The sequence below is a fragment of the Zingiber officinale genome, chromosome 6A (assembly GCF_018446385.1).
Source record: "Zingiber officinale cultivar Zhangliang chromosome 6A, Zo_v1.1, whole genome shotgun sequence".
In the NCBI taxonomy this organism is placed as follows: Eukaryota; Viridiplantae; Streptophyta; class Magnoliopsida; order Zingiberales; family Zingiberaceae; genus Zingiber; species Zingiber officinale.
This window is the reverse complement of record NC_055997.1, coordinates 4178095-4249984: the sequence shown is the minus strand read 5'-3', so window position 1 is coordinate 4249984 and position 71890 is coordinate 4178095. Positions and strand designations below refer to the sequence as shown.

The following is a 71890-nucleotide window of genomic DNA, read 5'->3' as shown; positions in this document are numbered from 1 at the left end:
TTAATTGATATATCAACATGATTTTTCATCACACATGACACACGGAACTACATGAAACCTCCACATCAATTACATTATTCCCTCACATAATGCCACCTCTCTCTAGCACTCATTCATATATGGGCAGAAGGAAAGGATGTCTTCCTTCATGTCTTGTTCATTGTACTAATGATTAGTAGTTATCTATCCTTCACATTAACTTAAGAACAAGTTAGTGGGGGCACGGGAAGTAAACGTATAGTCTTTTACCACATGGGCAAAAGGACAAGACAAGAATTAAGAACTTAAAATCAAGGAAAAGAGAAAGTAAAAGTTCAATAAAAAGCTGGATGCATGCATTCAACTCTCTTTCAATGAATGCCTGCGCCTGATCGAGTACTGATGTCTGATGACGTTAGAATTAAGTATGATAGATTTCCCTTCCCTTTGCATTACCCATCACTAGATATAAAGCACCGGTCTCCAAGGTCTCCTTCTCGAATCCCTTTTGTCCCTTCCTCCCTATAGCTAGCTCCCCTAGTATACGTTTCCCTTGCTAAGCTAGCTGACCTCTTTCTGTATATAACTCAAAATCTACAGATATATATAGATTTGAAGGAGTATACGTACATGCCACCATGCCTCAGACTCCTTCAACAAGGTGGTGTCCAACTGCAGACCAGCTAATGATGCTAGAGGAGATGTACAAGAACGGGATCAGAACTCCAAGTGCCCCACAAATACAACAGATAACCGCGTACCTTTCCCTCTATGGCAAGATCGAGGGGAAGAATGTCTTCTACTGGTTCCAAAATCACAAGGCAAGGGAAGGACAGAAACTCCACAGGCGACTCGGCCGGCAACACCAAGTCGATCTTCTTCCCCGGTCAGAAGGCTCTTCTACTCCGGTTCTTCAACTTAACAATCGAACCCGGCCACAAAAAAGCTTCCCCAATTACCAGGTCTTTGGTTTCCATTCATTTCTGGAACTTATAAATGGACGGTACGTTAATATCTTTGATTTGATATGTGAACGTAGGGCTACGTCCAATTGGAGACATCAGATCAAGCACTCCGAGAAGAAGAAGAAGAAGAAGAAGAAGAAGAAGAAGAACCAAGTTATAATTGTGCGTCGACCGGCAGCTGCTTGGGCGCCAGACCGAGTTGCTGCAAGCCTCCGCTCAAGACGCTGGATCTGTTCCCCACTACGAGCACGGGCGTAAAGGATGAGTACACTGCTCGTCCAAGTTCAACCAACAAATTGATGTCATTGTTTCTTTCTTGTTAGTTTTTTTTATCCAAATAGTATTAGCTTTTTACGTTAATTAATAAACATATTAACTTTCATATTTAGATATATTCAAAAGGAAAATAAACAAATAAACAAAGTCAATATAGACCAAAAGAGTCGAGACACTCTGAGAATGGGAAAGAGTTCTTTTGTTCTCTCACATTCACGTCGTGTCAAAAAGTAAAGAGTCTTATACATTTTCCACTATAAAAAAACTTTTCAAAAATTTCTTCATAATCTCACATTTATTCATTATATATATTTTTATCTCTCCTACATATTTTATCATATATAATTAAATGTTTATTAAATTTAAATTTATAAATTACTAAAAAAAAATTACATTAATAATTAAAAAATTACATAAAAATTATTATAAAAGGTAAATTATAATAATATATAAAAATAAATTTAAATACATCTACACTAAACCACGTCATTCTTTAACTTTTTCAACTATTTTCTCATGCATATGAAGTTGTCCTAGTGTTATTTTACTAGTATTCTTCGTAAGAATTTCATAATCTTTATAAAAGATCTCAGCTTCCCGTAAATTCATTTTTTGTATTTGATATTCTTTAATATCGTATCATTCTTTATAGATGCTATATTTCATTGTGTCGTCCTCTCTAACTTTGGATTTGCCCTTCTTCTTTGTTGTCTTTTGTCCTATAGGACGAATATAGACTTTAGAGTCATCCACATCAACATTCGTATTTGGATTTGATGTTTAAGTGTTTCCCCCGATTCAAATGTTCTTCCCTTCTTGCTAGAGTAATGAGCAACAGATTATAGAACATATTTTTCATACTTTCTGAGAACCCTCCATACATGCATATACTCGAAGTCCTTGTTATTGTTGTTGCCTTTCAACATGTTGAATGTGTTTTCTAAGACATTCTCGTCGATCCAACCACTTTGGCAATGAGTATAAATATTATTATAAGTTGCAGAAAATTTATTTACCATCGGCACAAACTTATAGTAACGTGATTTTAGCCGCTCATAGCTTCTCATGCCACCACCATGAGTGGATCGATGTTTGTTGTAGTAATCAGCTATGCATTTCTAAAAAAAATTGATCCTATTGGTCATTACCAATGACTGCGTCGGTGCTGATAGTTACCCATGACTTTGTAAGGATCACGTCTTCATCAAGAGACCAAAATCTTTGTTTCAAATCATCTTTCTTGGGTTCAACTTAACACTCTTCTAGTGTTGAGTGTAGTGGCCACTGAGTTGTTGGTACAGATGATGGAGTTAGAGATTTTTATCGATGATAGATGGGTTGGTAGTAGCCCTTCTTGATTCATTTGAAAGCATGAATGATGATTGAGGAGGAGACAATACGTAAGACAGAGAAAATATCTGAAATTGATTACTCATGGCAGGCCAATCTTAGGGTGAATACATACCAAATGGAGCTAGGCGGTGTTACTTGGATTCATCAAAAAAAATTTATAACTTTAGGATTTTGGGAAATTTGGAGGATATTGTGGAGCATAGGAAATATTTTAAAATTTAAAAGGTATTGTGTGAGAGAGAAAAAAAATAAGGATATTGGACATTTGGAGAAATACAAGTATTTTTGAAAAAATGTATTTTCTTCTATGATACGATGCATAAAGGTAGGGCCCGATAAGGCCAGGTAGTCAAAAGTCAAGGGGATGTGGCAGTCAAGGGGGCGTGACAATCAAAAGTTAAGGGGGCGTGACAGTCAACAGTCAAGAGAAAGAAATTAGACCGCCTCATGTCATCAGTCACATAATTCCTGGTAGGGCACAAGCAGGGCAGGTCCCCAGATTTGAGACATAAGATGAAAATCGTACTAGTTCCTGACCTGCCCTCGACTGATCGGACTTCCCAGCTCGGGTCATGTAGCCCGGCCTAGTACTTTCACTAAGATAACTCTCGGTCGACCCTTTAGTGATCAAGGCGTGAAAGATGGGTCCCTCGCCATAGTTCATCCCCTCATCAAGACTCAAGTCGGGCAGTACATCTGAATGGTTATTCCGAGTTATCTATAGCTAAACCTGGGCAAGAAGGAAAGCGACAACCATGTCAGAGAATCGTAACCTTCTGTTAGAGAGTAACTGTCATACATCAGGGAATATTCCAATGGTCTGCTGTCACCTGTAAATGGAACCTTCCTTTCACCAATAAGAGGCCACCGTACATTCTCTTTCACATGACAGGCCCTGACACCCGACATTCTCTGACAACATGTAGGCTCTGAAGATACGCAGTGTCATATAAAAAGGGAGGTCCTCTTCCTTAGCTAGGTACGCACAGATACGCACTCATCTTCAATAGTTTCTTTTCCATCATACACTGTTCTTCTGGAAAATAAGGACCTGACTTAAGCGTCAGAGGGCCTGCGCTGGGGACTTTTTCCCTGGTTTCTGGTTTCTAATGCTCCGGGTATTTGTCTGAGTGTGTGCAGAGTTCAGATACTACCAGTCCTCATACTATAGATCAGGAAGTTCCACGCGAGGGTCTGCTTTTCTAATGTACATACACCGGGTCGTCAAAGTCGTCTCTCCGTCAACATCAACGCCATCTCCACCGACCTCCATCTGACTCAGATTCCGGACAAGATAAATTTGGTGCTATATGTGGGAATCTCCTTCACCTGTTCTGAAACGTGACGATGGAGGACATTGGTAAGATCAACGTTACCATGACAGCTGGAGAGTACGAACTGTTCAAGGAACCCAAGAGGCGAGCGGCTTCCGAAAGGCACACCATTACTTCACAACCACACAAGATGCCTGCAGTTTCAAAGGATCAGACCTATGCTTCGGACAGGGGGTCTAAGAGGAAATAGCCCGAGGATTTCCCCCGAGCTTTCTATTGCGACCCATGCCTGGAGTATTACAACAAGAAAGAGCAACACCAGACCTCCACGGCTGAAAGTTTCCCACCCATAGATTCAAAGAAGGGGAAGGCCATAGTTGTCAGGGAGGAGCCGAGGGAATTTCCCAAGGAATTACAAGTACCCTTCTCTTTGAGGGTGCTTGAGGAGAGATTCCTAGGGGTATAAGCCCCTATCAATCGGAGAATATGACTGCAGCAAGGATCTAGAAGATCACCTTCACAAATTTCAGAATGTTACGCTGTTACATCAGTACAACGATGTCATCAAGTGCCAGGTGTTCTTAAGCACTCTGTCTGACTCGATGTAAAAGTAGTTCGACGGATTGCCGGTTAGATCCATTACCTGCTTTCATGATTTCAAGAATGCTTTCCTGTGTCATTTCTCCAGTAGCAGAAAATATTAGAAGACTAACCATTGCATATTCACCCTCAAGCAGGGGCCTGCAGAGACTCTTCAACCAGGTAGCTTAGGACGTTCCGTCAGCTACCTCAGAGATCTTGATGAGCGCTTTTTCCCACGATCTGGTGGAAAGGAAGTTCTTCCGAGCCATCATTCGATAGTTTGTGAAGAATTTTGATGAGATGTTGGGGAAGGCAACAAGCTACATTAATGTAGAAGAAGCCTAGACGACCCGGAGGAAAGCAGACAAGGCGCTTGCTCCTGCTAATAAGTCGGAGAGAAGGCTGCCCCAACCTCCAGCTCGACCCTTTCCTCGCTCCAAGGATGTCCGACTAGGATTTTCACCCTGTCAGGAATCCAAGGTGGCGTAAAACTATTCAAGCCCCCAGACCTGGTTAGTGGGGGCCCCGTTATTGCACCTACCATATATCCCACACCCATTCCACAAAAGATTGCGTCCAGTTCACCTGATATTCTTGGCAGGCAACCGAACTGGGCCTGCCTCTGCCCGAGATCGCACCCAAGCTTCAGAAGTTGTTGGCCAACTCGCCTACTGCTTTAGGGCAATCAAGTAAATCCCTGCCAAAAAGCGGAGGTCAGGGAGCCCAGCAGCCAGGTTGGAGCAAGGAGCCGGTGGAATCCCCTGAGGAAAAGAATAGGGGAAATATCACCATCTGGGAGATCGACATGATCTCTAGGGGGTCCACAGATGAAGACTGCGCTAGAGCTAGGAAGTCTCATGAGCGTCGCTTATAGATACATACGGTAGGGTGCAGTCAGGTACAAGCTGCAGGGTTCGTAATCAGCTTCGAGCCGTAGGACCTGGAGGGAGTGCAGCTCCCTCATGATGACGCCTTCATAATCAAAGCCGTCATCGCCAACAGTCGCGTGGTCAGGGTTTTTGTTAACACCGTAAGCTCTGTCAACGTGCTATTCAAAAATATGTTCGAGGGTATGCAAATCGACGCCAGTGAGCTCCAACTCATAGCCACCTCCTTATACGGGTTTACAAGCAATGAAGTACGACCAATGAGTTAATTTAAGCTAGCTATATGTTTGGGTAGCGAACAATTGGTGAGGACATAGAGGCGTACCTTCATCGTAGTGGATTCTCCATCCTTCTGCAACGTCATCCTAGGGAGGTCCACCCTACACGAATTCAGAGTGGCAATCTCCACCTTTCATCAGAAGATAAAATTCCCTATGGGATACCAGGTCGGGGAGGTCAAAGGTGAGTAGCTAGTCTCCCGCAGGTGTTATGTCAACATAGTGAAGGTCGAGGCTCACAAAGCTTAAAGAACCAAGGATGAAGGAATCTACATCATCCAAGAGGGAAGAAGAAGTATTGATGAACAATCGCTCGATGCGTTTAGGGTTTTTAAACTAAAACCATTAAGAGGCATAGGGATGCAAGCTAGACAATTGAATCAGTGCTGCGAAGGATAACCCTCGGATCGCCAGAAGGGGAGCATTATCGAGTCGCGTGCGAAAAGCGTGCATCAGCCGTTGTATCAAAGGAAACCAGTCAGATACGTGTCATCTTCCTATGAAATGACATTTATGATGGAAAAGATAGGGAAATCATGAGGCTGATTTGGTGAAAATGACGCCATGCCTCAAAGACCAAGAATTCCATGTGGTTACCTTGGGAATAGGAGTAGAAGGTGGAAGGAAACGTTGATCAGAATTTGACGTTTCACCTCAATCTTGAAATCATAGTAAGATTCAAATTTGGCTAAGGTCTGATGATCGAGTGGGAACTATGACTACAGGTTGCTCTAAAGGCCACAGAAGATAAGTCCATGGGCGACCAACGACCTCTCGACTGATATTCCAAACTCTCGCCTAAGTATGAGTTATAAGTAAGCATGCTCTCACGACCAACGACCTCTCGGTCGGTGTTCCAGACTCTCACCCCATCGCGAGTTATAAATGAGCATGCTCTCATGACCAACGGCCTCTAGGCCGGCGTTCCAGACTCTCGCCCCAGCGCTAGTTATAAGTGAGCATGCTCTCACGACCAACGACCTCTAGACCGACGTTCTAGACTCTCACCCTAGCATGAGTTATAAGTAAGCATGCTCTCACGACCAACAACCTCTCCATCAGTTTTCTAGACTTCACCTCAGCACGAGTTATAAACGAGCATGCTCTCGCAACCAACGACCTTTCAGTCAGGCTACTGACTCCCACCCCGGATCAAGGTATGAGCCAGCATTGCTCTTGCGAACACTTGTCAATAACCTGAGCGTTGGATCATCTTCATTTGCTCCGACATCGCCGGGCCAATGGATATACTATATCTCGCCACCTTCACTGGACCGATAACAACACGGTGACAAGGATACTGGTTTCAATCTTTGCAAAGATAATCAGTTACACACGAATCCCTTGTACACAGGTGGGGTCACAAGCATGCTAGGGTCTAGTTTGTCAGACTTGAACCTCCTTCGACTATACTTGGAGGGGAAGCTTATGATACGATGCATAAAGGTAGGACCCGATAAGGCCAGACAGCCAAAAGTCATAGGGATGTGGTAGTTAAGGGCAGTCAATAGTTAAGGGGACGTGACAGTCAATAGTAACGAGAAAGAAAGAGTTAGACCGCCTCACGTCATCAGCCACATAATTCTTGGTCGGGCACAGGTAGGGCAAGTCCCTAGATCTGAGACATAAGATAGAGCTTGTACTAGTTCCTGATCTATCCTCGACTGATTAGACTTCCCCAACTTGAGTCGTGCAGCCAAGCCTAATACATTCACTAAGACAACTCCCGGTCTCCCCTTTAGCGATCAAGGCATGAAAGATGGGTCCCTCGCCATACTAGTCCCCTCATCAAGACTCAAGTCGGGCGGTACATCTGAGCAATCATCCAAAGCTATCTGTAACAAAACTCGGGTGGGACGGAAAGTGCTAAGTGGCAACCATGTCAGGGAATCATAATCTCCTGTTAGAGAGTAACTGTCATACGTCAAGGAATATTCTAGTGGTGTGTTGTCATCTGCGAATGTAATGTTCCTTCCACCAATAAGAGGTCATTGTACATCTTCTCTCACCCAACAGGCCCTGACATCCGATATTCTCTAATAACATGCAGGCTCTGAAGGTACGCAACATCATATAAAAAGGGAGGTACTCTTCCTTAGCCAGGTACGACACATACGCACTCGTCTTCAACAGTTCTTTTTCCATCATATACTGTTCTTCTGGGAAAAAAGGATCTGACTTGAGCGTCGGAAGGCCTGCATCAGGACTTTTTCCTTGATTTCTAGTCTCTAACATTCCGGGTGCTTGTCTGAGTGTGTACAGAATTCAAGTACTACCAGTTCTAATACTATAGATTAAGAAGTTTCACGTGGGGGTTTGCTTTTCGAACGTACATACACTGGGTGCATTAAAGTCGCCTATCTGTCAACACCAGTGCCATCTCCGCTGGCCTCAGTCTGACTCAGATTCTAAACAGGATCATTCCGCATTTGAAGACTTCAATAGATTTATAAAAGAAGTATTGAAATTTGTATCAATCTCAAATATAAATAGAGAATAAAAGTAAGAAAGGAGAAGTAGAGAGTGAAAAAGATAGGATGAATGAAAAAAAGAGGGATTGAAGATGTATTTATAGTTTTTTAAAATAAAAAATTAAAATTTTATTAAGAAATGGTTAATTTGTTAGCCATTGTGCAATGACTTCATTTGTTTTTTACAAATATTAAAAAGATAAAACTATTTTAATAATTAAAAAAAAAGTTGAAGAAGCAGCTTCGTAAACACTGAGCCACTTCTTCAATAAAACATGTTGTGTCCAAAGGATATTCATATATCTCCATAATGACATGATATTGTTCACTTTGAGTTTAAACCCTCATGACTTTATTTTTGGGCTCTACCCAAAAGGTCTCATGTCAATGGCGATATCTTGCATCCTTTTAAACCCATGATCTTTTCTATATCTTTCTAATGCGGGACTTTGATTGTATATATCTCCAACAATCCTTCCCTCAAATGAATGATCACCATTACTCTCATGGTTCGGGCCTCCTCGTGAGCATCTGGCGACTCTAACCTAGTATAGGCCTTCCCCGTAAACATCCAGTCACCCTGACCTATTTTGGGTCACCCCATAAGCATTCACATTCGGTCATTCTTGACCTGCTCCGGGCCTCCCCATGAGCATCCGGTCACTTTGACCTACTTTGAACCTTCCTGCAAGCATCCGCATCTAGTCATTCTTGACCTACTCTAGACTTCCCCGCGAGCATCCAATCACTATTGACTTGCTCCAGACTTCCCCACGAGCATTTGGTCACTCTCCCCATGAGTATTTAGTCACACTGACTTGCTCCAAGCCTCACTATAAACATCCGGTCACCCTGACCTACTCCGGGCCTCCAGTAACTTTGTTTAAGGCCACCCCTCATGACATCTGGTCTGGACCATGATTCTGATACCATTTGTTGCGCAAAGAGGGGAGACAACACCTCTTAACTTCTAACGTGGAAGAAGAGGAAGAGAGAAAGAGATCGCACGAAGCAACGAGACAAAGACATACAAAAAAGAGCAAACACGAGAATAAGAATAAGAAGAGTTATCACGGTTTGGCGGCATGCCTACTCTACAAGAATGACCGGAGCTTTATTAGAATTGTCTCTACATAAGATAATCACATTTAATAATTCTCATTCTACAATAGGTTTATAATAATCCCTATAAGTAGTGCATAAACTCTAGATCGGGTAAAACCATAATAGAATTATGTTATGAAAATCATAACAGAAATCTTCAACTATTTTTGTAGATTTTACCGAACTACCTTTGTTCTCTACAACATATTTCTTTAAACTCACAAACTAGAGCAAAGTGTAATTTAAGACGGCAACAAACAAGATATAGGGGATTCTGGATTTCATATATACAGATCTTTAGGGACCAGCTAATGTAGCATCACATGAAGGATACTTGTATTTTGTGAGTTTTACTAATAATTAATTACGAAAGGTCTACGTATACTTTATGCATCACAAGTCAAAAACTTTGGTAAAGTTTAAACTGTGAAAAACTGAAATGGAGAACCAAATTGGAAGGAAGATCAAATGTCTTGGGACAATGGGACTGAGTATACAAATTCAAAGTTTCAAGAATTTTGTGAGCATCATGAGATTATGAGATATTTCTCGGCTTGTAGAACACCATAGCAGAATAGCGTGGTGGAAAGGTTGAATAAAACAATCATTGAGAAGGTAAGATATCTTAGGTTGAATGTAGGACTAACAAAGAATTTCTAGATTGAAGCGGTTAACATGATATATTATCTCATTAATATATCACCAAGGGTAGCACTAGAAGGTAAAGTATTAGAGGAAGTATGAACAGGGAATCCAAGAGATTACTCTCATCTTCGAGTTTATGGATGTCCAGCCTATATGAGGAAAAATCAAAGCTAGATGCGAAGTCAAAGCAATGCATTTTTCTAGGATATCATAAAGGAGTTAAAGGCTTTAAGTTTTGGGATTCTAAGGTAAACAAGGTGGCGATCAGTAGAGATGTGGTGTTTGATTAGAAGGTCATACTATAACTTACTCAGGAAAGAATGAAAGGAAACACCACATAGCAACAAAGAGAAAGATGTTGTGAATATGGAGCTAGAGAGCCATGACTCCGATGATTCTAGCTCAGAACATATGAAGCATCACACTATAATTGGTGTCAGAATGAGATGAGTCATAAAGCCACCGACCAGATATAGATTTGAAAACTTTATATTTTATGTGCTTATCACCAATAACAGAGACCCTATATCTTTTTAGAAGGTGGCACACGGCTCTAAGAATGACAAGTAGATGTGTGTTATGACAGAGAAGATGAAGTTGTTGCATGAGAACAAACAAGGGATCTAGTGGAACTTCCTAAGGGAAAATGAGCTATAGAGTGCATGTGGGTTGTTGTGAAAAAATAAAAGAGGTTGACAAATTGAAGAGACTGCTGAGTAAGGAATTTGACATTGAAAGATTTGGACGAGGCTAAAAAGATTTTTGGAATGAAGATTCACAAGGATAGAAATGCAGGGAGATTATGCTTGTCTCAAATTAGCTATGTGGAGATAGTGTTGGATAGATTCAATATGAAGAATGTAAAATCGGTGAGCATATCCCTGGCACATCACTTCAAGTTATCCAATATACAATGCCCAAAGACAGATAAGGATATTCAAGAGAGGCCAAAGGTTCCTTATATTAGTGCAGTTAGTTGTCTAATGTATGCCATGATTTGTATGAGACCAGATTTGGCACAAGCAATTAGTATAGTGAGCAAGTTTCTCTCAAATCATGATCAACCACATTAGGATGCAGTGAAGTGGATTTTCATATACTTAAGAAGTATAATTGATTATAACATCATGTTCAGTAGACAACCGAAAGCTCCTTCAGTTATTAAGTACGTAGATACAGACTATATAGGAGATGTAGATCACAGGAAGTCTAGTACATGATATATGTTTATTGTGGAAGGAGGATATATCTGTTAGAAGTCTATGATACAATCTATTGTTGCATTATCTACTACAGAGTCAGAGTACATGACAATAGCTGAAGTGGTGAAGGAAACTTTATGGCTTACAAGGTTGGCCAGAGAACTAAACGTTCAACAAAGTGGAGTCAAGTTGTTATGTAATAGCTGTAGGATCGAAAAGAATTTAGATATCTCCACAATTGCATGATATTGTCCACTTTGGGCCTAAGCCCTCATGGTTTTGCTCTTGGGCTCTCCCCAAAAGGCCTCTTGCCAATGGAGATATCTTTTTCTTATAAACCCATGATCTTTTCCATGTGTTTTCAATATGGGACTATGTTTGCAACCTTGCAACCCCAACAATCCCCCCTCAAACAAAGGACCATGGGCTTCCCACGTCCGATCCTCGACCCACCAGGTCTTCCTGCCCCTCGGTCTACTCGACCTACTAGGACTTCCTGCCCCTCGGTCTACCCGACCTACTAGGACTTCCTTGCCTAGCCGCAACTAGGACTTCCTGCCCCTCGGTCCACCCGACCTACTAGGACTTCCTTGCCTAGCCGCAACTAGGACTTCCTGCCCCTCGGTCCACCCGACCTACTAGGACTTCCTGCCTGGTGTCTGGTCCTCTTGATCCGAACATAGGAGCCCCCACTTTCTTTGTTCGAGGTCAATATTGTACTCACATGGTTCAATCAGACCATAGCTCTTGAGCACAGTCGGCGGTTAAACCTTCTGGCTGTCCGGGCTCTGATACCAATTGTAGGATCGAAAAGAATTTAGATATCTCCACAATTGCATGATATTGTCCACTTTGGGCCTAAGCCCTCATGGTTTTGCTCTTGGGCTCTCCCCAAAAGGTCTCTTGCCAATGGAGATATCTTTTTCTTATAAACCCATGATCTTTTCCATGTGTTTTCAATATGGGACTATGTTTGCAACCTTGCAACCCCAACAATAGCTAGAGTGCTATCTATTTGGCAAAGAATAAGATGTATCTTGTGAGAACCAAGCAGATTGATGTGAGATCTCACAAGATCAGATAGCTAATTGCTTCTGAGGAAATTTAACTTGAGAAGGTTTATACTATAGACAATATTGCAGATATGTTGACAAATTAAGTCAGTGACCACAAAGAAGTTCAAGCATTGCTTGAATTTGATCCATATCTCTAGATGCTAGAGGAAGGAAGCTTGACTTAGAGATCTAGGTGGAGTTTTATTCAGATACTCGTATTCTTCGAAGGGATGAATATTCATCAAGGTAGAGATTGTTAATGGGCGATTCATATTTGAATGAAAGTCAATGTGAGAGATATCATAGAAGAAAATTTTGTTATAATTTTTTCATAACAGAATTTTATTGCTATTTTTTTATAACAAAATTCTGTTATAATTTTTTATAACAGAATTCTATTACGATTTTATTGGATCTGGGGTTTAGGCATTACTCATAGGGATCATTGTAAATGTATTATTAAATGAGAATAATTAAATGTGATTATCTTGTGTAGAGAGAATTCTAATAAAACTTCAGTCATTTTTATGGAGTAGGCACGTCGCCAAACTATGATAACTCTTCTTCTTTCTCTTCTTCTTTCTCCTGTTTGCTTTTTCTTATGCGTCTTTGTCTCATTATTCTGTGTCATCTCTTTCTATCTTCCTCTTTTTCTGCGTTAGAGGTTGAAAGGTATTGTCTCCCCTCTTTGAGTAACAAATGATATTAGAGTCATGGTCTAGACCAGATGTCATGTGGGGTTGTCTTGAATGAAGTTGCTGGAGCCACAGAGCAGGTTAGGATAATTGGATGTTCATGGGAGGCCCCGAGCAAGTTTAAAGTGATCGGATGCTTGCATGGAGCTTCGGAGCAGATCAGGGTGATTGTTAGTTGCTACTCGGAAAACATAATGGTTCCACTGTACAAAAAATTTTGTACAAAGGTCTGAACCTTTTCCTAGCTACCATGTGTTCTTTTAAATTAAACTTGGACCGCCTGCAGAACTTAACACATTTGATCCAAAGTTTAATCTATTTGTTCTTTTAGGTTTAGACTCGGATCTCTTGCGGAACTTAACACGTTCGATTCAAATCACCTAGGTTATTAATTTCATTAAATATTAGTTTCTAAAATTGGCTCCCAGTACTGACGTGGCGAGGTACATGGCCTTCTTGGATATGGGAACAACCACCACCGACTAGACAAAGCCTTTTAAGGAAAGTTAATATTTAATTTCCTTAAATAACTTTAGGTCAACCGAAAAGAACAATCAAATCACAAGGAAAAGAAAAAACAAAAGAACACAACATCGAAAACAAATTCGAAATACTAGAATCGTATGCCTCTTGTATTTGGTATTATTTCCAAAAATAACTAGTATGATGCGGAAAGGAAAAAATACTAGTTATACCTTTTAGAAAAACCTCTTGATCTTCTACCGTATTCCTCTTCTAACCTCGGACGTTGTGTGGGCAACGATCTTCCGAGATGAGAAACCACCAAAGCACCTTCTTCTCCTTTCTTCAAGTTTCGGCCAAGCACAAAGCTTCCAAAAAATGAAGATCTTTTTCCACCAACCAAGCTCCAAGGGATGCAAAAAACAAGACTCCTTTCTCTCCTTTTCTCCAAGCTAGATCCAGCCACTTCTATGCCTCCAAGAGATGATGAACTCTCGGCCACAAGAAGGAGAAGAGAGAAGGAGAAGGGGAACCTCTAAGGGTCGGCCACACCAAGGAAGAAAAGAGAGGAAGAAAAAGAATAGAGTTATTCACCATGAAGCCTCCTCTACCCCCTCTTTTATAATTCTTGGTCTTGGCAAATAAGGAAATTTAAATAAAAACTTCCTTAATTCTTTTTCCATGAAAAGGAAAATTTATTTAATTAAAAATAATTTTCTCTTCTCCAATTTATTTGGCCGGCCACCTCTTTCCCCAAAACAAGGAGAGTTTTAATCAAAACAAGGAGAGTTTTATTTAAAACAAAAATTAAAACTTCCTAATTTGTTTCTAGAAATTTATAAAAATTTCTCCAATAATTTTAATCCCTTCATGATTGGTTAATAAATTTTTTTTTATAAATTAAATAATTTCCAAAAAGGAAAATTATCTCTAAAAATTAAAATCTCCTTTCAATCTACAAATAAGGAAAGATATTAAATCTTTTCTTAATCTTTTGTAGAAACTAATAAAAGAGAATTTTTAATTTTTAAACTTTCTTTTAAATCATGAACATAATTAAAAGGAAAATTTTTACCAAAATTAAAATCAACCTTTTAATCTACAAATAAGGAAAGAGATTTTAACTCTTCTCTCAATCTTTTGTAGAATCTTATAAAAGGAAATATTTAAATTTTTAAACTCTCTTTTAAATCATGTTATCCACATAAGAAAAATTTAAAAATAAAAATCCTTTTATTTTAATTTGGGCCGGCCACACTAAGCTTGAACCCAAGCTAGGGCCGGCCACCTTGAAGCACGCATGAACCCAAACTATGAGAGTAATGTTAATCTTTCACTTGAACCCAAGCTTGAACCCAAGATAGGACTCAAAGTAAGTCAAGAGTGACTGAATGCTCGTGGGGAGACCCAGACTATGAGAGTAATGATGATCTTTCACTTGAGGAGAGGATTGTTGGGGATACAATCAAAATCCACATTAGACAGATATGGAAAAGATCATGGATTTAAAAGGATGTAAGATATCTTTATTGGAATGAGGCCTTTGGGTAGAATCCAAAAATTAAGTCATGAGGTTTAGGCTCAAATTGGATAATATCATGTCATTATAAAGATATGTGCATATCCTTTGGACACAACAAAATCGAAGGAACTCCCTCCCTCCTTTGCAGAATTCACATCAAAGAACTCTCATTGTGGATACCCTATGTCTTGGTGGAAAAGTTGAAAAAGGAAGGAAACAACTAGGTAGAAACTTGTTAATTTGCCTTGCCATCCATGCCAAAGAGCTGTTGAGCGACCCAGGCATGACACAGATGATAAACATATGATATTATATTCAGATTGGATAGAGGTAGATCACAAGATTTCACCGCCTACGAAAACCTTGTCATACACTTGTCACTTGTTTCTATTGAACCTCCCCCAACATGACATGAAACTATTATAGGGACCTTAATCCCTCAATACGACATGAAACCATTACAGGGACCTTAATATGGTGGTTTCACATTTTTGAAAAGAGTTATTGCATGCGCCTATTGAGTTAACGAAGGGGCACATCTCTTGGCCCATGGGTAACGAAAAGAGTTATTACAGGGATCTTGCTATATGGGCTCCCACGCAGCTGCACCATCTTCCATGCACGCTACGTGCGGCTCACTGTGTAGGATTTATGGATCCTGCTGAACAAGGCAACCAGCTATAATTATTTTTAAGAGAAAATCAAAAACTAAAAATATAAAAGAAATTCTTCATTCTCTAAATTTTATAAAAAAAGAAAATTATATTAAGAATATAAGTTAATCTCTCACACAGTTAAATATATACTTAAATAAATCTTGATTTATAATAGACAAAACTATCAAAAACACCCTAAATATCATATAAATAGCAGTTAATAAAATTAATTAAAAATATGTTGAATCCGAAAATTTGAAATTATGGGCTTAATTCATAATAAATTTAGGTCTATGAATAGCTTCAATTCAAGTCTAAGAGCGTTTCATTTAGGGTTGACAGTTTTCCCCGTGAGTTCGAGGTCTCGTGAGAAAATCCGAAATGAAGATGGAGATCCTTGATTTTTCGGGGATAGGGCGGGTTTGGGACGGGTATGAGAATACTATTCCTATCCCCAAACCCGCCCCGAATATTATTATTATTAATATTAATAAATAATAATAATATTTTTTTTAAGTATTAATAATAATATTATTAATAATATTGATATTAATATTATCATTAATAATAATGATAAAATAATAATAATAATAATAATTAAATATGTGGATGGGGTGGAGATGGGGATTTGATCTCCGTGGGTTCGGGTTCGAGAAATTTTCGAACCCGAAAAAATAAGAACGGGACGGAGATGGGGATGACAAACCCGTCCTCATCCCGCACCATTGTCATCCCTAGTTTCATTCTGATATCTAAATTAAAAATTATGATTTTTAAAATTGGATAGATTTTATATATGTATGTGTGTGTAAATGTGCAGTTAACAAATTATCACTTGTCAAGCACATCGTGTCGAGCATGTACAACTCATGGATTCGTTAAATCACCCATCAAAAAGCAAATGTGAAATATAAAAATGTTTTAAACGATCAATAAAGGGAACAGAAATTCTAGTAGAGGTTCATAAAAAGCGTGTTAGAATTGCTAGAAATGTATAGCTCAAACACAAGACGCTATTTCAATCTAATTCCTCATTTTCAGGGAGTAGATATGTCTTGGCATCGAACAATGATAAATCTCGCGGTGGTGGCGGGCAATGTGGAGATGGAAGTGCTGGCTCGATTGTTCCTCTGGAGGCTTGGAACGCTGCATTACGGTGCTTTCTGCTATTTGTTAATGGGATCATCGCGTTCCAACAGGCCAGCAACATTTTTACTGAGCCCAACTGATCTCTTTCTCTCATTCTGTATTTTGTCATCTTAAATCTCATTGCCTATTAAGTAAGGCTATTCGAGCCGTACGATCCAAACAGAGCATGGTTGGCCTGCTTGTTCGCCAATAACTGATGGAGGATATGATTACATTCGCTTTTTATCCGGTAGCAGACAACAAATCATATAAAATCAATTAAATGTAGGTTTCTGATGGCCCATTCCCCTGCATGCTTTAGATACTCAAACTATTTTCTAGGTAAATCTTGTTTACTTATGAGCGACAAGAATACTCCCTTTTTCCTTTTAATAAGTCTTTGGTTACTTCTGCTCAATCTGACTGCTTATGCAGTACGGATTCCATGTATCCAAAATAAACTTAGATAGATTCTGCTGTACCAATCTATAGATGACAGTGTTTCTGCGTCACTAAAATCCCAGGTTTTGGGGACGTTGGAGCACAGCTCAAATTATGAATGCCAGCCAGTTTGAGAGAGTGAGAGGTGGTTCATCACAACTCCTACTCTGGCTTTTCTTCAAGTTCAGTGGGTGAGACAAAGTGTTCATGACTTGTATTTATTAATCTTGTAGTTGGCTTTGTCTTGGAGATATCCTTGCTCTGTTTATAAAGGCTGCTCATTCTTAACTCAGAATCCAAGCCTTGTTAGCTTCCATGGCAATAGAAGACACAGAAGAAGACTACATTGACATGGAATTCAACTCTTCTTCCCCGATTGAATTCGAATTCCAAATGAGTTCCAATCTAGACGACACTGAGCAATCCGAGGCCTCCCCTGCAGATGAGCTCTTCCACAGAGGCAAACTACTTCCTCTTCGCCTGATTCCATCCCTCTTGGAAGATTTAGTGCAAGGTCAGATTGAAGAAAAGAAGGCCACGAGAACCCCCAAGACAAGTGCCACCACAACTCCATACATGTCATGCAATGCCTCCCCTGCCGCTTCTTGCTTCATCGGCAAAGAGATCGGGCTCGAGGACTTGTTCCATGACTGCTCGGAAGAGATCATCAGACCACATTCCAAGAAGTCATGGAGTCAGAAGCTGAAGGCCGTTAAAGAAGCTGCCACACTTGGTTCTAAGCTCAAAGCTTCAAAAGCATATCTCAAGTCTTTGTTCCACAAGCCTTGGCTTTCTAAAGTTAAGGAGTGCTCCAAAAGCAAAGGTAAACTCATGGAAGAACAAAAGCATGGGCATAGGAGATCCTTTTCGAGTTCAAGTAACTGGCTGTCGTCGGCAAAGTCTTCAAGCTCTTCGTCGCGCAACTGGTCTAAGTCATCATCCTTCTCGAGCGTGAATTCGACCGAACTTAGCGGGCAATCGGCGCTGAAGAGAAGCAGCAGCGTGAACTCAGATGTGGAGAGGTCGATCCAAGGAGCAATTGCTTATTGCAAGAAGTCTCAGCAAAAGGATTCTTCGAGGAAGAGCGCAACTGATGTTGGATTTTGTTTGCTTAATGTTACCAAGGTTTCGCCGGATTGTGATCATGACAAGCTTTGATTTTGGAGGGAGTGGTGACTGGTGAGGAACATAACTGATGTAGTCCGCACTTGAATGTAAGAAATGAAATTGCACTGTGACTTTGTGCCTGTTCTTGAGCATTCAATGAAAATGTTCATAATAATATAAGATCTAAAGAAGTAGTAGATCAATATATATTTATATATAATATAACGTGGAGAAAAATAAACCTGAAATTAAGCAAATATGCCACTGAAAGGGTTGTCATGATCAAAGTGGAAGAAAGAAAGGTACCCCATACCACTGATATTGTTGAGCACTTGAAGCCAGGCTTGGTGGACAACGAAGAGGATCAAACAATGAAGTCGCTTTTGCATCTATAATAAATAATGTAATCAAATCTAATCTAATGCATCACAATGTCGTGTTGAGTGAAAGGATTAAAACAGAAGGTGTTTTTTGAGTATGAGAATCCATTTCATAGTTAAAGGAAGACTAAGCAGTTTAATCTACAAACTAAAAGTGAAGTTAGAGAATTTAGCAGAATTTGGGCTGTACACCACTGCTCAAAAGAGGATGCTAACTCACTTTCAGTATTTTGAGGTTCTCACAATCTATAATTATCTTTTCAAAAGAAAAAAAAAACACTACTAAAAAAATCTGATGTTCAGATCTCCACTAAACTATGAGACCAGCCATCTAGAATTTTGATGATCCAATTAGATCATAGGCATTCACTAGGATCTATCAAATCTGTATTTACTAGGATTAACTGGTATAGATAATGAATTGCATCTGACTCAAAGTTTCATTTGTTCTTGTATTCAGAATTCATAAATTTATTTACAGAGGTTGCTATTCCCTTTGTTTTCCGTCTTGTTTAGGGTGAGCATCCCTTAGAGCAGTAGAACTAGACAACGTACCCATGGAAGATTATTGTCTTAGCCAGTTAGATTCCTAAGATCACACCTTTAGCCAAAAGAACCAGAATTATGGTGTGCTCCAACAAGATGAACTTGAAATAATTGGACGGTGTATGTTGGTTGAGTTAAGTTCAGTTAAATTTTAAAAAAAAAAACTGAGATTGAATTCAAGATACATATAGAGTTAGTTTGGCTTAGGTGATCTTAGTTCGAGAGAAGAATTAGAGGAACTTTGGGATTTTAAATCAGGTGCATTAAAAGGGATGTGTATATTGTGTAGTGCATGAACAACGTTAGGACTAATTTTCCTTTTTCCTCTTCAATTTCCAATTGCTTGTGATTTGGACCAGATATTGCGAGCTCAGGTTGAAGAGATCGATCAACAAGCATCATTGAGGTATATAATTTGTTTCTTTTTCTGTATCTGATATATACTTGTTCCTGCTTGAAGCCTCGGACGAATAAGCCACCGGTGAGTTGGATGTTGTGTTGACGGAACTGCCGGGACCACCAAAGGAAGAAAGGATCGGTGAAGAGCTCCTCATAATCTGAGTGAAAAAAGAGGAAAAAGAGAGTTAGAATGACAGCCAGGAGTGCCCTGGTGTAACCACTCCAATGCTCAAGTAAGTTTTCAATGGAAATGTGGAGAAGGTGAACACTTATAGAAGAGTATGGAAAATGGGTAGACATTAAAAACGTAGCTCTGTCGGCAAGTGCGGACCTATTTTATAACACTACTATTGTATTAATTGCGTATTAATTGATGATGTGATGCGTATCATACCGCGGTAAAGGGAATGCCCCATCATATTTACTAGTATTAGAAGGGTTAAGATATGGGGCATGTCGTCCCACGTGCTTTGACAATCCATGTGTTTTTTTAGCGCATTGTCGTCTTCCATGATGGGCTAACCCATGATGTAGTTGGATCATCAGATAATTGGGCTAGAGGTTGAGGCTTGATCAGTAGGACCTGTAGGGTAAGAGCAAAGTGGGCCCGATGGGTAGGACCAATCGGAATGGACGAAGAGTGCTCAATCGGTAAGGCTGATCAAGAATGGATGAAGGACGCTCAATTGGTAAGGCTGATCTAGAATGGGTGAAGACCGCTCAACCAAGGAAGAGCAAAGTGCGCCCGATGGGGGTCAAATAGAGTTGCCCGAACAGATCTAGAGTTGCACAAACGAATCTGGAGTTGCCCTAACATATATGCTCTGTGTTGACTCATCTTGACTTTGACCTTCATCTAAGTATGATGCTTGACCTTTGGGGCACTCGTGGTGGCCTCTGATACTCTCCATATCAATACTGATAATTAATGGAATACTAGAATAACAATTATGTATTTAAAATATACACAGAGATAGGGACATCTTTAATCGGCCCCCATTTTTATCTTCCCTAAATAGTCTCAAATTCTCACCACCACTTTGACCGATTGATTCACCACCGTTCATCGTAGAAAAAAAATGAAAATTGACCACATATTTGAAAAACTCTCAACCTAAGCTATCAATTGATGTCACTTTGAGAGGAAATATTGTGACTTGGAGCAAGTCTGTCAACCCTCTTCTCTTGTCAGTGCTGTGCGGCGCATTTCTTGCCATCACTGTGGGTTCTTGTCATCGAAAATTATGGTTTGAGGAAGCTTAGGCTCGGTTTCAATACTTAGAGTGTGATTTCAGAGGCTGTGGTGCACGGTGAGTGGAAGTGGAACCTCAACATATTTCGATTGTTCGTTCGATTTTTAAACATTTAGGGTTGAAAATTTTGAGCTTTGCTTGATAATTGAGTTGTGTTGTGTTCTTGAATAAGTGATGAAGAAAATAGCACTGGGAATCGACGGATTGTTGTTTCAACTAGAACCAAGGACCAATGTTGAAAATTTTGAATTTAAGTTTATTTTTAGCTCCTTAAATTCAAAATTCAAACTTTTGAATGGTGAAAATCGATTTACAGTAATGTTGGAAATTTTCAAAAATTTTAGCTTATATTTTTAAGCATGTTTTAGTTTTTAGAGTTGGATAATTTGATTTTGAAAGTGTTGATGCATTATAATTGTGAAATATAATTTTTGAAAATTACTGTGTATAGTTGTAAAGTAAAATGTAAAGTTTGAGACTTTTAGAAAATATAGTTTGGTATTTGTTTCTAAATTGTTGAGAAAAGATAGTCATTAAATTAGATGATTATGTTTCTAAAATATTATGTTAATGATAGATTAGGTGAAATAACAATGTTGAGATATTTTAAGAAGATGTGAGATGAACCTACTTCAAGCAAGGTATCTCCCCCTCCACCACCTCCCCCTCTTTCGCCTCCTCCACCACATTTTGATGCTGAATCGAATGAGTATCCTAGTGATCCTGGGCTAAAAAAAATATCCTCGAGTATTATATGAATGAAAAAGAGTTTGCTTGATGTTACTATTTGCAAAAAGGTCTGTTTCAGCTTAAGAATCATGAATTTATTTGGCATTCTTCTCCAAAGGAGAAACAAAGATTTTGAGCTATATGATTCAGTAATCTTAATTGGATAGAGTACAACATTGCAAAAGACGTGACTTTTTGTCTTTCTTGCTATTTATTTAAAGCTAATTATGGTGGCCAAAGTGGTGATGATTCTTTTGTAACAGAAAAGTAAAGAAAGAAAGAAAATTTTTATAAACATGTTATTGAATTCACCCATAATTGAAAATCTCTACTACGCCACTACATATACATACATCATCTGTTTCATGATGTGCAATTATGTGCATGTGCTTTTTCATGGTTCCTTCCATCTCCATATTTAGATCTTGCCAACCAAACACAACTTATGTTTTCCTTTCTTTTTTTCTCCCTTTTTTTTTTGTTGAGAATGATGATGTAAAAGTTTTCATATTTTAGTTGTTTTTTTACATTCATATAGAGCCTTGTATCTATCTATCCATATAATGCAAGTCATAGAGTCTTTGCATTCCTTCCTAACCACTTCTCTACCACTATTGAGTATCATTCGGACCTAAGAATAAAACGTTGGACAATCTTCGCTAGGAATTACATAGGAAATATACTGAATTTGAAATTACACAATCAAAATTTAGCTTCATCTGTTAGATGATTTGAGCTGATAATCTTAAATTATCTGCTGGGCTGATTCGACCAAGCTTCTAGTAATTTGAGCACAAGTGATACGCTGTTGTTAAGCTGAGTCCTCCTGATTGCTTCCAGAGCCAGAGTGAGATGCAGAGGGTTGAGTGTCGCCCAAGTGTTTCCTGATCCTGAGTGGGATGTTGCTGGTTGTATGTTGAGTGCTCTCAAATGCTACAAGGTTTGAGCGACTTAAAGCTTCCCAAGCTTGAGTGGGAAGATAAGTATTGATTTATCGAGCAATGAGTCGCCTGAGTGTTGAGTCGACCTAGAGCTCCTGAGTTGAAGCCTAGTACACCCAACTACCGAGTCAGCCGAATGCCTCTACTAGAAAGTCGAGTCAAGAGAGTGATGCCAAGTCGGGAAGTCGCGTGCCCAATTGGGTGATTGCAAGCACCACCCGATCCCAAGTGGGCATTTGCACGAGTCGGGAAAGGAAGATGCTGAGGCATGCGTTCCACATAGTTTCTTTAAAATTGATTTGTCCCCTCCAGTGGTGCTTAGAGGTCACAACGGGCGTTTGTTTCCTAGGATACAATGATAAAATCATGTACACAACTAAGTACTGGTTGCTCGTGACGAACTGACCTGAATGTTATCACAAATAGAACTATCTAGCGAAGTGCAAATGAGCTCCTTATAAAGGAGCTCCATATCTCTGCTATAGTAAATGACTGAATAAAGGTCATTTATTGACATTACATGCCAAGCTTGAAATGTTACACGCCAAGCTCGAAATGTCAACATTTTACTCGGTTGGTTACATATTCTTCATTAATTATCAATTAATGCATTTGTTATAGCAAGTGAAAGAATGATTCGGGTGGTAAAACATTGTTGATTCATTTGGGTAAATTTTACCTCTGCCGATCCTACATTCATGTATATAAGCTCGCATTCAAGTCACCTTTGGTTCAGTACAATTCGAGTCTTGAATTTACTTGGGATTAAACTCTTATTCACAATATATACTTACATCAATTGTTTCCATTCAAATTTCTAACCTGAAATTGATAAAATAAATGAAGAAATAACTCACATACACAGCCAGATAAGTAATTTAAAATTATTTTGATTCAAAGATGATAAAAATATACTTTCTGTTTTTTTTTATAAAATCGATTCAATAGTATACATGAAAATAAATATTTTAAATAAAGAAAATAGACTAATTTCATATGGATTATAATTATTTATTATTAAAATTAAAAATTAATTATCAAATAATAAAAATTATTTATTAGAAATTATTAATCTTAAATATTTTTAAATTTATTTATATTTATTATGTCTCAATTTTTTATTTTTTTTTTGAGGATTTTTATTTTTTTTATAGCAGTAAAAGTGATAACCCTCGCCCAATGACCCTTCCAAAATTGTCCCATGCGATTTGGAATGTGATAAATCATGAGGGCTTTACTTAGCACAATGACCTTTTACATGAGGTCAGGTGATCTACGATGTATTTCACACATGCTAAGACAGGGGTGTATCCAAGATTTAAAATTACATGAGGTTGATCGCCGACGTTGGTGTTCCGGTGACGGTGGTTGCGGCCTAGTCGTGATGACAATGCCGAGTTGACGTCGTTTGTGGCAGGAAGAGCAGCGATGACAAAACTATCAATGAGGATAACAATGAATGTGATGTCGTGGTAGTCAGGGAAGAAGGTGACGACAGGGCTGGGGGTTACAACTATGACAATTGTTATGCCAGATAGCATGAAAACAAAAATATAAATTAAACTGTAAATAACTCACAGTGATCTTTCGAAGAAATCGAAGAAGTCGCCGGGCGTCGTTGCTGTCGGAAGCATGATCACGGGTAACCAAAAAGTGCTTCATGATTCACGAGCCAAATCCCTAGCCTCTCAGATGTTCTCCTTTGCTCGAAGCACACTGATCACCGTCGCCTCTCACTATCCTTATCCTTGTCCCTTCTAATGGCTTGGACGTACTTTATATAAGATGACTGAGGAAGACGAAGGGGAAAGGACGCCCCTTTGTCTCCTTGGCGTTTGCAACAACGAGAGCCGTTTGCAGCAATGAGAGAAACGAAGGGGAAACAGTGCCCCTTTGTCTCCTCAACATCCAACATCTCCCACTTGTCCAAGTCAATCCATAAGGTTATATGGTCACATAAATCATGTCAGTCACATAGACTACGAGGTAATCATGTCACAATGCAAAAGCCAAATGTTAATTAGTCACAAAGACCAATTAAGTCATATAGAGTATTTGATGATCAGGTCACGAAGATCAGAGCAAAATTAATTAGTCACAAAGACCAAATAAGATCATTCATTCCATGTATTAGGGAAAATGGTTCGTACGACAACAAGCATACTGAGCATTTATTGCTAAGAAGATTGTTACACATTACATAGCTGCTCTTTAGAATGAATCAGAGACATCAATGACTTACCTTTACCCCAGATTAAATTATTTACATCATTATAAACATCTCTAATCCCTCATATTGATTATATGTCAAGAGCATGTTCAACATCTTCAATTAAACAAATTATTCACAATTACATTTTATGTTCTAAACTAAAAATGTAACTGGTACAAGTGAATAAATGTCACAGATATAAATCAATATTAATATTCCTTTTTAGCTAGAATCTATTCATTCTAATCAGTCGCTTTTCTAGTTATTCTCCATAGACTGAATCATCCATAGTCAATAGGAAACATGCTAAAGTAGCAGACACTGATCAGAACTTCAAGTAGACAGCTAAATAGTAACTTAGGGTAAGATTGAGATTAACTTATAATCTCAAGGGTCTCACATAGTAGAAAAGTAGGGATCCATTCTCCTATTACCCTTCTTGTCGTCATAGCACATGTGGTAGGAATCACATGCTATAATGTTATTCTCTTTACTAAAAAGAGCGCATATTTTTCCTAAAATTTAACATCGTACATATTTCGATCTAGACATACCTAATGTCTAATCCTGAATTCAGCTTATAAATTCCAATCTGACTTTAAATAGATTCAGTAAATGGTGGGTGCATTTACTCCAATCATTACATAAATGATCTCATCTTGACACTATTATCAAGGCGACTTTAACTTATGGGTATGTCTCTATTCACAGCTATATAAGTTGTTTCATAAGTAACGGTCTTACCTCTATTTATATTTAATAAATAGAGATGATTGTCCATGTGAGTGGACCAATCTCAATCTGCCAACATGCTTATCGAGACTTTTTATTTGAATGTAACAAAGACATATATACTGAATAGATTATGACATTTTTCATTTATCAAAATATCTTTACAATAAGTTACATTCTTCGAAGTCCCAAAGACTTCACATATCCATGAAATGACTCTTTAGTCAATGACTTAGTAAAAGAATTAGCAAGCATATTTCGTGTAGGAATGTACTCAAGAATTATCTTTTTCTTGTCAACAATATCCCTTATAAAATTATACTTAATTTCTATATGCTTGCCTTTGCTGTGATATTTGGGATCCTTGGAAAAAGCTATTGCAGCTTGACTGTCACAGTACACTGTAACAAGACTCCTACTGCCCTCAGCAATCTTCAGATGCTTCAGGAACCTTCTTAGCTAGACAACCTCTTGCATAACTATTGCACAAGCCACATACTCAGCTTCCATTGTCGACAAGGCATCACAAGCCTGCTTCTTGTTGTTCCATGAGATGGCGCCACCATTCAGCAAGAAGACATAGTCAGATGTGAATTTTCTATCATCAAGGTCCCCTGCCCAATCTGCATCTGTGTAGCCACTTAGACTCATTTCTGATCCTTGGAAACAGAGGCAATAATATGTTGTTCCTTTGAGATATCTGAATATCCTCTTCACCGTTTTCCAGTGTCTCGATCCTGGGTTTGACTGGAAACAACTAACTAAGCCAACAACATAGCTTATATCAGGACGACTACACAACATAGTATACATTAAACTATCAATAGCACTAGCATATGATTTTTTTCTTCATTTCGGTTATTTCCTCAGGAATCTTGGGATACATACTTTTGCTCAAAATAGAACCTTTCGCTATAGGCATTTGCTTAATGTTGCAATCTTCCATATTGAAGTGTTGTAGTATCTTAGTGATATAAGCTTCTCGAGACAAATCCAAAAGCCTTTTTGATCAATCTCTAATGATCTTCACTTCTAAGATATATTCTACTTCTCCCATATCTATTATGTCAAATTGTGATGAAAGCCCAGATTTGACTTCTATCACACACTTTATGTCGCTTCCAGCTATTAGCATATCATCAACATATAATGATAAAATGACAAACTTTCCTTTTTTTTCTTTCTTAGGTAAACACAATGATCGTAATTGATCATTTTGAAACTATAAGATAAAATGACTTCATTAAATCTTATAGTCCATTGTCTTGACACTTGTTTTAGCCCATATATAGACTTCTCAAGTCTGCATACTCTTTTCTCTTGGCCTTCAGCAACGTAACCTTTTGGTTGTAGCATATAGATTTTTTTTGTCAAGATTACCATTAAGCAAAGCCGTTTTTATATCTATCTGATGTAATTCCATGTCAAATTGTGCTACTATAGATAGAATGACATGTATTGACACAAACTTCACAAATGGGGAGAATGTCTTTTCAAAATCAATACTCTCCATTTGGGTATATCCTTTTGCAACTAATCGAGCTTTGTATCGATTAATCGATTCATCTATTTTCCTCTTTATTTTGAAAATTCACTTATTCCCAATAGCCCTTCGGCCCAGAGGAAGATCGGCTAAATCCCAAACTTGATTCTTTCTCATTGACTCCATTTCTTCATCTATAGCAACTTTCTATTCTTTTCTAACTGAGCATCCCAAAGCTTCCTCAACTATTCGAGGTTCCTCATTATCAACTGGGAGAATCATCAATGCCTCATTCTCAATATCAAACCTTCTCCGAGGAATAATCTGACGACTACTTCTTCGTAGGTTAGACTATTGAGAAACTGATTCATTCAGTGGCAAATTACTCCCACTATGTTGACTAGATTCAGCCATCTCCTGATTTGTTGATAAAGGAACATTATCCTCCTCCTCTATCTCATATAGAGGAATTGTTTTATCAACTTCACCTTGTGTTGGGAACTCAGTTTCAGAAAAATAACATCTCTTGATTTTATTTTAGAGATGGTTCTATCTTGTCGCTCACCAATAAAAACATAACCCTTAGAAGTCTCAAAATACCTTATAAAGATACACTTTTTACCTCTGGGTCCTAATTTTTTATGTTCGTGAGTCTTATCATGAACGTAGGCAGCTGACCCCTAAGGTTTTAGATTACTTAAATCCGGCTTTCTGCTTGTCCAACATTTATGTGGGGTAGATGGAATTGACTTTGAAGGTACTTTGTTAAGTATATAGGTCGCAACTAAAAATGCATCTCCCCAATAGGAGATTGGCAAATTAGCTTGCGCCATCATAGACCTAACCATTTCAAGAAGAGTCCTATTTCTTCTTTTAGCAACCCCATTTTGCTGTGGAGTTCCAAGGATAGTTAGCCATCTAATAATCCCTTTCTCATTACACATTGTCTTGAACTAATCAGATAAATATTCACCTCCACGGTCAGTACGCAGGGTTTTAACCTTATGTTCCAATTGATTTTCAACTTCATTCATGTAACGAATGAAGCAATCTAATGCTTCAAATTTGTGAGAAATCAAATATACATGATCAAAACGTGTGAAGCCATCAATAAATGTAATGAAATAAGAACTCCCATTTCTAGCCTTCATATTCATTGGACCACAAATATCCGAATGAATTAATTGCAATGGTGATTCAGCCCTAATAGCCTTTCCAAATAGTTTCCTAGTTGTCTTTCCAGCAAGATAATGTTCACATATAGACAAGTTAATATTAGCATGAGTGCCTAAAAGATGCTCCTTAGCTAATCTATTCATTTGTTCTTGTCCTATATGTCCTAATCTAGCATGCCAAATTTCATCATTAACATCAGCATTACTAGTAAGAGCAATGCTTGAAAAACAACCATCATTATTATTTGGTTCTACATCAAGAACCATAAAACCATTTGTTACATAACCATCCCCAATTAACACAGAGTTAATTCGAAGTTCCACACAACGACTATAAACATTTACACAATAACCTAAATTAAGAAGACAAATGATGGAAACCAGATTCCATCAAATTTCAGGAGCATACAGGACATCATGTAGAAACAGGGTACGCCCACCACGTAGGTTGAGCTTGCAAGTGTCAATTCCTTTGACTTCAATTCTTGCATTGTTTCCTACATATATCCATTTGTTGCCAGCTAGTACCCGACGGTACTCCACACATGTAGCTCGATCACGTGCTACGTGGTTCGTTGCTCATGAATCTACAATCCACAAAGGATACAAATTAGCTAACAACATTATACTTGCAACATGATGCTCATGGAAAGAAGATAGAGATAGATCTACCTTTTTAGACTCAGTACAATCCCGAGCAAAATGACCCTTCTTGCTACAGTTGAAGCAGGTCAACTTGCTCCTAGATTTTTGTCCATATTTCTTTCCTTTCTTCTTGATGTGGTTTTTAATAGCAACAGCACTAGCCTCCTTTCTTTTTCCCTTTCCTTTTTAAAATCATTTTTTCTTATTCTTGGAAATAGAACCTTCAGCTACAAAAGCTTGACCAGAAATCCTTGCGGATTCAATCCTTTCTGCCTCAAGTTCTACATGACGTGAGACATCAGTGAAAGTCTTAATACTCTCACTGTGGGTCAGATTCTGTTTCATCATTTCCCAAGAATTAGAAAGGGAACGGATAACTGTTTGAACTTGTTGTTCATCGGTCAACGCATAACCAACATTATTAAGCTCTCGAATCATGTTACCCATCTCCATGGGATGTTGGGCCATGGTAACATTCGAGCATTTTTTTACAGCTATCAAACTTGATAGTTAGCTGACGGAGCTTACTCAGACTTACTCCACTGTACTTCTCTCTAAAGGATACCCAGACAGCATGAGCCAATGGTAATGACTCAAACTCAAATACCAGGTCATCCACCATTGAACTAATCAATATTCCCTTAGCAATGGAGTCCTTCCATTTCCATGCCTTATAGGTATCAAGGTCACGTCTGTGCTATGTTGTAGAACCATCAACCGGTTCCTCCATGAATTGATTTACAGCTTTTAGAACTTCTTGTTCCTCAAGAACGTATTGTATCTTGAGGTGCCATATTTTGTAGTTATCGCTATATAATTTCTCTCCCTTATTGAGTTTAGCTATAATGTTTTTAATTGCCATGATCTACATAAATAAACACATTATTTATTATTTCAGTGTAATTCATATGTATGCAATTAATTATTGATTCAGTGTAAATTAGAATTAGTTTACAAAATCAAGTGATAACTTTGTCTCCACTCATCATTTGTATGTTCTAATCTAATCAACATTGATCAATTATATTACACACATCCCATCTAATGAACGAATCATTTAATATGAACAAATCATATATATATATGAACTAATCATATTATTTAACATAAATGAATCATGAAATGAACTAATCATTTTCATATGAACGAATCATGGGCAAGTTAGTTAACACATAACATAACTGTTTTTATACCATAACTCTATTTGTACATAACGATAGAAATTTTTACATGACTCAAAAAACTAAATGAGTTAACACTGTTCGTACACAACAACAATAAACATAACACTAGTAACATAGATAAGCTAGCACTACTCCCACTAGGATAAATGCTAGAGCAGTGGGTAATTGCATTTCTTTTATCCCAAACTCTAGATGGGTGGATCAACCTCAGATGTATCCATCAGATCCATTTCTGGATCTTCTACACACTCTTGAGGATCCTCCTCTCATTCTTCGGGATCCATCTCTACATTCTCCTCGGGATCCATCTCTGGATCCTCCTCAAAATCTTCAGGATTCATTTCTGGATCCTCTTCAAATGCTTCGAGGTTCATTCCTGGATCATCCTCAGATTCTGCGGGATTTGGATCCTCTTCAAAATCTTGAGGATCCATTTCTGGATCCTTCTCAGATTCTTCGAGGTTCATTTCTTCAGGATCTGGATCCTCTTCAAATTCTCCAGGACCCCATTCCAAATAAAGTAACTGTCTGCACATCTCTGAATATGAGATGTGCCCTTCAGAATCATTCCAAAGTTGGAATGCTATCTGCCTAAGATGTTCTGACAATGAATAAACCAGAGACCATCTTCTTTCTTTGTCCTGGACTGGATACCCTTCTTGCTCTAGATTCCAGAACAACCAATCAAGCCGACCAATAAGTCTACCGACTCCGTGATCCGGGTCATATTCCAGTTTCTTGATCTCCTCTCATAGCTCATGTTGTTATTCATAGCGACCAGACATCATGTATATTGTTCTGGAATTGAAAATCATATGTTAGTACAAAATCGACAGACCAGTAACAAAAACCGATCAAATTCAATTCTCACATATAAACACAAATATATACAGAATACACAAGCAATTAAGAAAAATAAATTTTCTTTATTTGGGGAGTCTCATGTGACTGACACATTGTATCGATCGATCAGGAATCTGGATTTTAATCTTAGTCTTTTATCCTCACTAGAACTAATCTAATTGGATATATAGGGATTTCTGACCTATGTTCTGTTATTTTTTTACAGTATTTTTTTTTTCATTCTATCCTTCTGATTATTTTTATTTTTATTTTTATTTTCTTTATCATTTCTCTCTCTTTTCTTTTCTTCTTTGCAAGTAATATTTTTTTCTCTTTCTTCTCCTCTTTTTCCTCTCTTTTACACGTTGATTCTTCTAAAAATATTTTAATACTTCTGAGAAGCCGAAATAAAATAAACAATGGATAATATCTTTAAACTCCTTGCAATCTCAGAAATCCACAGGAACTAAAATAGGTGCAATAAGATCTCTTTAGGTCCATCAGTAGATTTTGATTGGAACTTATAGAGTTGTTGTTGGATCCCCAAGATTGATTTGGTGTGATAAATTGTAGGATCGAAAAGAATTTAGATATCTCCACAATAGCATGATATTGTCCACTTTGGGCCTAAGCCCTCATGATTTTGCTCTTGGGCTCTACCCAAAAGGCTTCATACCAATGGAGATATCTTTCTCTTATAAACCCATGATCTTTTCCATGTGTTTTCAATATGGGACTATGTTTGCAACCTTGCAACCCAACAACCCCCCCCCCCCCCCCCCCTCAAACAAAGAACCATGGGCTTCCCACGTCCGATCCTTGACCCACCAGGTCTTCCTGCCCCTCGATCTACCCGACCTATTAGGACTTCCTTGCCTAGCCGCAACTAGGACTTCCTGCCCCTCGGTCCACCCGACCTACTAGGACTTCCTGCCTGGTGTCTGGTCCTCTTGATCCGAACATAGAAACCCCCACTTTCTTTGTTCAAGGTCAATATTGTACTCACATGGCTCAATCAGACCATAGCTCTTGTGCACAGTCGGCGGTTAAACCTTCTGGCAGTCCGGGCTCTGATACCAATTGTAGGATCGAAAAGAATTTAGATATCTCCACAATAGCATGATATTGTCCACTTTGGGCCTAAGCCCTCATGGTTTTGCTCTTGGGCTCTACCCAAAAGGCCTCATACCAATGGAGATATCTTTCTCTTATAAACCCATGATCTTTTCCATGTGTTTTCAATATGGGACTATGTTTGCAACCTTGCAACCCCAACATAAATATACTATCTATTATTTATTTTGACTTCTCAGAGGTGTTAAAAAAGAATTGCCAATATTCTCCACGTTGGGTCTGATATAGAATCATATCATGTCCACTGTGAAGAATTTTGACGATTCTTCCTTATTACAGTTTAACACATCTGAGAAGTCGAAATAAACAATGGATAGCATATTTGAATCTTTGCAACCTCAGAAATCCATAGGAACTGAAATAGGTGCAACCAGATCTTTCTAGGCTCATGAGTGGATTTTGGTCGAAACTCATTCATGGATCTCGAGAGCTCCGATTGAACCTATTTCAGTTCCTATGGATTTCTGGAGTTGTAAGAGGTTCAAATATGTTATCCATTGTTTATTTCGGTTTCTCAGAGGTGTTAAAATATAATAAAGAAGAATCGTCAAAATTCTTTACGTTGGGTCTGATATGGAGTTATATCAGGCCCAACGTAGGTCTGATATGGAATGATGTCAGACCCACATTAGGCACGATATAGAATCATATCAGGTTCCGTGGAGAATTTTGACGATTCTTCCTTATTACATTTTAACAATTCTGAGAAATCAAAATAAACAATGGATAACATATTTGAACTCCTTGCAACCTCAGAAATCCATAGAAACTGAAATGAGTGCAATCGGAGGTCTCGAAGTCAATCAGTAGGTTTCGACCAAAATCTACTAATGGACCTAGAGAGCTTCGATTGTATCCATTTCAGTTCATATAAATTTATGAAGTTGCAAGGAGTTCAAATATGTTATTTATTATTTATTTCGACTTCTCAGAGGTATTAAAATATTTTTAGGAGAATCGACATATAAAAGAGAGGAAAAAATAAGAGAAAAGAAAAAAAATATAAAAGAAAAGAAAGAAATGATAGAGAAAATAAAAAGAAAAGTAATGAGCATGAAAAAAATATGTAAAAATATATATCTTTTCATAGATAACAAATAGCATATGTCTTTTCATAAATTTAAAAATCTGGATACCGTTTGGTGAATTGCTATTTTTGTTTTGTTTAGCATTTTTTTCGTGATAAATCGTATCAGATTATTTTTCCATCATTTGGATGACTGTTACAGTGACTACACCAATCATTCCTGGATCCTCAATCATAACCCCAAATAATTGAATCGGAAAAACCAGCTACCTTGCCTCGGCAATAATGATGGAGCGGTCAGTTACTTCAACGATTAACATATAAGTTCGAATATTATTTACAGTGCAACATAAGAATTTTGTTAATTAGATGCTAACAGTTATGGATGAATAATTGAGTACTTTCTTATTTATTCGAATGTAAATTCATAATGTTTCGAATTAATCAATTTAAAAAAATTAAATATCTAAATTAAAAAAATAATTTTTTTTTAAAAAAACTATGTCACTATAATTCACGTGTCCTTTTAGTCAAGCCCGATCGCACCACCAGGGTGGCATGTGAGTAGATAGATGCTCACTTAGTCATTTTGTTTTACAGTAGTTTATTGCTTGTAAATTAATAATATAAATCCAAAACACTTGAGTAGGAACGGATAGAACCTCTAATATTATTAGGTTTCATCGGTGGAAATAGAAAATACCGTCCCTTATTTCATATAAAAATCATCTCATTTGGTTTCTTAAGAGATTTAAAATATTTTTAGAAGAATCGAGATGTAATAGAGAGAAAAGAAAAAAAAAAAGAAAAAAGAAAAGATGTCCTATACATAAGAGTAAAGAAAAAGGAGAAATAATAGAAAAAAGAAAAAGAAAAATAAGTGTGTCCTATAAATAATAAAATAATATGTACTTTTGATAAATTTAAAAAATCTAAATGCGCCAATGATTTAGTAATTTATGGTAAAATTTTAAGACAGATGCATCCGTTTGAAACAAGTCTTATGATTCTTGATTTGCATCTATTGACTCAATCACACGTGGTTCAGTATAATGAATCTGGCTGGATTCCAGGCCAGATCCCTACCTGACGTGGCTCGTTCTGGTCACATTTGAAGCCCAAATGATCACAGCTGTCAGATCACTTATTCCCCGTGTTTTTAAATAAATAGTTTCCGGGTCTGGTCGTCGATCGTTAGGCCACTTACCGATTCGATCGCGCCACGGAAACTTAATGTTTCAGTTTGGCCCTGCTTTTCCTCCTATTTGCAAATTCCTCCACTGCGGGGCTCCGCATGTTCCTGAAATGACCATTTTAGCCCACCTTTGTGATGAAAATAACGTGCCAAGATTGTATAACTGCCGATGAAAGATGTCGATGAATTTGAACTCCTCATTATTTTGTAAATAAACCATTCAATTTCACATTATTTTAACTTTTACATGTTCCATAATCTTTCGGCCCTCAATGAAACTTTTGGCCTTGCATTAGTCAACTTCTACTCGATAAGAACTAGTACAAAAGAGAAAGCGAGAGATGTCTAACACCTCGACATGTTCACGTAACAAGCAACTCAACTGCTTCCTTTTCCAAATCATCTTAAATTCTTAATGATGATTGATCATCTGCATAATTACCTTTGCTTGATTTGCATCTGATACGGATTATGATAAGTCAATTTGACGAGTGAATAAGAGGTTAATGTTAAGAAGGATAGGAAAGATATACAGTTGGTTGAGTAAAGGACGATCGAGCACTCACGTATTCATATATGCTCGACGGGATAAAATCTGTCGAGTATAAAGACATTTAATATTATATATGATTCTCAACATATTACCAGTCGATCGAAGGTCGAGCGAACATCCATGTGCTTATATACGCTCCGTTGGACAAAGCTCGCTCGAGCGTAAAGACACATAGTCTTATGTATTACTTCTAGTATATTACCGGCCGATCGAACGTCAAGCGAACACCCACGTGCTCGTATATGCTCGACCAGGCAAAATCTGCTCCGACATAAACGCCTTATATATGATTCTCAGTATATTACCAGCCGATCGAAAGTCGAGCGAGCACCCACGTACTCGTATATGTTCGACCGGGCAAAATTCGCCCGAGCATAAAGGCATTTAACTTTATATATGGTTCCCAACATATACATTCGGTTGTGCAAAGTTCGCCTGAGCATAAAGTCATTTAGCATTATATACGATTCTCAGCATATTACCGATTGGCCAAAAGCCAAACGAGCATCCACGTGCTTGTATATGCTCGACCGGACAAACTCCGCCCGAGCATAAAAACATTTAGCGCTATATATGGTTCCCAGCATATACGCTCGCTCGGGCAAAGTCCGCCCGAGTATAAAGATATTTAGCCTTATATATGATTCTCAGCATATTACCGATCGATCGAAGGTCGAATGAGTACCCACATATTCGTATATGCTCGACCTAGAAAAATTCATCCGAGCATAAAGATATTTAGAAACTTACTTTTATTTTGTATTTTAGATTTTTAAAATGTAATTATAATTCTTTGGGGACATATTATTGATGTTTCTAATAATTTTGTTGATTATTATCATTTACTTTATTTGTATTTCTGTTAGTATAAAACGAGGGGGGCAAGTCACAAATGTGGCAAGATCTGTGATTTACAAAATAGCGCAGGGACTTTAAGGTTTTAGAATTACACCCCTAGAATGTTAGTCTACCAATGCCGGAGTAGACTCTGATTGGTAGTTGTGAAGGGCGAATGGGAAGGGAGAGTCCGAGAGAGAAACGGTTTTGGTTCTCCCGCCGTTAGAGTCGACGGGAAGAGGACGAGAGGAGTTTCCAATCATGGAGGGTTCGTCTGCCTCCGCCGACGTGATTCGTGTCGCCAGTAGCAGCAGCCTCATAAGCGACGGGGGGAGCTTGGCGGTGAAGGTGATTCCGTTGCAGCCTCCCCCGGCGCCGCCCTCCCTTGTATCGCAGTCGGCGGAGGTCTACGGGCGGTGGGCGGCCAGGGTGTGTAGCATGTCCGCTATGGACTGGATGGAGCTCCTCCTCCCCTGCACCCGATGGATGAGGAACTATCGGCTTAGGGAATACCTCCAGGCTGACCTCATGGCCGGTATCACCGTCGGCGTCATGCTCGTGCCGCAGGTTTGACCTTTTTCATTTTTGCAATTTCACGATCAGGAAAATACCTTCTTCCACGGCAATCGTCTTTGCTGTTCCCTTCTACATGGTCCGGAGCAGGGATTTTTTTTCCCTCAATGGTAATCTTGTAGAATCCGGGACCAATAAAAGGAAAATTCGATTCTTTTATCCTTGAAAGAAAGTTTTTGTGGCTGAGTACTCCTTTTTGTTTGCCTTTGAGCGTTCATAAGTCTGATTGAATTGCTCTTAAAAATGGCAGTCCATGTCGTACGCAAAGTTAGCAAGCCTTAATCCAATTTACGGACTTTGTGAGTATTTGTGTATTTACTACCTCCACATTTCCTCTCTATGGATGCCCAGTAATCGTGCTCCAAGGCAATTCTCTATGCAGATGGGGGTTTCGTTCCAGTATTTGTGTATGCCATATTCGGGTCATCACGCCAGCTTGCCGTTGGTCCCGTGGCTTTGACCTCCCTTCTAGTGTCCAACGTCCTCACTCCCATCGTTGATCCTTCAGACAAATTGTATACAGAGCTGGCAATATTGATGTCGCTCATGGTTGGCATATTTGAATGTTTAATGGGCTTATTACGGTAACTGAACTCTCTCCCTGTGTCTCCATCTGCAAAACTTTGAACATGATTGTTCATGTTTTGCTGATTGCAAATTGGCATGTCTGCCAAACAGAAATTGTGAGAAGGGAAAGCTTTTTTAGTACTAATATCTGTAATTCTACAGGCTCGGATGGCTGATTCGTTTTGTTAATCACTCTGTGATATCAGGCTTCACAACTGCTTCAGCCATTGTAATTGCACTATCCCAGTTAAAATACTTCGTCGGATACAGTATAGTTCGCAGCAGCAAAATAATACCTCTAGTCAAGAGCATAATTGCTGGTGCTGGTAATGTGAGGCTCCCATTTTTGGATTTGTCTGTTCTAAATCACATCTAATTTTGTACATTTATTGAGTAGTATGACATTTCTATTCCTTAAGAAATAGAGTATTATCAAATTCTTCAGTTAATTTGGTGAATCGTCTCTTTACTTTAATTTAAACTATGCAGCCAACTTCTTGGCCAATCCAAAATCAACCAAAAAAGATAATCCATCATTCCATACTTCTTATTCCATTAATACTTATTGAGTTATTTTATCCTTAATTCTTTTGGATGATGTTGGTAAGAGCTTGTCAGTTTATGATCTCTTCTCCATGCTCTAGTATTATCCTTTTTTTTTTTTATTTTTGTTTGCCACCAAATTTAAGAGTTGGTGGTGCTTCAACTGTTGTGTACCAAATTGATTAGCATTGTTGAGGGAAAAAGAGGTTTCCTCCATCTAAAGAAACTGTAGTAGCTCTCCCTATCTTTATATATTATTGATGAATAGGAGATATTATAAGTCCCTAACATTTTCCCTCAAGTTGATTTGAATATATTGGAGAGATTAACTCCTAATAAATATATCCAATTCCAATTGACATGCTTGTGGAATGGCACCTCTAGAGAGAAGATAGGTCTAGCTTGGGATGGTCACAAAATGACATAGGTGGAGAGAGGAGATCCTCGAAGTGACACACATTAAGAGAAAGAGATCAAACCAACAAATGACACACTCAAAGTAAGGACACACTGACCTAGTTCCGTAGAGTTATGCACGCGAAGAGAAGGCACATTGGCAATGATGACACATGGAAGAAACGCACATGAAAAGGGAATAATTGATGACCTCTTAGCAGCGATGCTTAGAGCTAGAGCGATGCAGGGCATTGGTGGCGACGAAGAAGTGTAGTGTGAAGTTGGAGTAACACAAATGTGGAGACAAGCTGATTTGCTGAAGTCCGCACTAGTTTGCAACAAGGTGGCACAAAGGACAACTAAGGAGGACTTGACGACGTGGAGGTTGAACGTTCAGAGGAGATCGTGTGATGAAGTGATGGGATGGAGAGTGACACGATGGAGTCTATGTGGAGGAGATCATGTATGTGGAGGAGATCATGTGATGGCACAACACAATAACACAAAGGAAAACCAAGGACAAATTTTGATTGAGAGGAAGGTCAACATCGATTGAGCAAGCAACAAGGCTAGGTGGTGAAGTACCGTAGAGAGAGATCATCCAAACAAGCCAGTGGAGGCAACACAGTGCAAAGGTGCACATGGGACGAATCACGAATGTCATGTAGTCGACGAGCAACGCGGAGATGGCATGACACATGAAAGAAGATGGGACATGGTGTGTGACTCATGTTGTAAAGAGAGGATGTGATGTTGTGTTGTGCAAGATAAATGAGGGCATCAGTCTCGCAATCTTGGGAAGAAGAATGGTTAATTGGTTATGTGAGAGAGGAGGTGACAACTCTAATATAATGTTAAGTAAAGATTTTGGATTCCACATTCTCAAGAAACCATATGTATATATTATCGATGATTAGAAGGCATTACAAGAAGGCCTTAACCTTTATATACTTACAACTCTGTAACAAGCATATCTCACTATTTACTTTTAATTGGCAAAGCACTGCATAGCCATATTCACATACCTCTCATGGATTATGATGCTTGTCAAAACAACAAAATAAACATTTTCATATCAGTCCAATGGATTCAAGGTTGTCTATCATAGCATAAGAGATTTGCTATAGAATGTCTATCTAAACCTTTTTCATTGAACATTACGGATGTAGTAGAAAATATGAATGCCATTTCTTGGACACATGCATTCCAAGCAACAAATTTGCTGGCTGATATTCCCAGTGAAAACTTAGTTCATCAATAAGAGTTTGCAAGTATGAAGTTCATGAATTGGCTAATAGCATGATTCTATGGAGACAAATTTCAAGTTTATGATTTCCCATTATTTGAATAGGCACCCATCTTACTCCTTGATAATTGTTTTACATAAGTTGTTTCTTTTTTGAAATTCTGCCCAAGATAAAAGTAAACCAATAGAACATTTAGTTGAAGACTTACATTTTGTATTGTGATTGGATATACATTCATATACATCTCTCTTTGCCTATCATTTTGGTAATTTCCTATCAAATACTTCTTGTAATTCTTGTTGTATCTGACTGGTTTTGACAGCTACCTTTCCGGTGGTGCTTAGTAGCTCATGTAATAGTACTGAAGCCATTCAAGATACCTAGATTTGCCTCGTACTGGCTACAGGAAGAGTTTTTTTCAAGGCATTGTTGTTACTTATGGCATAAAATCAAAAGTGGATCTTTGTTAGTGCGATATCATGCACTTACAAAATCATGAAAATAATTGTAGCACCATTATAGATGTTCTTTGTTCACACTGGAAACCAAGAAATCAGAATCATGATTATCAAATGTTGTGATCAATGCTCATGAGTCATGACAACTAGCTATGGTCAGGCATCAGATGATATTAGGATTTGGTTGTCAAGTTTTGCACAGTTTGATCAATAGAATTAAATTATATTCTCTCTAATGTGTTTTTATTAGCTAAGTTATAGTTGCAGGAAGATTTTTTTTTATCATGCTGATGTTTTGTTTTCCAAGTTGACACCAACAGTTTTTGATTGGGTTTATTTCCCTTCTAGTGTGTTTGGTTCTTGATATGTGTATGATCTTTTTTTACTGTTTTTTTTAAGTTTCTAAATTCTGTTTGGGGGAAGTATAGGTGATTTAAAAAATGTGGATATATCTAGAGATATAACCTTACACAGGGTGCCTAAATTATTGGATCTAATGACTTGTTATCATTGTTGTTATAATTTCCTCGTGTCTTTCTTTAATAACTAATTAATTTCACTCACTGTACTAAGAAATGCTTGTTTGATTTCTTCAGTTTTCATGGCCGCCCTTCGTTATGGGATCTATTTTCCTGGCAATTCTTCTTGTGATGAAGCACCTGGTATTATAATTCATATTACATTTACAACGACTAATGGTTGTCCAACATGCCATATCACGTATTATTTTCAGAAACATTCAGATATATTTTTGCTTAAAATGCAGGGGAAATCAAGGAAGAAATTCAGGAGTCTTAGAGCAGCTGGTCCGCTTACACCTGTCATACTTGGCACAGTTTTTGTCAAAATATTTCATCCAGATTCAATTTCAGTTGTAAGACATCCTAAATTGAGAATTTTTTCTACATTTTGATGCTTTTGAGAAAACAATAGAACTTTACTCACTAGCTATAAACATATGGAAGTTAGAGATAGATTAGAATCACGCGATGATATGGTTTTTCTGTATTAATCTAGGCAATCTAGACTCATGAGAATACAAATGAATACAATCTCATCAAAAGGCACATTTGACAAATTTCTTATGCCACTGGTACTAACTCAAAACAAAAAAAAAAAAAAAAAAAAAACACTACCGTGCCAATTGTAGTTCTTACAAGTGATTGCCTAAATATGACTTGCAAAGGCTAATAGAAGGACTTAGATGAAATATTACAAAATATTCCACCAAATGAAGTGATTTTAATAGGAGGTGGTCTAAATGAGCATGTCGGAGTGAAAAATGAGGAATATAAGAGAGTACATGGGAGTTATGAGCTTGGAACGAGGAATGAGGAAGAGAAAACTATATTAGATTTTGCGATAGCATATGACCTTATATTAGCTAATACGTTTTTTAAGAAAAGAACACTTAGTCACATTCAAAAGTAGGAATAATAAATCGCAAATTGACTTTCTTATGGTTAGGAAGAAGGATAGAAAGATTTGTAAAGATTGCAAAGTCATCCCTAGAGAAAGCTTAACTACCCAACATAGGTTAGTAGTGTTGGATATACGCCTCAAACATAGTATCAATAGAAAGAAAATATATACGATTCCTAGAATTAAGTGGTGGAAGTTAAAGGATAGGAAGCAAAATATATTTAAGGAGAAGGTAGAAGTACAAGCATTAGGTGAAATATACGATGACTCTAATACAACATGGGATAAGATGATATCAAAGTTGAAAATAGTAGCTAAGAGTGTATTCGGTGAGTCAAAGGGACATGCACCACTAAGTAAAGAATCTTGGTGGTGGAATGAGAAAGTACAAGGGAAAGTGAAGGAAAAACGAATAGTTTATAAGGAATTATATATTTGTAAGAACGAGGAAAACTTAAAAAAAATATACAATAGCCAAAAAAGAAGCTAAGAAAGTAGTGAGTCAAGTAAAAAATGAAACTTTTGAACGATTATATCAAAAATTGGATACAAAAGAAGGGGAAAGAAACATTTATAGAATAGCTAAAGTGAGAGAAAGGAAAACAAGAGATCTTAGTCAAATAAAATGTATTAAAGATGAATGTAATAGGGTATTAGTAAACGATGGAGAAATAAAAGAGCGGTGGAAGAGGTATTTTCATCAACTTTTTAATGAAGGTTTAGATGACCAACTTAACTTGGGTAATTTAAGTAGGTCAAATGAGCATAGAAATTTTAATTTTTATCATAGAATTCAAACTTCAGAAGTAAAATAAACTTTGAATGAGATGCACAATGGAAAAACCATTAGACCAGATGATATTCCGATAGAGGTATGGAAGTGCTTAGGGAAATAAGGTATTGAATGACTTACAAAATTATTTAACATGATATTGAAAACGAAAAAAATGTTTGATCAATGGAGGATAAATACTCTAGTTCCCTTATATAAGAACAAGGGAGACGTACAAAATTGTGCAAACTATAGAGGTATTAAACTAATGAGTCATACTATGAAACTTTGAGAAAAAGTAATAGAAAAAAGATTAAGGAAGGAGACTGACAGAAAATCAATTTGGGTTCATACCTGGAAAGTCGACAATAGAAGCTATACATCTTCTTAGACAATTAATTGAAAAATATCGGGAGCAAAAACAAGATCTACATATAATATTCATTGACTTAGAAAAAGCTTATGATAGAGTCCAAGAGAAATTATATGGAGAATTTTAGAAAAGAGAGGTGTTAGCATAACATATATTGAACTAATTAAGGATATGTATGAGGATGCAATAACCAGAGTAAGACTTCAGGCGGAATAACTGAAGCATTTCCAATAAAGATAAGGTTACATCAAGGATCAACTCTAAGTCCCTGCGCACATTCAAGACACAGTACCGTGGTGCATGTTGTTTGCAAATGATATTATCTTGGTAGATGAAACACGTGAAGGAGTAAATGCTAAACTAGAATCTTGGAGAGAAACACTATAAGGGAAAGGTTTTAAGCTTAGTAGATTAAATACAAAATATATGGAATTTAATTTAGCAATATTAGAAGTAATGAAACAATTGTTAAGATAGGAGAGGACGAGTTGTCCGAACCGAGAGATTTAAATATTTAGGATCATTTTTGCAAAACGATGGAGGGATTGAGAGAGATGTCTTACATAGAATACAAGCAAAATGGGTGAAATGGAGGGGAGCGTCGAGCGTTGTATGTGACCGTAAAGTACCTCTTAAACTTAAAGGTAAGTTCTATAAAACCGCAGTTAGACCTGCTATGTTATATGGAGCTGAATATTGGGCTATGACTCGAGCACATGAGCAGAAGGTGAGAGTTGCAGAGATGAGGATGTTAAGGTGAATGTGTGGACATACGAGGATGGACAAAATAAGAAATGAGAGCATTAGAGAGAAAGTCGGAGTTGCATCTATTGAGGAAAAACTCCAAGAGACACGTTTAAGATGGTACAGGCATGTACTTAGACGACCAATACATGCTCCAGTTAGACGATGTGAAACTATGATAAACATGCATATTAAACGAGGAAGAGGAAGACCAAAAAAGACTTGGTTAGCAACAATAAAATAAGATAAAATTTATTTAAATATAGATGATGATATAATAGGAGATAGAGCTCAATGGCGTAAAAGGATTCATACAGCCGACCCCATCTAGTGGGAAAAGGCTTGGTTGTTGTTGTTGTTGTAAAGGCTAAAAACATTTTGCATACCAATGCACTTTTTGATGAATGGTATAGGAAAACCTACAATCAAGGTTTAAACTTTCATTTCTGTGGTGGAGTTTTGATACTTTGTCAGAACTAAATGTACTACAATAATATTCAACACACTTTTGAATGTGTAATAGGCAACAATGATTTTAAATGGATTTTCATCATTTATTCATAGAAATAAAAATAAGATTATCAATTTGGTAATCAAATTAAAAATGATTGTTACTCATCTTTATTTTCAATATATGCCTAAATTAATTCAAATAAGTTTTTCTCTACTAACAATTAGAGCTTATCCATGTTGGAGAAATAAGTTTTAAGAGTAGCGAACATTAGTCAAATTCAGCTTGATAAGCTTCAACACTTCAACAAGTGTTGAAGCATGCCGAATATCAACATGGTACACATAAGAGATTATCCATGTTGTTGAGAATTATGGTTACAGTAACTTAATAGATACCAATGTATGGCCTTTTTGCCTGGCATGATATGAGATTTTAACTATGATTCTTTTTTTTTGGCATAAAGTTACATAATTTCTTCCAATTAATTTTGGAAAAAAATAAATTGCGTAAGCACAAAAACAATTAAGCAGTGGATGCAAAAGTTTCAGTAAAATTAATCTTTATTGGCTATACTTCTGGCAGATCTAGTTCCTTAGAACTAGAGCTTTGTGTAGAAGAGATACATGTAAGACTTTCCTATTTTAAATCATATAAAATGGTTGATGCACGTAGGAATACTACCTCTGACTTTAGTAGACATGGCAAAATTGTATTGAAATGATCGAAACTTTAGTTTTCTTCATTTTAGTTACCATTTGATACTTAACATCATTTTTTCTTACTAGTTTACATCCATTCTTATCAGCCAGACTAGCTTTGCTAAAACCTTAAATTATTTTGTGGAAATAGCTTCTTGATTCTCATAGTATAGTTTCTGTAATTGTTGAATATGTGCCATCTAATGAAAGCTTGACGTTTTGAAATGTTTAATGTGAGATTAAAGGTATCTAAATTATGTACTATTTATTAGGTAGGTGATATACCTCAGGGACTGCCAAAGTTCTCCATCCCTACAGGATTTGAGAATGTCAAGTCCCTAATTCCTACTGCATTACTCATTACCGGTGTGGCCATTTTGGTAAAAACACTGTTTTATATCTTTTTTTCTATTCTCCTGGAAATAGTGTACTTTTATTTAAAACTAATATCACAGTGAATATCAGGAATCTGTGGGCATTGCTAAAGCCTTGGCGGTGAAAAATGGATATGAACTAGATTCAAATCAAGAGGTAATGCTTTGGAAAAATTGTAATGCAGCAGTGCAGCCTACATTCAGTAGTTCCTTTGGCCATTTAGACAAATTTCAAGTTCCTTTGATGATGATATACATTCTAGTGAACTCTCTTCTCATGCTAATAACTGCTAATACATTGCTAATTGATTGTTCTGCAGTGCTCATGATCTATTAAGAGTTTTAGCTAAAAAGATGTATTGTTATAGCTTTGTGGTTAGTTCAATTTAAAAGACAAGTTGATCAAGAATGTAACACTTTCGTTTGTGGGGTTAGCTTGGAGGATCATCTTTGAAAAACAATACAAATCAAAATTAGTTACTAGTTAGTGTCATGTAAAATTAGGCGCAGAAAGGTAAGATCTCCTACAGTGCTATCATTGTGCAGAAAGATGTGTTGAAATATTTGGAAGGTGTAAGAAATGAACATGAGCTGAATTGTTTTGAAAACAATAATACTGTCATGTCCACTAGAGGGAAAGTTCCTACTTACTAACCACACACGTCTCATCCATGCTATTCTTACCTACCCTGTGTCTCCCATATCAGAAAAGTGCGAACTTGGCTTGTGCTTGGAAGAATGACTTCAACGGCAATTGAGAAGGGCGAGTGAGCTACCTCCCAGGAAAGTGTTCTTCATCTCCTCTTATCCATCTCCCTCCTCTTCTTTTCATTTGCTCTCAGCATAGGGAAATAGACAACATAGAATAAGGAGAGGAGGGAGGAGGCTTAAGCAGAAAAAGTAGAAAGTGGAAGCACAATAGGACGAAAAAAAGTCAGTAGCGAAAAACAAAGAAGAGCAGGTGGATATGGTGTGACCTTGCTGATCCGCATTGTCTGTTTATTCAAGTAGACACTGAAGCAATACAGTTCCCATTACTTAAACCAGCAACCTAAAACCTTGGCTAGAGTTACTTTATTTTATGTCACTTCTTTTTCTGTCACAGATGCTTGGCTTCAAGGTTGGTGTAGAGACTATATATTTGTATCATGTTTAAGTCCAAATAACTTAGGGAATTCTTTTGATTACAATAAAAAGAGAAAACCTAATCTAATGTAAGAATTTTGTTTAAATAACTTCTCCATACTTCTCATTCACTTAATAATTATCTGACAGATATATTTGAGTATCTTATCAACCACCACTTATTTTTTGGTATTTTGTCGTAGCTTTTAGCTTCACATTTTGTAGTTGGACTTGAAATCCAAATAGTATTCCAATCTGCAAGTAATTTAGAAGCTCCAAGTGCGGTTAGAAAATGGATTGCTTGATTATTCCTGCCTAATATACTTTTTTTTTCTCACAGTTGTTTGGTCTTGGTGTGGCAAATATTTGTGGATCTTTCTTCTCCTCATATCCTTCAACAGGTGAGATGTACTATGCTTGCCAAGCACATTTGTCTGAAATGCCATATTGTCTTGTTTCTGTTGGATGAAATTTCAGAAATTTGTACAGGTTCTTTTTCTAGGTCAGCTGTGAATAATGAGAGTGGTGCCCGAACTGGGTTATCTGGAATTGTGATGGGAATTATAATGTCGTGTGCTCTTTTATTTATGACACCACTTTTCACTGACATTCCTCAGGTATGTCAGTTTCATAAAGCTACCTCTATCGTCTGTACGGTTGTTTACATTTTACAAAAAGAACACCAAAAAATGTACTTCAGATGATGCATGGGCAATATAACGAGTGAATAACATTGTTAAGGTTTTCACCCAAGATAATTTGATTTGAATAATCAGTTCATTTATATCTTCTTTTTCTGACTGTGCACACATGATTGTTCCTGCTTTTGATAATAGAATCGAGCGTAAAACAATCTGGCTTATTTTCTTTCTTCTATTTTTTTTGACAAATTGTTGGGATTTGATCCACTTCATTGCTCTGTCCCTAAGGAAAAGTCAAAATTTTCAAGGTCATGGTTCTAAGCTTGTCCCTGATCTGTCTAAAGCTGTTGGCATCCTTAGAGAATTAATGACTGATATGCTGAACATAATGATGATTTTACTTCACCAAGTGCCCTTTTCCAATTCTTATATCATTTTAAATGATTTTATATGGTCAATCTCAAAATTTTCCTTTAGAGGATAATAGGTAGTTCTCATGTTTGATAACTGTTGAAATTTCTGCAGCATCTGTCTTAAGTTGCCTTTTGCAATGCATTATTGGTTTCTCACTTTCCATCAGTGAATATTCTTGCTTATCATAGCCTTTTGTCTTTATTTTTCAGTGTGCTCTAGCTGCCATCGTGATATCTGCTGTCATGGGACTAGTAAGAATAATGTTCTTGTATTTCTTGTGGTCAATGGTCATTGTGCTCTTTTACTTTACTCTTTAGGTCATGTATCCGTAATGAAAATTATGTGAACTTGTTGGTAATAGTCTTATGCCTTTTCAACATATGATCAGCTTTTTGACTATTGTTACTATCACATTCTAGATTCAGGATCAGCTCCATATTCCACTATATTCTTTCTATAAGAAGTTCTAATTTAATTGAATAGGAGAATATTTCCAGATGAGAACAGATGACTAGTGATCCTGTCTGAAGGCTAGGGAGATGGCGCGCTGCCTTAGGTGGATGGTCTGTTGACTAGCGGAAGACTTCTTTAACCGGCGATGGAGCTCCTCAACGATCCTGCGCACAATCCGACAATCCAGCAAAGCGTTAGTGATCAAAGACTAGAGAAGGGGTGTTTTTAAGCTCGCCTGGTCTTTACCGACCGAGCATACACAGAAAGCCTTATGCTCGACCGACCTTTGCCAGGCCGACCATATATGTAGAGTTTCCTAAGGATAAGTGTCTTTAAGTCCGCCCGGTCTTTGCCTGACCGGGCGTACACAAAGAGCCTTATACTCGCCCGACCTTTATCCAGCCGATCTAGTATAAAGAGATTTATGAGGCAAAGTGTCTTTAAGTCTGTCTGGCCTTTGCCCGATCGGACGTACACAGAGAGAGTTATGCTCAACCGACCTTTATTCGGTCGATCTAGTATAAAGAGGTTTATGAGGCTAAGGTCTTTAAGTTTGCCCGATATTTGCCCGGTCGGGTGTACACATAAAACCTTATGTTCGACTGACCTTTATCCGACCGATCTAGTATAAAGAGGTTTATAAGGCTAAGTGTCTTTAAGCCTGCCCGATCTTTGTTCGGCCGGGTGTATACAGAGAGCCTTATGTTTGACCGACTTTTATCCGGCCGATCCTATATTAAGAGCTTTATAAGGCTAAGTGTCTTTAAGCCCGCCCGGTCTTTGCCCGGTCGGGTGTACACAGAGAGTCTTATGCTTGACTGACCTTTATCTGGTTGATCGTATATTAAGAGCTTTATAAGGCTAAGTATCTTTAAGCCCGCCCGGTCTTTGTTCGGTCGGACGCACACAGAGAGACTTATGCTCGACCGACCTTTATCTGGCCAATCTAGCATAAAGAGGTTTTAGAAGGCTTGAGTGTTTAGAGCCCGATCAACCTTTCATCTGGCCAGGCTCCCTTGAACTCGGTCGACTACTTGACTGACCGGGTACATTATTTCTTAACTTCCAGAGTAAAATACTAGTCCTTATATCCTACCGGCTTTATGGTCGGTCGCCCCTATTCGAGTGTTCTGCTTCGGAGCCACTCAGGCAAGACCCGAGAGTTTTAATGTTGGGTGATCAACATAACCAAGTACAGAATGCTCCTCTACCCTGACTTTGATCGCCACATCACCTTAACTCTGACTGCCACGTCATCTTCTGGATCCGCTCATTATGACCTGTATCAACTAGCAACACTTTGTGGCATATTGTGATGCATTTATTGATATTTGCTGGTATTTATGTTGCTAGACTACATTTTTTTCTTTAAACCTTCCTGTATCATGGACGCTTACCAACCAAAACTTGTATTGCATTAGGTTCCAATAAGTAGTGGTTTGGTGATTACAAACTTAAGGCTTTAAAGCACACTAGAGTGAGTTAATTTTGATGAATATTGTCTCTAGTGGTTCTTTTTATGGCCTATTGAAATCTTGTATGCTCCACCATGTTGGAATAATGTTGTTCCAATGGCAGGTTGTCTAACTGCCTTTCTGAGTCATCTATAACAATTTATGCATGCTTGATACAGACATAATTCTTAGCAGTCTATCTCCACCTTCAGTATTCATTCCATGCTTAGATTTATAATGAAGTATTCAGATTTCTCTTTCATATTTTCCTTTTTAGGTGGATTATGAAGAAGCTATTTTCTTGTGGTGTGTAGATAAGAAAGATTTTACTCTCTGGACGATTACATTCATTATAACATTATTCTTTAGCATTGAGATTGGTGTTCTTTTGGGGGTGAGTATTATTATATTTTTTTTCCAATTGTCCAAGCATAGGCAAACCTGATACCAGCTTTAAACTCTGGTTTATTTAGATACAAATCTCATGTTTTAGCTTTTATACAGTTAGAATGATATGGGTGGTCCATTACACTGTATTTACCTGATTTCATGATAACTATTGATGCTTATTGTCATTTAAGAATATATTGCAACTTCTATGACATCTACTTTTTGAACCATGCATGTGAGTATGGGTGAAATCAATTTATTTCATGTCAAATAATGGTCTTTGCACATCTAATCATTGAATCATTTCCGTAGCACAGACTGAAACTCCAATCATGCCTCATAGAATGGAAGGTAACGCCCTGTTCATTAAGTACACCTACAGGGTTTTAAGTTACATTATGTGTCTAACCCCTGATAATGGTCCATCCATAAAAAGAATACTTCAGTCTAGTTGTGGAGCTAACATTGTTTACCGGCTTGCAAATTCACCAATGCTATAAGAGAATTAGTACCAAATAGAAATTTGTATTCTATATCATCTGAAAGAGTAACTACACAATTACTTGCATAATGTTAGCAAAATCTGTATTCTACATCATATGAAAGATTTACAGTTGGTTTGTTCCAAACAAAAACTTGTCTTATTTGTGGACTCAACAAGAGATTCTCTGGTTCTATCATAAATGACAATCAATTTGCTATGCTCTTTGTTAACCTCTAAAATATTGTTTGACCAAAATTGACTAAATGTGGATGGTGATATTATTCATCTTATCCTAAATTTCAATCTACTTTCTAACTTTTATTTATTCCTTGTCCTGAAATTATAGACTTGCACGCATGCTGATTTCTGTCATTAGTCCTCTAAGTACTTGCTAAATGTCAATGGGTTCTCTACTACTTTCTTTATGAGCATGCATCTTAAAACTTAAATATTGCATCACCATATGCTTCATATTAGTGCATTCAACACAAAGAACTCTGAAATAGGTCTATTGAGTGCAGATGTTCTTTTTGTAGGTTGGTTTCTCACTTGCATTTGTCATCTATGAATCAGCAAATCCCCACATTGGTAAAGTTTTATTTTTCAATTAATTACTGGTGCTTCTGTTTATTGAGGCCCTGTTGTCTGCTTATACATCCTACTTTGCAAGAAACTAGTTCTCTATTAGTTACTATTAGGTTCTTTTGATTATCTCCTTGCTACTGGAGAATCAAACAATTATGTAAAACGCATACTGGTTTGGTATCAGTTTGATCGCAGTACACAAGAATAACTTTTTTTCATTTACAACTGCTTGTTTCAGTGTATATTCCCAAGTTACATGGATACTGATCAGCCTATAACTTACCTTATAAGTTAAGCATGCTTTGGAATTAACCAGATTGATATAGTTATGAGAACCAGAAATGTACTTTAGTTCTTTCTACAACGTCTTGTGCATAATCTCTTATTGGGTAGTTGCTTAGCAGAGTAGTAATCTTCTTGTGTATGTTTTTTTTATGAATAAGCTGATATGAAGGTTTTATTGTATCACACCAGATTATATCGCGCTTAAACCTTGTCTTGTTCTGTATGACTGCAAACATGATTTTAAACTAGTAATCCATATAAGCATTAATTAACAAGTAGCTGCAAGTACCTGTACCTAATATGTAGATGTATTTCATTTCAGCTGTACTGGGGCGTCTTCCCGGAACCACTCTATATAGAAATGTTGTACAATACCCTGAAGCACACACATACAATGGAATTGTTGTTATTCGAATTGACGCACCGATCTATTTCGCAAACATAAGTTGCATTAAAGACAGGTGAGATCCTGTTTCTTTCAGATCTAGAAGAGTAGGAAATGTTAACTTCAGTAAGGACTTAGCCTTCCATTTTCCATTGCCCGGGTCTTGCTAAGAATTTTAATACAGTTTTTATTATCATTCAAACTTTTGTCAGATTACGCGAATATGAGCTAAATGTCGACAGTAGCACAACACGTGGATCAGATGTTGGACGAATATATTTCATTATCCTTGAAATGTCACGTAAGAACTCTCACTTGTACACGAACTGTTTGTCTTTAGTGTGAGCATTTAATTGTAGTATTAGTGGTGAATATTCGGTTAAAAACGAACCGAATTAACTAAACCGGACTAATTTTTTTTGAACAACTGAATTGATTGAATTTTTCATAAAAAACCGAACAAACCAAACCAATAAAATATCGGTTAATAAAATCGAATTAACATTTATTGATTTTTTTTAATTAGGGTCTAAAGATTCGGTCCAAATTAATAAAATTCGGTTTATTTAACTTTATTTAATTTAACCGAATAAGAAATTTTAAAATTGAATCTGAATCAAATTAATTGATTTTTTTTAGAATAAAATTGAAATTCTGAATAAACCGAACTGAATTTTAAAATTCGATCAGTTCGATCTATTTGTTCGGTTTAACTAAATTTTGCTCACCTCTAATAGTATATACTTTAATTTATTATTCATAATTGTCAATCCGATGTTAATCTATGCAGTTTTTTTTCACAATGTGCAGATTATCAACTTGTTTATCTTTAATCTGTAAATTAGATTTGTACTAGAACTTAAACATCTAGGAACAATAACCAGAGGACTTCTGTCTTCCCTACCAAACAATTTTATATGCGCGAACATTTTTTTTCCTATTCCATTGAGGTCATTGAATAACTTTAACTCCCCCCATTGATCCTGAACTCTGCATGTCTTGAGAATGTGATATAATTGATCAAAATATACTCATGGATAAAAATGTACTCATGTTTCTGTCTTTGACATTTGAGACACTGAAGTTTTTCATAGTAATATAGATGTGGTTCATTGTTTATGACTTTATGGCACACGAGGAAGGGGAAAATGTGAGTCCACATGCCTCTGTCAACTACCATCATCTCAAAAACCATAACCATAAACCTTTGCAGCTGTTGCATACATCGACTCAAGTGCAGTTCAAGCTCTGAAGGATTTGCATCAGGAGTACAAGCCAAGAGGCATCCAGGTTACTAAATGATATCATAATTTGGTGTCAGAACATTCTCTGTATAACCACAAGCGTTCATTCAGTATTTCAACTTGCCTTTCAGATTGCCATTGCCAATCCGAACCAAGGAGTTCATCTTCTACTGTCGCGGGCTGGAGTCGTAGACCTGATTGGCGCGGAATGGTTCTTTGTGAGAGTGCACGATGCCGTGCAGGTTTGCCTTCGGCACGTACAGAACATGAATCCATCCTCGCCCAAAGTTTCAGACAACACTGCCTCGAAACCAAAGAGACAGTTCAGCTTCCTACAGAGCCTATGGAATCGTCAACGAGACTCAGATGGCACCACTCCAGCGGAAGAACCTCTATTGCCACACAATGAAGTTGTCTAAGTGTAAATTGGAAGTAGTCACATTCTACTTGATTGCTCAGTGTTCATTCCCCTTATGATTATTTTTTCTCCTGGACTACTATTTTCTTTGCTCAGTAGATTGAGCATCTTATTTTATTTTGTATACAGAAATGCAATCATGATTGATTTTGTTATACTATCTAATAAAAATGGGATTGAGTTCTATCTGTCTGGGATCATGAATGTGTAGGATGCTAATTGATGAGTGAAAAAAATGCAATAAAAATTAAACAAATCAATATACACACCTTGCATAAAAGCCTCTTAATCTATCATGAACTCTTCTCTCCACGTGGATTGAGAAATAATTAAAAGAAAATTCACTTACAGCATTTAAATATGAAAAGCTTGAGAAGAAAATCTCTCTCTATAAGGAGCATAATAAATATTACACAACCTCAAAATCCACCTCAAGATCTTCCTTAGGCTCCTGGACAAGGCCATGGAGATATATATCTCGATATCCACCTGTGGTTTGCTTTCAATAGCAGAATACGGTGCAAAATTCTATAGCCATCTCGAAATCTAGCCGAAATCTCCTTCAAAACTGCACCAAAATAATTTAAATTTTTTTTAGAGTTTTGAATCAGCTTCAGGCAACCCTGGACTCACAGTATATCTGTTATCTGCAGCACACAATTGAGCTTCAAGTTTAAATCCAAATACGTGTCTGGTATTGTTCTTCATTGTCCAAGAATGTAGCTAAAACCATATAAATCTCATCAGTCTTTGCATGCTTCCTGTCTCCAGTAAAGAACACATGAACCTGGTCCCTGATCTCAATCCAGCTACAACCAGGAATCCTCTTCATTCCTTTCTCCTTCATCTCTCTCCTGATCATTGACACTCTCTTCCAATTCCCTGCAGCTGAGTAGAGATTGGATAGCAAAACGTAGGATGATATATCCTTCGGATTCAGTGCGAGAATCCGGCTCGCAATCGACTCCACCGCCTCTGTGTTTGGATGCAAATGAGTCCCCCCGAGCAAGGCCTTCCAAAACCCGATTCCTGGCTCAAAAGGCAGTTCCTCGAGGAACCTCTCTGCTTCCTCAAATCTTCCAGACCGAGCTAGCAAATCCACCACACAAGCATAATGCTCCATTGTCAGTATCTCTGGCTGCTCAGATTTCACAGAATTGAAGCAACCATATCCTTCTTCCACTAAGCCTGCATGGCTGCAACCAAACAACAAGCCAAGAAGAGTGATACCGTTCGGCTTTAACCCTGATCGCCGCATTCTATCGTAGAATTCTACGGCTTCCTTGCCTCTTCCATTTTGCCCGAACCCGCAAATCATAGCATTCCAAGAAACTTGATTTCTCTCCTCATGGCTCTCAAATGCTGAAACACTGTCTTCCAAACACCCACATTTGGAATAGAAGCTAATCAATGAATTTGACACAAAAACATCAAGCTGGCCCAAGTATTTGATAGAGGAAGCATGAAAGCTTCTGCCCATCCCCAGCGCTCCCATGTTTGCTGCTGCAGTAAGAAGACAGGGGTAGGTGGACTGGTTAGGCCTGAAACCTTCCCGCAACATGGTCAGGAATAGATTGACCGCTTCCTCATTGAGGCCAACTTGACTACAGCCTCCGATCACTGCGTTCCATGCGACAATATTTCTCTCAGGCATTTCCTCGAACAGCCGCATTGCGTCATGGAACCTGTCATTCTTAAGGTACCCGCTCAAGAGTGCAGTGTACGAGACGACATTTGGTTCCTGGATGTCTTCGTGCGCGATCTGCGCTTCTTGAATCATAGCCAATTTGACGTAGAGGTCGACGAGGGAGCTGCCGACGAATACATTAGAACGGAGAGCTAACTTTACCGCAGATGCATGGAGCTGCTTGCCGAGGTCGAGATCGCCAAGGGCGGTGGAGGAGCGCAGCGCCGTGCCGAAGGTGAATTCGTTGGGCCTGATGCCGAGAGAAAGAACGCCGGGGAGGAGCAAAATGGCATCGCGGTGGCGGCCCCGGCGGGCGAATGCGCCCAAAAGGGACGTCGCCGAGACAACGTCCCAGTGGGGCGTTTCGTCGAACAGCTTGCGGGCACAGTGAAAGGCGGAGCAGTCACAGTACTCGTGGGCGAGATTGGATTCTGGCGACGGGACGCCGGCTTTGAGGAGCTTGGCGTGAGCTCTCTGTGCGAGGAGGAATAGAGAAAATTTCATTACAACTCCTTTAAACTTTTAAAATTGCCTAGAAAAGCATCAAAACACTTCCTATTATTTATTAACCTTTTTGCTATACGTGGCAAAATGACGACGATCGGGCCAGACACGGGCCGGCCCATTCGGCCCATTTAGATAGCACGCTGAGTTTAATAGAAATATAGAGTATGCCATGAATATTTGGAACAGATAATTTAAAAGTAAAGTAGAGGAAAACCCCTAATCAGAACTTGAATTTTACATGCAATTCTCACTCATAAAAAATTTTATTTTCACTCCCTACATGCAAAGTTTTATTTGCTTCAACTCCCTCATGCAAATATTGCTTCAACTCCTTCATGCAAATATTGTGACCTAATTGTCCCTCAAATTTTTTTTGATACAAAAGGTCCAAAAATAAATATAATTTAAAGAAAATCTAGTATATTTTCTATCCAATTGAATATTATTGAAAGAAAATCTAATATATTTGAATATATTTTAAATTAAAATTATCCTTCATATATTTTAGGTATAAATAGTCTAAAAATGAATATAATTCCTATTAAATTCAGCATTTTAAACTAGAATCGAGTATATTTTCTATTAAATTGAGTATAATTTTTTTCCTATTTAATATAATTCCTCCTAAATTCAGTGTCATTTAAAAAAAATTTAGTATATTTTTCATCCAATTGAGTATCATTTAAAGAAAATCTAATATATTTTACATCTAATTAAGTACCATTTAAAGAAAATCTAGTATATTTTCCATCCAATTGAGGTGAAAAAAAATCATACTCAATTTGATAGAAAATATACTAAATTCTAATTTAATGTGCTGAATTTAAGAAGATTTATACTCATTTTTAAACTTTTTATACTTCAAATATCAGGGACAATTAGGTAAGTATATTAGACTAGGGAGTGAAAAGAAAGATTTTTTCCAATGGAAAATGCATGCAAAGTTGTGTTTGCCAACTGCATGCAAATTTTCCCATAATTTAACCATTTTTTCTCGGTTTAAACTTTCTTCATTTTACGATGCTTCCCCAGCTTGGAACGCCTTTTCTTAAGCAAGTGCAGATACAGCTTCAACCATAAAAATGGATAGAAGATTAACACAACCTGCCACAGGTTAATAAACCATTGTCAAAGTCTCGTAATCAGGAGCAATTTATGAAGTAAGAGCACACAAAGTTACGTGTACCAGAACAAAATAGTAGTAGCTGATGGCGAGCTTGCTAAAGAATTTAGCATAAAGGTTTCTCTCCTTGATAAATGGTAGTGCTTGGTACATAAGCCACACTGTAACGGACAAGAGTATCAGAAGAAAGACTGTATTCTTTGATCTGAATCAGTATGGATAATGTACTTCTCATTCTTACTTTCACCGGGAGCAAGTCCAACGGGGTACAGAACGATAAAAGCAGTGTACCTGAGATAACCAGCAAAAAAAAAGCTGCTTTAAGTAACCATGATTTTTTACAGTTTTTTACACTCACGTCTAGAAGCTAGATGATGGGCCTAATGTATTGGTTTATTGATTGAGAACTAGAGTTTAAACAATGGTCAGATGATTCAAACCTATATGTCGGTCAAGCAAGTTGTCCCGAATCAGGTAGTGACAATTGGCATCCAACAAGTGTTGCTAGATGCACAAGCACTTCAAGAGGCTAAGGTTCTGATTTCCAAACTATTCTCTAACTGGAATCGAGCAAGATGCTCGGTTCTAAAAAAATGAAAAATATCATCACACGATCTGAACACACCTTTTTTTCACTTGGCAACTTTTCTGAATCGTGTGATCATGCAAAATGTTTATGTATAAAAACTTATTGGTATGTGGAGTCTAATTGTTGCATTATGTAGTTTCATTGATTACGAATACAGAAGCCATGAGATGCAAGAATTCCAAACCACACCTAAATGCCTCGTACTTCACAAAAAGGTTATCGATTAATATAGTTTGCAAATCAAATTAAGTGTACGGTTGTCAAAAGACATGCTGAAAACAGAAAGTACACTGGTCTGACGCCTTCCATAAATATATCTACCATATGAAGCAGGTCTTTGCATACGTTTTTTAGTTGTTCATATGGAACTCCAATAAAAAGGCAATGCAATCTCTACAATGGCAATTTCCAGTCCTTACATTTCTCAGACTAAATGTAGGTTAGAAAACTTACATCACTTTTTGAGTTCACACCATATACAGTCACTGCTTAGAAGATTTCTTCTCTTTGCTAAGAAGATTTTCCTATTTGCAATTTGGATCATTCAAATTGTCTGCTCATACGTAATCACATAATGAACTTACTAATATAAAATTGGTGAATTTAATAACTGATCACACGGTTGTATATGGATGGTTAGAATTGATATCTTCACTATTCACTACAATAATTGAAGTACCAGGGACATTCACTCAATCCTAGGCATAGTTGGTGCGTAATATACATATTAGCTTTGCCTTCTCTATTCTTGACAAATAATCATAGCTTGCTTCACTCAGACATTTTTTTTTAATTTCAATTCAACTCTCTTGGCAGTTGAGAAACTGACGTCCATTGTTGATATCCCACTTTAGAATTCTAAAGCAGTTATCCTTTGGAATCATAATACTATGGATAATTTCATGGAACAATTAACAGAAGTTGTTCAAGAAATCATGTTTGAACCAGTTTATGAGAGTTTGGGAAAAAGCATTAGGATAATATGATCAATCCCATTGTTATATTTAACTTGAGAATCCAGTATACAATGATTATTAGAAAACGGGACTAATCCTACATTAGGTAAAGCTAATGTAAAAAAAAGGCAAAGTTAGGATCCTTTGCTTATACAAGAATATATATACAAAAATCATTTTTGAGATATGGATTTTAGCTCACACACGAATTTAAAAAAAAAATTAAAAGAAGTATCAAGCAGAAAACAAACCTGAGGTAGGTTAGCCATGACAAAGAAATTCCAATGCAACTCAAAGCATAATGCGGGTATCTTATTGCCTGAAAATAAGTGAAGGACGGCAATGGAACTCAAGCATATCAAACAAAAATGCTTCTACTTCACAAAAACTAATTTCTAAACTGCCGATGAAAATAACCTTGTCATATCAACAAAAAACATAAAAACTCGAGGTCAACATGATAGATCACTATGATCACCTCAGACATGCTCCACGCTAGAAAGGTTATGAAAACTGATGGGAGATGCTGAACCTGCAGCAAAACATATACAAGCCTGAACTTCCCTTGCATACTTCAATGTCTCAATAAAAATGCTTCATGTCAGCAATTGAAGCTTGAGCAAATTAGAATACTGCCTCCGGAATTTGGCGAATAATGGCCAACAAGAAATGGGTCCTCCCTCCCCATTGCATCAGCGCAAGCATAGCCCCACTGGGAACCAAGCCTGATCAACCCAAGAGCAAAAAGTTCACACATTTAAGAGAAAGAATAATGCAAGATAACAAATGAACTCGCCGAAAGCGGCATGAAGGACTTCGACGAAGGCGATCGTCTGCAAGAAACCTGCCAAGAACGCCCCAATTAATGGAAGAAGAAAAAGCGATGATGTTAGCGAATCAAAACAACCAAACGAAGCGAGAAACGCAACAATATCTCACATAGAAGGTCTCCGGCGGACACATATGCTCCATGAATGGTCTTATCCGAGACGAAGCTGCCGAGGACCCGGGCGAGGGCGAGCGCCCTGCGAGAGAAGTGCGATGTGAGATTGCTAGATCTGGGCGGAGAAGAGGGAAGAAGAATGGAGAAGGCGAGAGGACCATCCGAGGGATTGGAGGGAATTGTAGGCGAGTAGATAGAGCGTCAAAGGGCGAGCCATGACCACGCTTCACGGCTTCACAGACCCAAAACTCAATCGTGACACGGAACTGGCTGGTTACGGGACAAAGAAAGACGAGGAGGAAGAGGATTGTCGGGTCGAAACCAGATGAGATCCGGATCCGAACGCATCAGATCTCTATAATAACTATTTCATTCTGAGCAAAAAAGAAACTCAAAGACTGAAACTATGAATAGCATAATCTTAGTTACAAATTTGAGTGAGTTTCCACTCTGATCTACAACTATTAACTTGACAACTTGGATGAAGAAGTGTAATTTTACAGATTTCCTTTTGTCGCTACAGAAATTACGAATAAAGGAAATCTGCGAGAATCAAACGCCTATGGCTACTACCTGTTCAAGTCAATATAATATCACTAGGTCCAAGGTGATGAGGGCGAATGCAAACTCGAACTTCATGCTCTTCGGGTCCAACAGGGTGCTTTGGAACCATAATCTCGAGCAAAGCACTAGCCTCGTCATAGCATGCTTCCAGCTTTGCATCTTCAGGAATTCGCGTGGGCAATGTTATTTCCCTTACAAATTCCCCTGGAGGGCAATGCTCAGGGGAGGGGTCAGTCAGTTTGAAGGTCCTGTCAAGCCTTTTTATAAATGGCATCCGGGCTGTGCTGACACATATTATCTTCAGTATACCGTGCATGAGATGGTTCCTCCAAGAAAGCTTCACACTATGTTGATCGGCAAATGACAAACTCACCATTATCAAATATCCCTCATCATCTTCATATATCGTCTTTGCGGCAGTCACAGGGCCGTGCGCACGCCTCATCACACCAGTAAATTCATTCGGCCATGATGGTGCAATCTGTTGCATGTTCATATCCCGGCCTTTCTCAGCATGTGAGTTTGAAGGAAAACATGCATCCTCCTCCATTCCACAGGCAAAAAAATCGTTCTTACGCTTGCGGCAAATAGGCGAAAGGTCTACCACATCACCATCAGAATGATTGATCTGTGAAGACAAATTCAAATTTGAGCCATTCGGCAACTTCTTGGGATAGGGATGCGGAGAGCTCTTTGGTAGAGAAAGAGGTCTCTCGAGCTTAAATTCATTGGTCTGCAAGTTCCTCCATTCCTCAAAGTCACTGGCCTCGGGCGGGATCGAGAAATTAAATTCTTTGCCCGTGAGTTCCATCCACTTCTTTCTGTCCACGTCGCATACAACCATCAAATTGGGCGAAGATACAACCTCAACTCCATGGACACATTGAGGGTTTGACAGTCCCCTGTAATGCTTACGCTGCATCCTATGTGATCGAACAAAACCCCTATCGACACTAAATGGGAACTGAGGTTCACCAAGACGGGAATGCCCATTCATATAACTCCGCAGTTGCATCTTCCCGAGTGCATTCTCCGGCCTCTCTTTGAATGCCCACATGTACATGTTCTCCATGTCATGCTGGACCAAGAATACATCATGGCAAACATCAGACTTATCAAAGCCATTTACTCCCTTGGCATCCAATGTGACCTTCCCCTTGGATTTCTCTGAAAGCATGGGCTTGAAATAGAAGCTAAAGAAAAACCAAGCACCCCAGATACTGTCCTCTCGCTTGGTGCACTTGCGGGTGGTTGTGCCCTTGGGTACATGGATCGTTGTTTCTACATCAAAAATCTGCGACCCAAGGCCAACGTCAAAGATGTCACTAGGGTCTGAGTTCCATGATTGTTGGGAAGGAGATCTCTCAGCATAAAGTGGAAGATTAATGTCAGGAGCACCGGAAAATACATTCTGATTGTGTTGGATCAAGAGCACATTATGATGGCGTTCGATCAAGAGCTCACGATCAGAATCATCATAGGAGAAAGAGGGCACCAGACCACCAGATGGGTCCATTGACAAAAGAGTGGAGGGTTGATGGTTCTCAATGGATAAAGCAGTTAGAAGATCTTCTCCCATCCCTTTTCTCCCCCTTTTCCTATTTACTGTCTTTTTATTCAGTGAGCTCTGCAATCACCTGCTCCTCCTGTTATCTGATGGGTGGGTTTCGAGTTCCTCCGCAGTCAATGAATGCATCCCACAAAAGAGACCTACAGATCCATTCCATATATTCCGCAATAAATTCCAATGTCACCTAGATGATGTAAAGAACCCCAACGCTGGTAAAATGTAGCCTGCATATGAGGGGAAAAAACACAAATTTGTCTCACAAAATTGTTAGAAATAGAATGAAATGTTCAAATGCATATAAAACAAATATTAAAAACTATCGATTTCGTCCAATCAAACCAAAGATAAGCCGCTGAAAGCAAATCAACCTCTTTCCAAAGTAAAAAAAAAAAAAAAAAAAAAAAAAAAAGCTCGAAACATGAACAGATGCAACGGTATATCCAAAAAGATCAGGAACGCAAAAAAAGCCATCAAGAATTTTCTTCAGATGAACAGATGCAACGGTATATCCAAAATGTAGCCTGCATATGAGGAAAAAAACATAAATTTGTCTCACAAAATCGTTAGAAATAGAATGAAATGTTGAAATGCATATAAAAAATGTTAAAAACTATCGATTTCGTCCAATCAAATCAAATATACGTTGAAAGCAAATCAACCTCTTTCCGAAGTAAAAAAAGAGCCCGAAACATGAACAGATGCAACGGTATATCCAAAAAGATCAGGAACGCATAAAAGCCATCAAGAATTTTTCTTCAGATGAATCATCGATTTTATTTTCTCAGAACAAGATAGGGCGGAAAAGGGAAGAAAAAAAGCGTACCGCTAGGCATGACCACAAGATCACCTTCGGGATCGAAAATACGATTGCTACGGTTCCAATTCGAAGAATATGAAGCCCCTCGTGAGCCTCAAATCCACCATTGCTCTCGATTTTGGGCTTCCGTTGGAGGCGTCAACGGATTTGGAAAGCGAGAAAAAGAGGGGAACGATGGAGAAAGGGCGGCGTCAGAAGGCGGACCGAACCGCGCCCTTCTTAGTCGGAAACTTTCGACCAAATTCGGCACTTCTAACAGAAATACGTAAAATACGAGGGGTTATATGACAAAAACAGAGGGAAGCTTTTGGGAAAAAATAAATAAAAAAAGAAACCTCTTTATTTTCATCGAAAAGTATTTTCCAAAAATATAGTTTCCTTTTTTATTCTTAAAATATCCTTATTTGAGTACTTCTATATTAATTAAAATTATTCAAATATTAATAAAAATTATTTTAATTTGATAAAACTAACTAAATATTATTAGAACATTTCTAATAAAAAAATTACAACAATATTAATAAAACTATTTTTAAGATGAAAAATAAAATGGAATAATTTTTTAATATTTTAAAATTAAAATTTCCACACCCTTTATTTTTTTTATTTTTCTTTAGTTTGATTGCTAAAATATCATATTCCATATCTCCAACTAAACTTTTAGAATAATTCTTAATATATAAAATTTTAAAGCATTTTATTTATTCACGAGTAAATTAGAATATGTCAAAGGTCACATGCACAAGCAAATAAACTTTTAAATATAATCTATAAATTATTTAAACTATCAAAATTTATTTCTTATATAAATTTAATTCTGTCCGAACGCTGACTCAACGGACGCTGGGCACGAGGCGCTCTCTGATTACTGACGTGGATCTTCGACTGGAGGCACGAAGCTCCGGCGAAACTACACAGAAGTCGGGCCGGGAAGGGGTTCCCGGCGGCGACCCTCCGACGCTCAAATCAGGTAAGCAAATGGTGGAAAAAGTAGCTCTAAAGGTGTTTCACGCGTACGTCCGGCGAAGTATGAGGCTCTTTATATAGAGCGGTGAAAGAGCTCCTGCACATCCACCCAGGCGCATGTGTGTCCGCAGCCCATGCCTCGGTATGTATCTGTCAGAAAGCTTACATGATGTCATACCGCTACAGTCCAAGCATGTCCCTGATGGGACAGCGGAACCCCCTGTCATAAGATTTGAAGTATGGTCTACACGTGAAACATACTTGCTATCAGAAAAAGGGGGTGTCCCTTGTCCTTTTCCCCTTCACTCCAGATATGTCGTCCGTCCGGCCAACTTCAGCGACATCCGGCCGGACATATATGGTTGTTTACTTGGGGGCGATTCTCGATCATGTGCTTTGCGGAGACTGTTAGCAGTATGTTACCTGGTGGCTTTGGCCGAGCGTGTCGTCCACTCGGCCTTCCGCTCTGGTCCACTGAGCGCCGGAACCCTGACTCCCAACAGGGCGCCTTTAGCCATCAGCCGAACATCGTCCGGTCGGCCAGTCGATAGGACCCATCCCTCTCCGGACGTTCGATTCCACCGAACGGTCGGCCGGCCGTCCGATCGGACTCGGCCCTCTCCGGATGGACGACTGCCACTTTGACTTCCACGTGGCATTGACTCCACAGGGCGGGGTCCCCTGTTCTTACTACCGGATCACTTGCCTCCCCTTCAAGTCTAGTCGAAGGAGACGAATAGTCCGACTGACTGGACTACGAACTGGCCGAGCGGCTCCTCCGTGCTAGTATCCTCCGCTCGGCTAACCATAGAGGTAGCCTTAAGCGAATCAACAATGGCATTCACCGGATCTCCTCGTGTTCTGCGCCAATCTTCGACATTAAGGTTGAGCATGCTTTCATTAAATGCTCCGAATGATTGAATGCCACGTGGAGCACTGCCATCGGCGTACGGCGGCAGTGGCATGATGTTTTGAGGTGATTGAAGCGATTCGAAATGGACGGCTCGATGCATGCTTTGATTCCCGTGACCTGGATCCAACGGTGGAGGCCGCCCGACCTCCACCCTATAAATTCTTCGCTTCCTTCTCTCCCTCACTTGCCTCTGCGATTTCAACCACTGCCCCCTGCGCTTTGGAGCTCCGGCGATCCTGCTTCTGCTCTCCGACGCTCTCCGGTGTCTTTTCCTTGATCCCTTTCCCCGCTGTAAGGTTTTACATCTTTCCTTCCTCCTTTCCGGTGTTTCCTCCGCATTTCTTTCTCAGTTTCGATCCTTGAAACCTCCTTTCGTTTGCTGTCGTTTTTCTCCTGCCTTTGTGCCTTTTGATTCCTTCCGATCGGCCCATGGCTAGCTCTTCCAATCCCGAAGACCAGTCGCTCGGCCCATGGTATACCACCATGCAGTCCCGATTTGACCAGTGTGATTTTGATATTCTGACAGATAATTTCGAAATCCCCGAAGACTTTGAAATTCTTTTGGCCGGTCCTGGCGCTCGGCCGCACAGGCCGCCGCGCGGAGCCTTCTGTGTCTTCCGCGACCAATTTACCGCCGGTCTGCGGTTCCCTGTACATCCTTTCATACTAGATGTTTGTAATTATTTCGGTGTGCCGCTCGACAGTCTAGTACCTAACACTTTTCGTCTCCTTTGCGGTGTTGTTGTTTTGTTTAAGATTCACAACATCCCCCTCCAACCGGAGGTCTTTTTTTATTTTTATTACCCTAAGCAAGCCGAACCGGGCACCTTTATGTTCCAAGCTCGACCCGGCCTAGTCTTCTTCAACAAGCTACCTACTTCCAATAAACATTGGAAGGATTATTTTTTCTACATCCGTATGCCCAATCGGGCCAACTTCCCGACCCAGTGGCAGGTCAGCTTACCCCCCACTCCCGAGCTGAAGAAATTCAAGACTCGACCGGACTATCTCCACGCTGCAAATATACTAGCCGGTCTGCGACTTGACATCAACAAGCTTCTTCATGAAGGAGTGATGTACATCTTCGGCCTGAGTCCCATACGGACTTCTCTTCCGACCGACTTCGGTAAGAACTTTGCTTGGGCATTTGCTTTAATCGCTAACTGATTTCTTTTCTTTCCCTTGCAGCGGATATCGTCATGGATTCGGTGATGGCCGGCGTTTTGAAGAGAAAGGCGGCAGCGCTAGAAGCCGCGGCGGCTCGAGAGATGGAAGCGCTGGGTATCCAGCCGGTCGGCTCCCACGAAGGAGAGAGCGGGACTCAAGCTGAGTCGGCCGCTCAAGCTTCTCAACAACACGTGGCCAGTGGAGCCACCCCTCTTAGGGAACCAACTGCCCATGAGGAAGGTTCCGCTCGGGAGGAGGAGCAGCCTCTACAAAAGAGGCGCGGAGTGGAGACTCCGCTGAGTTCGGCTACCTCAGCGGTCCAGCCATCCGAGCGGGTCACTGCTACTGCTTGGGGCAAGGCGCCAGAGGCCGAAACCATTTCGTCCAACCGGACGCCCTCTGAATGGGACGAGCCGGCTGCTCCCATTGAGGCTACTCCGGTTAGCGCTCTTCCGCCCACTCGTCAATCAGTCTGGCGCTCAACCATTCATTCCCAGTTTTCTGCGCCGGCTTCTGATCCCCTTGCGACTGCCGGTCGGACGACCCCAGGCCATGGCCGCACGATTCGAGTCACCCTTCATCTCCCGACTGAAGAGCTACTACCGGAGGCCGACCAACCGACTGCGCCCGAGCACACCATCACCCTGAAGGGACCTCTCGCCGAAATGTGGGCTGACGCTCGGGCGCGCGTTGCCCTGATCCCCATCGGGAACTTGGCTAACAGTCATATGCAGCAGGCCACGGGGGTAAGTCCGTTTTATCCGAAACTTTGTATGCATTCCTTCCGATCGGCCGCTAACAACCCTAATTTTCTTTTGCCAGAGATGGGTAGAGGAAATCGCGGTTTCCAACCGCTTGGCCTTGGTGGATGAAGAGCTGCGACAACTGAAGGCAGCGGTTGGTCCGTCCAACCCTCAAGGACCGTCTTACTCCGAGCTGCAGAAGGAGTTGAAGAAGGCTCAAGATATGCTGGCGGCCGAACAGAAGAAAACAGCCGACCAGGCTCATCATTTGGCCGAGTCCGAGCGACAAGTTAAGTCGCTCGACGCAAAATTAACCCTGGCCACGACTCGAAAAAATATGGCCATCTCCGATCTGGAGAAAAAGAACGTGGAGGCTCGGGGCCTGGAGCTGAAGGTGAAAGAGCTGATGGAGCAGCTCGACCGAGAGAAGGCGGGCCGCTCGGCCGACGCGGAAAAGCTTAAAAATCTGAACGATGCCCTCACTGGCTCCCAGGCGGCTTTCAAAGAATATCAGGATGTCGAGCCGAGTTGAGTCGCCGCTCTACGACAGGGCCGCATCCGATCGCCCGAATTCTCGGAGAAAATCTGCGAGCGGATGTACACAGCCTTCGACTTGGCCATGACTGCCACCATGACCTATCTGAAGTCGAAGGGCCTTCTTCCGGAGTCCACTAATATTCCGGTCGGCGATCAGGTGGCGCTTCTAGATAACATCCCCAAGACCCTCTACGATTATATCGAGTAACTTTTGTAATTTGGCCACTCGGCTAAATATGAAACCTTTTGTACTTAGGCCGCCCGACCTAAGGTTTTATTTTTGATGTAATGTTTTCCTTTCGCGTACTTTATCCTTTTGCACTTTGTCCTTTTGCTAGTTAATGTGTGTGTTGCCCGCTCGCCTATTATCATGCCTCTGGCATTCGAAAGGAATTTTTGCGAAGTGCTTGGCGATGCCCTTCCGCTCGGCTAAATATTTAATACTTTGCCTACTTAATTTTCCGCTCTGATAGCAGAGGTCCTTCGCTATGTACCGAGCAAGTACCTTTTGGCTCTGGATCGAGCGGAACGTAGAGACGATTTAATGATATTGAGGGCGAGTTTCTGGGGCAATTGTATTCTTTTTATTGGCATTCCCCGCTCGGACGTTTATAGACGCCGGCTCGTTTCTCGATATTTAACATCGGAGCTCGACGGTCTTCCACTCGGACGTTTATAGACGCCGGCTCGTCTCTCGATATTTAACGTCGGAGCTCGACGGTCTTCCGCTCGGACGTTAATAGACGCCGCCTCGTCTCTCGATATTTAACGTCAGAGCTTGACGGTCTTCCGCTCGGACGTTTATAGATGCCGGCTCATCTCTCGATATTTAACGTCGGAGCTCGATGGTCTTCCGCTCGGACGTTTATAGATGCCGGCTTGTCTCTCGATATTTAACGTCGGAGCTCGACGGTCTTCCGCTCGGACGTTTATAGACGCCGGCTTGTCTCTCGATATTTAACGTCGGAGCTCGATGGTCTTCCGCTCGGACGTTTATAGACGCCGGCTTGTCTCTCGATATTTAACGTCGGAGCTCGACGGTTTTTCGCTCGGACGTTTATAGACGCCGGCTCGTCTCTCGATATTTAACGTCGGAGCTCGACGGTCTTTAAGGCTACTTTTAACACAGCCGGTCGGTGAAGATATTTGCCATCTTTATAATTTTGCTTCTTGCATTACAAGGACATAGGCGACCGAAATGTATATAAATTTACATTTAGCGCACCTTTCACCCAGCTCGGATAACGTACTCCCAGCCGAACGGCTCGGGGTCTTCTCCGTCGAGCGCTTGGCTCGGATAACATACTCCCGGCCAAACGGCTCGGGGTCTTCCTCGTCAACCGCTTGGCTTGAATATTATACCTCCGGCCTAACGACTCGGGGCCTTCGCGCATCGAGCTTGACTCGTGTAACCATACTCCCTGCCGATCGGCATGGGGTCTTCGCCATTGAGTCGGTGGCTCGGATCTTATATATTATGAAGATAGGCCGCTCGGCCGATAATGCCAATTGCATTTTTTTAACATTTTGCTTCCTGCATTTCGGCTATACAGCCAAACGGAAAATACACAGCATACATTACATTGGCGCACCTTTCACCCTGCCCCGGAAAGGCTGGAGATAATTTTGCGCTTCATGGTTGATCCAAGTCCCAATCCATCTTCATCCGCTCGGCAGCTCGTCCGCCCAGCTTCCTCCTATGTGGTCGATCCATCGCCTGACATCAAACTCCCGCTCTTGAGGTTCCAGAAGGAGGGGCTTGCTATAAGCTGAATTCGGGAGATGAAGTATCTGCTTTTGAGGGGAATGGAGCTGTGGCAATCGGTGCTTCCGCTCGGCCCCCTGATGCTGATGTTACATGTTGCTCAGCCGCTCGGCTTGCGCATTCTCTCTCTGTTGCTCCACGAGCTTAGCTGCTCTTGCCTTGATTAGAGCGTCGGGCTCCTTCGTGGAGAGCCTCACTGTGTGCGGTCGTCCAGCTTCGTCCATTGCTTCCGTTCGGATGCAGGAGCGTTCCCACAGACGGCGCCAATTTGATCCTGTCCGAACGCTGACTCAACGGACGCTGGGCACGAGGCGCTCTCCGATTGTTGACGTGGATCTTCGACTGGAGGCACGAAGCTCCGGCGAACCTACATAGAAGTCGGGCCGGGAAGGGGTTCCCGGCGGCGACCCTCCGACGCTCAAATCAGGTAAGCAAATGGTGGAAAAAGTAGCTCCAAAGGTGTTTCACGCGTACCTCCGGCGAAGGGGATCTTTGATCATCTATTCTGACCCAAATTATAATTTGTTGAGGATGATAAATCTAAAGAGAGATCATAATTAAAATCTAATCGTAATTAAAAATAATATGACCTAGGTGACCTTCTCTCCTTATTCTATGATTTTCAACCATTCATGATAATGGAAATCTCTATAATATATAAATAAATTTGGCATAAAATCAAAAGGGGCTCTTAATTATATATGTAGTCAAAATAGTATTTTCCTTTAAAAAATTATTACAAGAATGTCTCGACAATAATTTGATAGCTGAAATACCACTTTGTGATTTAGGGTATCAGTTATGAGTAGAGTAGAGTGCTCTTTTAGTATTTTTTGAAAAAGAATTGCCCTTTCGAGGATATAAATAATTAGGGACGCTATTTTAATTTTTTACCAATAAATGTTTGAGTATGACAAATAACAAAGCTACTGATTAAAAAAAACCTAAGATAAACTTTTAATCAAACTTTATTTGTATATTAATAAACTGGTCATGTATTCTTGATATTGAGTCTTAATAAGCCAAGTGCACTACTCTCAAACTTATTAATTTGAATTAATATTTATAAGCTCTTCAACAACAGGGTATATAGCCGTCCATTCTTAGTGATGATAACAGATAAATATGTTTGTCCCAGCGCTTCCTGTCAATTTATCTCGGGGTCAACACGGAGGAAGTAAATCACGGATGACTACTATCTTTTGAATAGTGACTAATATATAAGAGAGACAATTATCTCAATTTTATCGAGATTTAAATCACATATATCATGATGATAATATTTTATGTGTTAAGTGTTAAACCATCTCGAAAGAAGAGTTTACCCTTATGGATGGGGAGGTGATACTTGATAGTGGAGGAACGAGATAAAAAGGAAAGCAGAGGTAGAAATGAGGCCGAAAGAAGATAGGAAAGAGAACGAGTGATCTTTTTTAATTTTTAGTTTTCAGTCGTCTTTTGACATCCTACTCAATCAGTTTATGTTCCACTTGGCAACTTCATATGCATGGTTAATTCTTTTATGCCAAATTATGTTAACTTTGCATTATGTATTACAGATAATATCCTGTTCCTGCGTGCAAAGTAAACTTTCCGGCCATAGTGCGTTCCGGTTTGAAAATCTAACTACGATGCTTCGATGACGCGGCAGAAATCCATTGCGATAAACTGATGATGTTGAGGTCTTCTCTTAAATTTCTTCCTTTAGCATCATGATATTTTATAGTCAGTAATAAATATTAAAGGATTAATCGGGAGTTGTCCTAATTTATTCTTAGCTACGATCTTACTTTAAACACAAGTTAAAGTCTTGCTCTTTATCATATATTTTTTTAGTTATAGTAATTTACATCATGGGTATCGTTATCTTCATAATTCGATCGGACGGATATATATTTCTCGACATATTACTTTTGATGAATATCTTTTTCCATTTACAGTTACTACCTCAGATCCTCCTTCATATAATCAAGACACTTATTTAATATCACCGAGTAATATATTAGAATTCCCACATATGGATTCATCAGAACATGTTGAAAGTACACGGGGATGATATCTTGAGTCCTGCTCCATCTCCAAAAATTCTTGTAGACTCAGCATCTAGTGGTGATCCATTCTTTAATTTTAATTCTCATCCATCTGACCACTCACCTCCGAGTAGCTCAGATGATGATACTTCTTGACGAATGCTTCATCTAAACGATATTTATGCACGATGTCAACTCATTTTCACTCGTTATCCTTTTCCATGTGCTCCTATTGTTTCTTAAAATTTTGTAAAAACTAATTTTGGAAAAGTAAAAAAAAACTTTAAGTTCAAAAAAAAATTCTAAGTTACAAACAAATTGAGTAACTATTTAAAGTATTATTATAATTAAATACTTTATTAGTTAGTCAATTAAATATTTTATTTCATTAATTGACTTACAATCTGTGGCGAGACACTAGACCTTCTTGATTACTGGAGCAACAACCATTTTCTAAACAAAGACTCTTAAGGAAATTCAAATATTTAATTTTCTCGCTGAAAGTGCTAAGTCTAATAAAAATTCAAGTTAGATAAGACTTTGGAACCCAATATAAGTTCCAGCCTATTAGATTAATTAAAAAAATTTTAGGAACATATTTCTTTGAAATGTTTCTAATTTGTCCCTTATGAAATCTAAGATGTCAGCTTAGTTTATTATAATTTTGAGTTCTAACATTCAAGCATGATTTTTCAAGTTCTTTATTTCATTTTGTAAATTCTCATTTTCCAATTTTATTTTATCAAATTCTTCTAATGGACAAGATTTTGCCAGAATTAATTTTAACTCTTTAATTTCTTTTTCTAGCTTGCAACAATTCTTTGATAAATATTTTATAAACTTAAAAGACTTATCAGGAAGAAGAGATCGTACCTGACTTACCTTGTACCGATCCCGTTATCTGTAGCTCCCCCTGAAGTACTACTTTCTTTCGATGTTGCCCCCTTCATTGATGCTCTCGATGCTCATTTCAGATGAGCTTGCTTTATTTTCGTCGTCTTGATAGCTTGCCATTAACGCGAGTCTGGAGAAAATCTCAATCTCTTATTTGGACGACGTTTCATCCCACATCACCTTCAGGTTTTTGTGTTTGTTCGTTTGGACGAGCTTCTTGTTCTTGCCTTTGTCCTTGTCCTTCAATTTAGGGCAGTTGTCTTTAACGTGTCATTCTTCATTGCAGTGGTAGCATATGATTTTTCTTCTCTTTCTACCCTGCAGATGGTTAGTTTTTCTAAATTTAATAACTTTTTAAATTGATTTACCATCATCGTCATTTCCTCGTCGTCGAAAGAAGATTCTGACTCTTGTTCATCCATCTTCGCCTTGAGGGCAATATTATGTTTCGGCTCCTTCTTTAAATATGCACATCTTGATTCATGGACTTCAAACGTTGAAAATAACTCTTCTAAGGTAACAGATTCTAAGTCCTTAGAGATATAGTAGGCATCTATTGTAAAATACCGAAAAAGGACGAATAACCATAAGGGAATTTTAAAAAAATTTTAGAAATTTTTTGGTAATTTTTCGGAGACCGTATGGACAAGTTTACGTGGATAAAATTGGGCCTCGGGGAAAGCCTGTTTAAGCTACCCCATTTTAATGAGGAAAAGTTAAATTTTTTTATATATTCTTTTTCTTTTTCTCTTTTCCTCTATTCCTTCCCCGTTTCCTTCCCTCGACCCGCGTCGCGCCTCACTCAATCCGTCGTCGTTTCTTCCTCTTCCCCAGACCGCTGCCGCCGCCGCCGCCGCGTCGGTTTCCTTCTGTCGTTCATACAAAAACGGTCGACCAAGGAAGCCCTAGCATCACCTTCTTCCCCTCTACCCTCGTCGCCTCCTCGCCACAGAGATTGCTCCACCGCCCAACGCGTACAGCGACGCTAGCCGATCGTCGGCTGCCTCCTCTGTGCTAGCCACCAAGCACCACTTGACCTCTCCCTCTCCTAGTCGCGGTCAACAGAGGCTCGCCGGGAGACCAGGCCTCAAGCCGTGCCCTAGGCTCCGCCCTCCTCTCCTCTTTCTTAACCGTGCCCTAGGCTCACCGTCGGCTTGGGGTCTACTGTGTTGTGCCCTAGCTTCGGGCTTCGCCTCCTCCAGTAGTGGCATTAGGGTAAGGGGACAGCAAGGTGAGTTGGGTAGTTGTTTGATTTGTGATCTTCTTGCCGGATCTTATCTTGTTCTGTTCTGTGAAGGATTCCAACAGGAAAGACTGTTCTGTGGACTTTCTATTCCGACAGCAAATTCATCCAGCAACAACAGTGCTAGGAATTAAGGTAAGGTATTGGGTTTTTTTTATCTTAGTTGTAGATCATAGTGTAATTTGACTATTTTAGATAGTTGATACATGTTGTAGATTATGTGTTGGATGTAATCTTGTGATGATAGTTTTGATTGAGGGTTAAAGGGTCGGGTCTAATCTAAGTTGCGGTTAGATCCGAATTGTTAGTTAATCGAGAATAAATGAACGAAATAGGATTTTGGTAATTAAGAAATTATTTTAGCTATGTGATATATATATGTAGCTAAATTAAATGTGGCTATTACAGGATTCGGATTCGGGACGAACACTTCGACATAGAGGTTGATTAGCTCGATATACATTTGAGGCGGGTACCTTGACCTATCTATTTTGATACGTCGTGTTGATATGTTTAGTAGATTTTAAGAAGTAGTAATAATTATGATTATATCTACATCGGCATGTCACTATTTATTTCCGAGCATGTATTGTTTGTTACTTGTTTCTTATTTATGTAATAGAGGTAGTGACATGACATGCTCTATGATATACTGGACTAGTTAGATACCCTACTTGACATGTGTACCTAGATCATATTATTTGATCCACATATCTTGGTACACATTATATGGAGAGGGATAGGATTAGGATATTTCCCGGCTTAGTGACATGCATCATCTTACATGATTGCATGCTGAGCGATTGACAGTTCCATTATTGTTGAGCGCATCACCAGTTACATGGATCTGCACACACCACCACTCACGGATTAGTGGTATATCAGATAGAGTGTAGTGCTGGCTTTGTAAGTGCTCTGCTGGTCCACTCATGGGTAGCGTGACGCAGCTTGGTAGCACGTCAGGGGTCCCTCCATTGGATTGTCAGGGAGATGAGAGCATTGAGCTCCCCCACTTATGATTTGGGGT

At 39.0% G+C, this 71890-nt stretch overlaps 4 protein-coding genes across 7 annotated transcripts; 2 read left to right on the top strand and 2 right to left on the bottom strand.

The window, feature by feature from the left end:
• The first annotated feature begins 17028 nt into the window (after positions 1-17028).
• On the top strand, positions 17029-18214 carry LOC121993658 (probable membrane-associated kinase regulator 4). Its single transcript, XM_042548021.1, has 2 exons — positions 17029-17166; positions 17269-18214. The coding sequence occupies exons 1-2, from the start codon at positions 17090-17092 to the stop codon at positions 18131-18133; spliced, it is 942 nt and encodes a 313-aa protein (XP_042403955.1). The 5' UTR covers positions 17029-17089; the 3' UTR covers positions 18134-18214.
• Positions 18215-35496: 17282 nt separating this feature from the next.
• LOC121995637 (probable sulfate transporter 4.2) lies at positions 35497-52029 on the top strand. 2 transcript variants are annotated; one of them, XM_042549376.1, is made up of 17 exons: positions 35498-35917; positions 36174-36222; positions 36306-36507; positions 36653-36821; positions 39731-39796; positions 39901-40008; positions 43870-43977; positions 44063-44128; positions 45437-45497; positions 45586-45713; positions 46361-46402; positions 48336-48452; positions 49469-49520; positions 50125-50263; positions 50400-50488; positions 51401-51477; positions 51563-52029. In XM_042549376.1, exons 1-17 carry the CDS (start codon positions 35612-35614, stop codon positions 51848-51850), a joined length of 2067 nt encoding a protein of 688 aa, XP_042405310.1. In that variant the 5' UTR covers positions 35498-35611; the 3' UTR covers positions 51851-52029. The 2 variants fall into 2 exon arrangements, with proteins under 2 accessions (XP_042405311.1, XP_042405310.1); XM_042549377.1 differs by lacking the exon at positions 48336-48452 and having other exon boundaries at positions 35497-35917.
• A 111-nt stretch (positions 52030-52140) lies between these two features.
• On the bottom strand, positions 52141-57955 carry LOC121995634 (pentatricopeptide repeat-containing protein At5g42450, mitochondrial-like). 3 transcript variants are annotated; one of them, XM_042549374.1, is made up of 10 exons: positions 57813-57955; positions 57651-57736; positions 57508-57555; positions 57348-57436; positions 57190-57243; positions 56963-57030; positions 55408-55457; positions 55230-55327; positions 55029-55147; positions 53872-54010 (listed from the first exon to the last, which is right to left on the bottom strand). In XM_042549374.1, the coding sequence occupies exons 1-9, from the start codon at positions 57869-57871 to the stop codon at positions 55043-55045; spliced, it is 657 nt and encodes a 218-aa protein (XP_042405308.1). In that variant the 5' UTR covers positions 57872-57955; the 3' UTR covers positions 53872-54010; positions 55029-55042. The 3 variants fall into 3 exon arrangements, with proteins under 3 accessions (XP_042405307.1, XP_042405306.1, XP_042405308.1); XM_042549373.1 differs by lacking the exons at positions 55230-55327; positions 55408-55457; positions 56963-57030; ... (3 more) ...; positions 57651-57736; positions 57813-57955 and having other exon boundaries at positions 52141-54010; positions 55029-55122; XM_042549372.1 differs by lacking the exons at positions 55029-55147; positions 55230-55327; positions 55408-55457; ... (4 more) ...; positions 57651-57736; positions 57813-57955 and adding an exon at positions 54107-54413 and having other exon boundaries at positions 52141-54010.
• Positions 57956-58042: 87 nt separating this feature from the next.
• On the bottom strand, positions 58043-60845 carry LOC121995636. The gene is made up of 2 exons (XM_042549375.1): positions 60612-60845; positions 58043-60012 (listed from the first exon to the last, which is right to left on the bottom strand). Exon 2 carries the CDS (start codon positions 59795-59797, stop codon positions 58232-58234), a length of 1566 nt encoding a protein of 521 aa, XP_042405309.1. The 5' UTR covers positions 59798-60012; positions 60612-60845; the 3' UTR covers positions 58043-58231.
• Between the last annotated feature and the right edge of the window lie 11045 nt (positions 60846-71890).

What these genes read in the sequence shown, in the direction of transcription:
- LOC121995636 (XM_042549375.1), bottom strand. Translation starts at nt 59,797, where the DNA reads ATGGGAGAAGATCTTCTAACTGCTTTATCCATTGAGAACCATCAACCC.
- LOC121995637 (XM_042549376.1), top strand. Translation starts at nt 35,612, where the DNA reads ATGGAGGGTTCGTCTGCCTCCGCCGACGTGATTCGTGTCGCCAGTAGC. An exon ending in CTCCTCATATCCTTCAACAG is followed by an intron (nt 45,498 to 45,585) that starts GTGAGATGTACT and finishes AAATTTGTACAG; the next exon opens with GTTCTTTTTCTAGGTCAGCT. An exon ending in ATCAGCAAATCCCCACATTG is followed by an intron (nt 49,521 to 50,124) that starts GTAAAGTTTTAT and finishes ATTTCATTTCAG; the next exon opens with CTGTACTGGGGCGTCTTCCC.
- LOC121995634 (XM_042549372.1), bottom strand. Translation starts at nt 54,214, where the DNA reads ATGGCATACTCTATATTTCTATTAAACTCAGCGTGCTATCTAAATGGG. An exon ending in TTGCCACGTATAGCAAAAAG is followed by an intron (nt 54,011 to 54,106) that starts GTTAATAAATAA and finishes CTCCTCGCACAG; the next exon opens with AGAGCTCACGCCAAGCTCCT.
- LOC121993658 (XM_042548021.1), top strand. Translation starts at nt 17,090, where the DNA reads ATGAATGCCAGCCAGTTTGAGAGAGTGAGAGGTGGTTCATCACAACTC. An exon ending in CTTTTCTTCAAGTTCAGTGG is followed by an intron (nt 17,167 to 17,268) that starts GTGAGACAAAGT and finishes TTCTTAACTCAG; the next exon opens with AATCCAAGCCTTGTTAGCTT.